This window comes from Primulina eburnea, chromosome 2 (assembly GCF_022965805.1).
Source record: "Primulina eburnea isolate SZY01 chromosome 2, ASM2296580v1, whole genome shotgun sequence".
Classification (NCBI taxonomy): domain Eukaryota; kingdom Viridiplantae; phylum Streptophyta; class Magnoliopsida; order Lamiales; family Gesneriaceae; genus Primulina; species Primulina eburnea.
Window position 1 is genome coordinate 40,533,752 of NC_133102.1, and position 72,089 is coordinate 40,605,840.

General features: G+C 35.8%; 3 protein-coding genes across 3 annotated transcripts; all 3 read right to left on the reverse strand.

The window, feature by feature from the left end:
• Positions 1–9,315: 9,315 nt before the first annotated feature.
• LOC140823184 (proline--tRNA ligase, cytoplasmic) lies at positions 9,316–21,073 on the reverse strand. Its single transcript, XM_073184374.1, has 13 exons — positions 20,937–21,073; positions 19,884–19,950; positions 19,664–19,749; positions 19,040–19,132; positions 18,424–18,540; positions 12,827–13,014; positions 12,426–12,492; positions 11,567–11,689; positions 11,300–11,452; positions 10,818–11,102; positions 10,414–10,632; positions 9,710–9,803; positions 9,316–9,542 (listed from the first exon to the last, which is right to left on the reverse strand). The coding sequence occupies exons 2-13, from the start codon at positions 19,915–19,917 to the stop codon at positions 9,478–9,480; spliced, it is 1,524 nt and encodes a 507-aa protein (XP_073040475.1). The 5' UTR covers positions 19,918–19,950; positions 20,937–21,073; the 3' UTR covers positions 9,316–9,477.
• A 16,358-nt stretch (positions 21,074–37,431) lies between these two features.
• On the reverse strand, positions 37,432–38,349 carry LOC140824313 (uncharacterized). Its single transcript, XM_073185914.1, has one exon. It carries the CDS (start codon positions 38,347–38,349, stop codon positions 37,432–37,434), a length of 918 nt encoding a protein of 305 aa, XP_073042015.1.
• Positions 38,350–48,434: 10,085 nt separating this feature from the next.
• Positions 48,435–49,333, reverse strand: LOC140824709 (protein MIZU-KUSSEI 1-like). Its single transcript, XM_073186253.1, has one exon. The coding sequence runs from the start codon at positions 49,315–49,317 to the stop codon at positions 48,550–48,552; it is 768 nt and encodes a 255-aa protein (XP_073042354.1). The 5' UTR covers positions 49,318–49,333; the 3' UTR covers positions 48,435–48,549.
• Positions 49,334–72,089: the final 22,756 nt, after the last annotated feature.

Genomic DNA, 72,089 nt, shown 5'->3' on the forward strand with positions numbered 1-72,089 from the left:
TGATGTAATATCATAATTGTAGAAAGTAAGGAAGACTCATACTATATTTTGAATTGATTAAATTTATATTGGGTCATACAATAAATGTATAAATTAATGAGAGACTAAACTTTTGAATCAATGATATTACAAAAAAGGGGAAAAAAACAAAATTGACCATGAAATCAAACCTTTGTCTTTGTTATGCTTTGACGAAATAGAGATTTTAATTATAGACAAATTATATTAAGGGAATTTTGTCAAAAACTCCCTATTTCCATTCTCAACTTCCTCTTTACTCCCTACCCCATTAAAACTTTGTTTCAACTCCCCATATCCTTCAAATTTCCAAGTTTGCCCTTATATCTTTATTTTAAATAATTGATTTCTTTTTTGTAGTAAAAGGCCCATCATGCTTCCGTAAAATAAATTGAATCTTTTACCTTTTTGACTAGAGTACCACCGGGTTGTATCCACTGTTTTTTACGAACTGTTCCTCACAGTCCAACCACACGATCGCAACCGATGGTTACTAAGCAGATTCCTTCAGCAATACTTAGCACAGCTCTAATTCGTTTCCTACCTTAGAGCGTACATCAAAAGATCAAATTTTTGAAAATAATACATGATAAGGGCTAAGAGCAAAGATCTCTTTTATTCAAACACAAACATTTATTTATTACATAGTAACCTCCTGTAGAGGAGGAGAAACTTGTTTTAGCTACTTATCGTAGCTGAACTCTTAACACACATAAAACTTGAAAGAAAATATTACAACCTTGTATGAAAGAAATGGAGAAAATATTTGATGATCTTCACTTCCTTCTTCCTTCCTTATTTATAGAAGGCTCCTTCGGATTTGAACTTCGGATTTCAAATCTTCATAAGCCTTTACAGCTTGCATTGGGGACCATTTGGTGGTTGAGGGGTCCCTGTCTAGATTATTAATCTTGACATCAACTTCTCATCCTCCTTTATCTCTCTTAGATACCATTGACGATGAGTTTCTAGGATATTGGCAGTAATTTCATCTTTTTTATACTCTTTGAAATGATTTACTAACCATTTCAGTGCTTCTGCCTCTTTCCTCTTGTATGTTATTCTTCTTTTCAAAACTTTCAAATATACACGATACATTTTAAGTTTTGATTCTGGTGTGTTAACTGGTTTCCTTTCTGTCCTTATTTATGGATGAATTTTCGGGACCAGTTAATTTACTTTTATTCATTGGATTCCTTTTAGATTGGTATCCAATGCTTGCTGAGTCATCCACCATTTGTTATTGGTGGTCTATTTGTCCTTTACCACTAATTAGTGGTTGTCTTGTTTCTACCACTCACATGGTAGTGGTCCTGCTTTTGTAATGGAGGGTCACATGTCCCTTTTAATTTTGTCGAGGAATCTTCGGCTTTCGGCTTCTCGAGGAAATCGTGAATGTGGTCCATCCCCATTTGTACTGGTATCGGTAAAGTGTTTCCGATCAGATCTCGGCTTGAATCCTTTACCAAATTCCGGTTCCTTCTGGTTTTGGCATTCTGGACAGATGTTTTCAGACCATCTTCCTACATGTGCCATATTACAGAATTTCCGACGAGTTTCTTTACTTGCCGGCAGCTTGCTATTCCACAAAAGATTTCTTTTCTTTTCAAATAGATCTTCTGCAAAACTTGTTGTTTTTCCTGTCATGGTATTTAACAGGAATGATCCGTTCACTGAGTGATTGTAGAATTTGAACGGAAACTTGACTTTGTCCATCTCAGTGAGACAGACCCAAATACCCCAAGCTCTTCTGGTAGAAATGTCATCTTCAGTTATTGAAGACACCAGGGGTGTTTCTTCTGTCGGAGGGTCCTTGATAAATTTCTGGACATTCAAATCTGGCCTCCTTAGCTTGATGAAATGGAAGGCTTCGTGAGAACCTTTTCCTGCTGGTTCTGGTGCTGTACTAAAGAAGTATAGCTCCAAACATCTCCTCTGGACAAATAATCATTGTTTGCCCAAGTCTCGTGAACAGCTTCCTGGATCCACTTTGGTAAACCTGAGAATTCCGGAAAGCTGGGTGATGTAGTATAAACTGAGGCAAGAGCCCCAAATTCATACCAAGCTTTAACCTCCTTGGGATATGAATTAGGTTTCATCTATACCCTCGGATATTTTCCTGAAACATCAACCCTATTTGTAGCTGGGTTAATGCCAATACGTGTTTTTAATTTCTCCCAATTCTGCTGATAAACCTGAAATGGAGAAATTACACCTTCATTAGTACCAACCTTAGCTTTGCCTTTGTCAATACGAGGCCTAAGGTTGATCTCTCCCTCTTCAATCCCCGAGGTGAAGGGTTGACTTGAGGACTCAAGATAAGGATCAGGAGTCTCAATTTTTGTTTCAGCCGACTCATCTCGTGATGATCCCGACTTAACACTTGTGCAAGGGGTATTTGAATCCCCCGCTACATGTATAGAGTCCTGTACTCGAAAACTCTCCATTTGAGAAACCAGTGGTCTCTCAATGCCCTGGAGGATAGGCCTTTGCGTTACAGACCATAACTGAGTATATGCCTGTAAACATCCTGTAATTCGATCAGAGACAATTCTCTTATCAGCTTGTTGTAGCCTTCCCGCAACTTCTGCGTTAACAGCTAACTTGTTGAACTCGGTTTGAAGCATTTCAAGGTGTTCCCTCAAATGCCTCTGCATCTTGATAATAACATCAATGTCAATGCTGTCCATCTCTTGTTAAAAAATCTGCAAGAATATTTTCATGAGATTTTATTATCATAATATCAAAAATATAATTTTGACATAAAGCTTGCCATCGTAATAATCTAGCCTTCTCCGGTTTAGACTCAATTCTATTCCTCAAAAAGGCTTTACTTGAGCGTTATCAACTTTCAAAGTGAATTTCTTTGCAAGTAAAAATAATGGCCATTTTTCAAAAGCCCTCTTTACTGCATAAAATTCCTTTTCGTTGATATGCCATCTTATGGCTTCTGCATCTGAGAATAACCCACTACAATATCTGCATGGTTGTTCTCCATCTGGTGTGAGCTTTGTTAATACTGCAGCCCACCAATGATCACTGGCATCGGTATATAATACCAGATCATCCTCGTCTTGAGGAATAGCCATCTTTGGAAGATTTTTGCAAACCTTCTTTAAATGGATAAGTCCTTTTGTGTGTTCGTCTGTCCATATAAATCTAGCATCCTTTTTCAATAATGGACTGAACACCTTCCTGTGTTTTGCTAGGTTTTTAATAAACATCCCAGCAAAATTAACAACCCCTAAAAAACTTTGAAGTTGCTTCTTGTCTTTGAGATTTTCTGGAAAATTCTGCACTTTTTCTACTATGTGCTCTTGCAGAATTATTCCTGACTCATCGATTTCAATTCCGAGGAATTCAATCTTTCTTGTAGCAATGACTGCTTTCTTTTCAGATAAAGCCAGTCCTTCTTTCTTGCAAACATTAGAGAAAATCTCCAAATGTTTAACATGTTCATTCATATCTTTGGATGCTATTAAAACATCGTCGATGTAAACAAACATAAACTTGAAATAATCTTTGAAAAGATTATCCATCTTTCTTTGAAATATTTGGGGTGAGTTAGCCAATCCCATTGGTAATACTTCCCAAATATAATGTCCTTGAGGTGTGGAGAAAGCTGTGAATTTCTTGCTTTCTTCCTGCATCCGAATCTGATAGAATCCAGACTTGCAATCAAATTTAGAGAATATCTTGGCATTGCGAATGCAACTAATCAAGTGTTCTCTACTAGGTATAAAATACCCATCAAACTCCAGAATCTTATTAATTTCTTGATAATTAATAACCAATCTGGGTTTTCCTCGTTTAATTTCACCATGGTTTCTTACCAGAAAACCTGGACTGCTATATGGTGACATACCTGCTTTGATTAATCCAAGGTCCAAATGTTCCTTGATTATAATCTGCATATCCCTCTGATCAATGATGTTCATTGGGATGGGTTTACAACGGACAAATTCATACTCTTTGCATTCCTTGATCTTAAGGCAAGCCCTGAGTTGATTTCTGTCCCACCATGCCAAGGGATCTTCGTTATAATTTTCTTTGATCCTCTTCTTGACATCTTCCAGTGATACCTTAGATTCAAACTCTACTTCATTTGTGTGTAGAGTTATCTTAAGGCATTCTATATCTTCTGGTTGGAGTTCCTTATCTGCTCTTAACTGGAGCATTGTTTCTCCAAACCGTCTTGAATCCTTCATTTTTGGGTTCAGAAGTTTTCCTGAATCACCACGCTTGCTGCGAAACTGGATTGGCAATTTTCTGTAAAATGCCTCCCGAAGTCTCTGGACTATGATTTTGTGAGCACATGGTGTTGTGAATACTAATCTTCTAGTCTCATTTTCCTGTGTATAGGATTTGAACATTTGTAGGAAATTATTTCCTAACAATATGTCAGCTCCTGTATCATGAAAATAAATTGGTGGTGTCTTTACCTTGTACCAAGGTGTTTGTCCAGCACCGCCAATCATGATTTCAGTCATCTTAATCCCTTTACATAAGATTAAGATTCTTCTGGAAAAATCTCTTCCAGCAATCTTGGGTAACTCTTCTTCCAAATTATTTGGAAAAACTCCTCGTTTTGCTGTACATATTCCAGCACCTGAATCAATATATGCAGCAAAGTATTCTGCCTTATATTGTTCATACAACATTCCTACTGGAATGTATATGGAGAATGGAGTTGTGGTCATTGGATTTTCCACATTTTATCTTCTGCCATAAACTCCATTCCATACTCTAGACGTTTCCAAGGTTTATGTTCCTCGAGAAACTCTAGCCCAAGAATCAATCGTTCTGATTCTTTTCCTGGAATTCCTTGAATATGAACCTCCAATTCTCCGATATTAATCAGTCCTTGGTAAGTTCCTATCATCGGTTGTTCCAAATAGTATATTGAATTACAAGGAAATTGATTCCTTTGTTTTGTAATATCAAATACTATTTCTACTTCCTTCCAACCTTCTGGGCATCTGAGCTTTCCTATTGTAGAAAAACTTTTCAGCTCCTGTTGGGTTTCTATGACAGGCTTTTTATCCCATCTGTAACTTGTAATTCTATCTCCTTGAAAAGATAGTCTTCTTGGTTCCAATCTAAGACTTTGATTCCTTTGTAGAATCGGTTTGTCTTGGATCTGGATATCTGTTTCCTGTATTAAAGGAAACTCAATTCTTTCTGGATAAATTGCCTGCGCAACTTTTCCAAATATCTCAGGGATTTCAATAAATTCATTTCTAATAAACAACTCAGAATGATGTGTATTAGATAGAGCATATGAAATCTGATAGGTAATAGAATATGGTCTATTGCCTTCTTTCATCAACCTTTTTTCCTTAAAATTCTGATGTAATGTCAAGGCTCGGCTGAAATCTCGATCTGCCAGGTTGTAGGCTATCCTTGGATAGATTACTCCTACAATTTTTCCTGCACAGAGGTTTCCTGAGATTGTTCCCAGTACTGAATCTTGTAGATTCCCCATTCTTTTATCGCATATGGCGATATCAATTGGTGAATCTATCCCTTCTTTGAAAGTAGCCTTTATCATAATCTGGATTGCTCCTATATGAATCCAGGACATAGTCCTTGCTATTTCTATCTTGAGGTTTTGTAATTCCTCCTTTATTTCTTCGGAAGGAATTAACTGCATCTCCATTCTATTTCCTGTAAGTTCCATTGGGATTGCCATTTCCCTTCTAGAAACTTTATAGATTAGATGATGCTTTCTGTTTCTTAGGCCAAGACTTCCTAAGAACTTTTCTACCTGTCCTGCAGAGAAACCTTGGTATCTCTGTAAACTCGGATTTTCTCTCATGATTCTTTGAACCATGTTATGAGATATTGTTGTCTGGCTAAAAAACCCAGACAAATCTTCATGTGTTTCGTGTCGAAACACCTCGTCTTCAGTCAGATTCCGATTCTGTTCCATCAGATTCTTCTTGACTTAAGACGACTTCTTCTTCTTCATATATACTTTCATCTGAGGCGATATCCTCAAATCGGTATACTTGAATAAGATCTTGGTAATAAACTGCTTCTTCAATATCCGGAGTAGGATCAAAACGTTTAATACCTCTTTTCTCATTCTCTGGACAATTGGTCGAGATATGACCTCTTGCTCCACATGTCCAGCAATTACAATCCTTGAAACTTTCATTGGCTCTAATATGAGCTCTTCTGAAAGTTTTCTTTGTAGGTGTTCTTCCCGTGCTTCGAGATGAGCTCGATGCTTGGGATGATATCCTACTTCTTGATGGTCCGCTTCTTTGTCCAGATTTATAAGATCTGGCTTTCTGTCTAGACCATACGGTTCTTGGTTTCCAAGAACTTCTTCCACTTCGTGCATAAGGATGAGTCCTAAAACTTTTCCTTTTATGCTTCTGTGGTTTACTTCCAATAATTGTTGGAAGATCATTTTCCTTACAACACAAAGGAGTTCTTTTGTTGATACCCCTTAGTCGTTTGTAATTCTTTTGTAATGCTGCCATGTGACACCATTCTGCTAATTTCCCTTTAAGGAAGGAGGCTCTTCTTGCCAATGTATCTGGATTACCAGGTACGTATTCCCTTATGAGCATTTCTCTCCAAGGGCTTGGCATTTTTGCGAAGAAAAGCTGCATAGCTATATCTTCTTCGACTCCTGAATTCCATCTATATTTGGTGAATAACATAATGTATTCATCTACCAAACATATATCATGTAATTCAAGACTATACAGAGCTTGAGTATATTTTTTCTTCTTCTCTGTATCTTGACTGTTGAAATAGTCTACCCCTATAAAGTGTGCTTTGAATAGGGTAGCCATCTTTCCAGCGATCTCACTAAGAGATTCCCCAACTAGGACTGACTCTTTCATGTCTGCTGAAGTCATGTCCCAAGCAATTTTTACTGATCCCATAAGACTCATTTCCAAAAGTTTAATGAATCCTTCTTTGTTGAGATCAAGTGTTCCTGCTGCAATTCTCATAGCAGATGTCCAATCGTCTATGAGATCTTCTCTGTTTTTGAAGTCCAATACATCAAGGTTAAGCATAACCCCGTAAGGATGTATAGGATCTAAAACAGTTTTCCCATAGGGTGTTTGGTGCAAAGGAATTTGAGTTCTCCTTGCCCTTGTTCCCGCTGGGTGTGATCCTCCACCGGTATGGAAATCAGTCTGAGATTCTCTCATATTTACATTATGAGATCCCATACTTTCCCTTGGTGGTTCCTGAGAAGATGACCAGGTTATTGCAGGTGGTGTTTCACCTACTGCTGTATTCATCTTTAGATCTACTACTTTGAGATTTGCGAAAGATTCCGCAAGCTCTTGTAGATCCTCCAAACCAATCCTTTCTAAAGTTGTCATCAGATCAATTTCTTTTCTGAGACAGACTTGATTAGATTGATCATCTTTTCTTCTTCAGTTAAAGGTTTTGACACCACTCTGGCCTTCCCTTGTTGATGTAACAAAGGTTCGGTACCAAAGGATGGTGGTAACCAGCCTCCTGAAGTTCTTCTACTAGAACTTGGTTGTTGTTCTAGTTTCTGTATTCTTGTTTGAATATCCTTTAAGATTTCAAGAATTTCTTCTTGTTTTTCTAGGACCTTTTCAATCCTTTGAGGTACATAATATAGCATATTGCCATAATTTTGTACCGTTTTCTGTATTTCTCTAAGATCCAGAGAGAGCTTAGAGGAGTCTCTAACTATCTCCAGAAATTTATTATTCTGAATCATAAATTTTTACCTGAGGGTGCTGTTGCTTCCCTTCGTAGATCTTCTGTTTATACAGATCCATTGTTCTCTGAAGAATTTCTTCTGAGTAGATTTTGAAGTATGTTTTTACGGTTCTTTAAACCTTGTAAACGCATACCTTTCGTTCTGAGTTCAGTGAAGCATGTACTTCGCTGTAATTCTTGTTCTAATTGATTTATTTCCAGGGAAATAAGTTCAATTTCGAACTGGATGGTAGTCCCTGGCATATTTAACAGATCATTGAAGATCTGGTCTTTTCGGCCTGTAAGAGTCTACCTTTTGTGTATGCAAGGTTTTGCAAACACTGCTGTCTTTCATCAGGAGATAAATTTCCTGATTCAATGAATTGTTTCAGATGCTTTATAGAACATCTGAATAGCTCTATTCGGAAACTAATGTTTCTGGAATAGAGATTGAAATGATTTCGGAGATTCCTAAATCCTTTCATTTCTTGATACATGACATATACCGTCATTTGTCTGATGTTTCCATCAGATCTGTACCATAACTTGGTGGTCACCATTGGGACATACCTCTGTTCTCCTGTTTCTGATATCTAACGATAGTTAGATAAACTTGTGTATATTCCAAAATATTGGAATAGTTCTTGTAAATTATTCTCCTCGAACTAAAGTTCAGATTCATAATTTTTTCGAAATTCTCCTTCTCATACATTTAGTTACTAGTAATAATAAAATTTTCGTGTTTGAAATAAATTAACCATGCTCTGATACCATTTTTGAAGCGCGGAGGATCAATTAAAAAAAATAGAGAATAAGGGTATTTTTGTCAATTTTATAGGTTTAGGGAGTTAAAAGAGAGTTTTTGATGGCTAGGGAGCTAGGGACAAGTTAAGTTTGGGTTTAGGGATTTATGAGCAATTTCCTCTTATATTAACATAATTCCCAATCCACTTAATTCACAAATTCATGACTCACTGTAGCATAAAATATACTCTCTTCCTCCACATATATTTTCACGTAGATTAATAAAATTGTTAAAAAAGTAAACTTACTAAACAATTTTTATTAAGTTAAAAAAATATTTGAAGTACTTTATACATTTAATAATATAAATAAATCACTAAAATAATATTAAACATAAAAATTTTACTATATATTTAATGAAAAAAAAATGAACCCTTTAAATTTGAGAAGAGAGAATTATTTCCACATGCTCATTGATTTCAGTATTTACATGCTCATTGATTTCAGTATTTATTTGAAGACGAGCCATTATACACGCCATAAAATACACTTATACCAAAGACATGTAACTATTATTACCATCAACTTTTTAAAAGTAACCTCTTCATGGATAATTAATTTTTTATTAAATAATGATTGTTATAAATGAATCTTTTTTTTGGTCAATTGAGGAATTACATTCGAAAGACCAAATACCACATTTCTTGGGTTCTTGATTTTAGCTTTCTTAGTAATAAAACCCCAATCAAAATGAAAAAATACTGGTTACTTTTTAAACCAATTTCTTAATAAAACTTCTTCATTCGAAATGTCACAAACCTACACAGGTCATTGTCGAGTGTGTAGGCATTCAACCAAACTACTTTGTTTTATATAATCCGTAGAACTCTGTTAAAAACAATAATATAAAAATTCTGAAATATGTTTCAAAATCCCATGACCAAAATCTCGAATAAATCGTCGTCAACGCAACTTAATTTAGACTGAAATGGCAAGTCAAAACGTTCAGTTTCAATAACTACGGCCCCAATAGGTCCACTTTTTGGCAGGTTTCCCTGAGGCAAAGCACAATGTACCTGCATATGAGAAGGAATTAGATACTCGATTGCTTATCAAATCATGATTAGCGATTCATGAATCATGATATGGTTAGCAAGATACTTCCACATGCGCAAATTCATTTATCTCTAGTTCAGATTCACGTGACAACAATTCACAACAAAGTTTCAATCGCATGCGTTACCTTCTGGGAGGTCGGGCTGGTCAAATGGAGAACACAGTGACTTGGCTGCACCAATGTCGCCCTTTGTACGGGCCTTCACATCCTTCTCAACCTCCTGTAGAATTTAACATTCAGCACAATATTACAAAAGATGCAGCATGAGTCATTTGCTCAGATAGTTCCACTAGAATTAATCAAGAAGGTTGTACAAATAAGTAACCAAAAAGACTACGGTTGAATGCATTAATGACATCAGATTTCAAACATAAAATAATATGCATTTCATGCCTAACAAATGTTTCCAGATTTCTGAGGTGCAATACTGTGTTATCTAGCAGAATTCTTGATTTGGAGAACGTGTAGATGTATTAGCAATGCACTACACCCCAAAATTGGCTACTAAATTATCATGGAATTGGGGGACTTTGGAAGGAAAATAAGAAATTTTTAAATGAAAGTTGCAGAAACTAGTACAGTGGGGAAACGTTATTGTTTCAGAAAAATGGTTATAAAACCTTCAAAATATGAGGTTTCATAACCAAAATCTGCATCTAAATTTGATTGAGTTATATGGTCGAAATTATCGTTCCCCGTCAGCTGCTGATCCCTGATATGATGCACAGATTTGTACTAGCTCATGTAAAATAGGTTCACTAAGCATGTTAACAGACTGAAAGGATCCTGGTAACACAACAGGACCAATAAAAAAGGAATAGATGTTATACCTCCTCATCACACCATGGAGCCAGAATCATCTTCTTCTGCCCTAGTGCTTCTATGAAATCTTCCCAGGTATGCGCAACCTGAAGGCAGGTATCTCGTTTTTGCTTTGCAACATCAAAAAGACTTCGTTGAATATTATCAAGAAGGTCTTTCACTTGTTCGACCAAACTAGCCATAGGAATATCGATTTTTGCAGCATTGTCACGTCGAACAGCACGCACCTAATACAATTACAAAATAAATCATATGAAGAAGAACAATATAAAAGATCATAAAAGACCTACGTAATGAACCGAAAATAATGTAACTTTGAACTGTTAGCTAAGAAAGATCTCTGTTGTTGTAGGTTAGCAGCCAAGAGAGCAAAAAATTACAACCAAAAATTTGCAAATCAACATTTAGTTACCTGATTATTGGCAAAGTCTTTTGGTCCTATCTCAATCCTAAGAGGAACACCTTTCATTTCCCAATGAGAATACTTCCACCCAGGTGAATAATTGTCCCTAAAATCAGCTTCAGCGCGAATCCCAGATTCATCCAAGGATTTTACAGTGGCTGCACATGCATCAATGATTCCCTGAGTGTTTGCATCCTTATAGGGCACGGGGATTACAATAACTTGGACAGATGCAACTTTAGGAGGCAGCACCAAGCCTTTATCATCACCATGAACCATTATCATCACCCCTATCTGCCATACATGTGAAAGAATGTGAATTCGAGCAAAAGATTACAATAAGTGAAGTGTAATCATAAATTTTAATCGGGAAAATCCAGATCATGAAATTTTGATGAAAATGAAAAAAATTGCAAGAGCAATAGTCAGTGATGAAAGTTTGCCAGAATCGAAAAATTGAAGAACATTAAAAAAATGACAGTAAAATTTACCGATCTAGTAGTATATGCCCATGAATTCTGCCAGACCATAGCCTTTTCTCCTTTTTCATTCTCAAAATTAATCTCAAACATTTTCGCAAAATTCTGGCCCAGACAGTGTGAAGTTGCAGCTTGCACACCACGTCCAGTGTTTGGGACAAAAGCCTGTCATTGCACATTCAGAACCACATGGGAAACATGGAAATTAAGTTTCTTCGCAGGCATTTAGAACAAAATATAATGACAAAATTAACATAAAATGACACCGTAATATACAACCTCAACGGTTGTTGTATAAAGCCCACCAGCAAACTTCTCATGCTCGCTCTTTTTGCCCTTAATAACAGGAACAGCCAAGAATTCTTCATATATACGCCTATAGAGTTCCAAAATATCAAGAACCTGTACAAAGTGAAAAACGCTAGGTTATAACAAGAAATCATCTCTGCTGATCAAACAAATTCACAAAATTTATCAACGATATTAGGAATAAGAACACAATAACGAAAACATTGAACCAAGAAGTTGACTGATTAATAACTGCAGCATACAGAAAAGTTGACAACTTATGTACGCTTTTTGAACTGAAATAATCCAGTAAAGCATCATAAGCATAGCCGTTTCACGAAGGTATATCACACAACTTCTCTGCAGGACAAACATCAACTTGCTAATATGTTGTCAAACACCTCAGGTCAGGCCCGTCAGGGACAGTGGCTTAAACATGTGAAAAACACAACACTTTTTTGGGATGGAGGGATGCTATATAAGGGGCACGAAACCCTCTCCGAAGCCGCCGATTACCATAAAGGGAGGGGATTTCCTTCTTAACCATTACCCTACATAAGTGATAAATGATTGATTCTAGCAATAACATAGTAAAAGAAAAACTAGTACAGAAACATGAAAAAGGATGAATTCAAATATGTGGTCAAGATAAGCACACAACGCCTCTTATTTGTTCGTAGAACATTTATTGAAACTCGAAATACTACAAATCATCATCACCAGTAAAATAAAAATGTGTCTTATTATTTCCAAAAACATAAGCCAGAACGCATCAAAAGTATCAAATTGATGTAAACACAGAGAAAAATAGTAATTGACATTACATATCCATAAGCTAACATGAAAGTACCTCTGTATCAGCCTCCTCTTTGGTTGCAAAAGCAGTGTGACCTTCCTGCCAAAGAAACTCACGACTCCTGAAATTTTTTTAACAATATAAAATAAGTACAGGTCGAAATTCCTATTTTTCCTTGTTGCCTTCACAAGATATATTGGCTGTTCAAAAATCTTTTCTTCAATTATTGGTACATAAAATATAATAACCAAAGTACTATATACATGTATACAAAGTACAATACATAGATAATATTAAAGAAAAAGGATTAGTAATTAAAATAACCTGTTGATGCAAGTTATGTAAATAATTACAAGTTAGTACTTTTTTTATTGTAAATGAAATTACAAGTTAATACTATCAGATGGCCACATCAAAAAAGAAGAAACCCAAAAACCATCTCATCATAGAATCACCTGATAAATGGAGTGGGGTTGCTAAATTCCCATCTAACAACGTTACACCACTGATTGAGCCTCAGAGGCAAATCACGATGTCCCCTAATCCACTTGGAAAAGTATGGATACATGACGGTTTCACTGGTAGGACGAATGGCAATGGGCATCTCAAGCTCAGAATTTCCAGATTTTGTCACCCATGCAACCTGTAAATCATTTCAAAACTGAAGTTAAAAAACACAAAACAAAATGCACATTCGTGAAGACCCGAAATTGATTGTTATCAACATGCAAGGAAATTAACGACAAGGAAATTAAGGGAAATTACACCAGTAATTGTCACACTTTATATGTCGTTTACAAGTCATAAACTCAAAATAAAAGGGAAAGGAAGATGTTTCATTAAGCTGAACTGCTAGGAGTTGTAACATCTAAATAAAAGAGAATTAGGGCATTTAAATTTAAAGAGGACAATAATGAGTACCTTTCGGCTTACCTCTTTGGAGACCATAAATAGTGACATGAGCTTAAGAAAAATCAAATATTATCACGCACAAAAGACTCCAAATTTTCGAGCCACAGCAGCAACAAGAAGGGGAATATTTTTCTTCCATTTTCAATGTTTTCAAGCCGAAGTTTTGTCCAAACATTGTTCTAACCATTTTTGAGTTAATAATTTTACATGTTTTTCTTATTCAAGAACAATTGTATAAATGGGCTTATGTTTTAAAAAGATATATATGTTTTAAAACCGACCAACATATATGTATTATGTGTTTAAAATTTCTGAAATCTGTATTTCCAAAGCAGTGGAACTTTGTGAACTAATGGTGAGAATATATATATTCTGAACATTTCTTATTACTTGTCTCACCCTTCAGAAGAGAGCAAGGGTGGGCGTTTGTGATCGGGTATCAGGTACCCGACCCGATCCGACCGGTTATTACCCGATAGGGTCGATTTTTTTCTCAATTTTTTGTTCGGGTCCCGATATTAAAATGTCGGGTTGGTTTCGGGTAGTAGTCTTCTACCCAAAATAAAAAACGGGTACCCGAAATTCCATATATACATATATTATACATATATTTATATTGTTTTATATTTTAAATTAAGAAATAAAAAAACAAAATCCCTAAATCACTCTTCGTTGTTCCCTATTCAGTATTCCTTCCCTAAATCACTCTTCGGCTGTTCAACTCTTCCCTCCCGACGCTGCGCCTCAGCCGGTCACCCTCAGCCAGTCAGCCGCCTCTTCTAAAACAGTGAGTATACATTTGTTCAAGGTGTAATGATTTCTGGTACGTGGGAATGATATGCTTCAGTTTTATTAGGATTGTGAAATATTATTATTTGTTGGGGGTGATGAACTGCTTCAGTTGCTCTTCCCTCTTTCCCTCCCGAAAACTGAAGCAGTTCATGGACTGATATGCTCTTCCCGAAAACTAATATTATTATTTGTTGGGGGTGCATGAAATATTATTAATTTATTAGTTGTTGGGAATTAACTGATAATTAGGATTCTTTGCTCTTCCCTCTTCCCTCTTCCCTCTTCCCTCCCGAAATCACTCTTTAGGATTATGAAGCAATTTGTGCTTGCCTGGTGTGATGAACTGTAAGTGCATTGATGTTCAAGTTTGTTTGGCTTGTTTCCAATATGCCTTCAAGTTTTTATTTTTCAGCATTTGGAGAGTGAATAAATGGATTTGTTCCCTCTTTAATATGTGTGTATACAATTTACAACTTAATATATTTGTTTGCTGAAAATATGATTCATTGGACCAATTCTCACGCCAAGTTTTTTTTCTGTCAATGTGCAATTGTTCATGTTTCAATTTATTCCAGTACAATTATTATCGTGTAAATTACTCGAATTGTTCATTGAATATGGACTTGTTCATGTGCAATGGATTTGCTCATGTGCAATTATTATCGTGTAAATGGATTTGTTCATGTGCAATTACTTGTGAGTTAACAAATAAATTCAATGATGTGAATTACTTGTTTGGCTTATCTGTGAATATGTGAATTACTTGTTTGGCTTATCTTATTGAATATTTTGGATTTCAGAAATTTATTGTGTAGATGGAGAGTGTAATAGATCATCTAATAGAAGAAGCTGATAACAAGAACAATGATGCTGATTTTGTGGAAAATTTAGATCACGATGGTGATAATGATGAAGTGCAACCCGAGTCTAAAAAGAGAGCTAGGAAAGATATGACCTCTAGATCACAATATTGGGAACACTTTGAAAAATTCTATTGTGAAAGTGACAAAGTGCAAAAAGGTAGGTGCAAATATTGTTGTAGAGAGATTAAGGCAGATCCAAAAATACATGGGACTCGACCTTTGCAGAATCACCTTGTTTCTTGTAAAAAAAAAAAAACCTCATGAAGTTGCAACTAATCAAGCTCGGATTTTTTTTCAACCATCAAAAAATGATCCGACAAAAGCACAAATTGGTACTTGGAAATTTGATCAGAACAAATTAAGAGAGGCACTAACTTATTGGTTGATTATCGATGAACTTCCTTTCAAAACAGTTGAGAACAAAGATTTTAGACACTTCATGTCAATTGCATGTCCAATGTTTAACATTCCATCTCGAAGGAAAACAACCAAGGATGTTTATAATTTGTACATGAATGAAAAAGTGCAATTGATGTCTTTTATGAAACGACATAGTCCAAGAATTTCTATAACTACAGACACATGGACATCAACACAAAAAGTGAATTATATGTGTCTAACTGCTCATTTCATTGATGATGAATGGACTTTGCAAAAGAGAATTTTGAATTTTTGTCCGATTTCTGGACATGAGTGAAGATGTGGGTAAAGCAGTTGAAAAATGTTTACTTGATTGGAGAATTGATAAAATCTTTAACATCACAGTTGATAATGCCTCATCAAATGATGGTGCAATAACATATTTGCAAAAAAGGTTTGACAATTGGAAAACAAATATTTTATGGGGGAAATATTTACACATGCGATGTATTGCATGTATCGTCAACCTTATTGTGCAGGATGGTTTGAAAGGGAAAGACGAACATTTAGCTATCTCTTGAATTAGAGGAGCAGTGAGGTATATCCGAAACTCACCAGCAAGGTATAAAAGATTTTGTGAATATGTTGAAATCGAAAAGATAGATACAAAGAAATTGTTAAGTCTTGATGTACCTACAAGATGGAACTCAACATATCTAATGTTGGAGTCAACGATATCTTTGAAAAGAGCATTTGATTCATATGCCGATATAGATCTTGCCTACGTGAATGATCTCTTGAAACCACCGTATGATGGGATTCCATCGAAATATGATTGGGAAAGGGCTAGTTTGTTGGTCAAGTTTTTTGGACACTTCTACAAGCTCACTTTGACAATTTCTGGCTCTTTATATGTCACTTCGAACATCATATTTCATGAAATAAGTGTCGTTGACATGCTTCTAAAACAGTGGTTAGTAAGCAATGATTTTGAACTAAGTGAAATGTCAAGAAAAATGAAAGATAAGTTGGACAAGTATTGGGGTTCGATTGAAAAAATGAACATGAAGTATTATGCAGTGATTCTTGATCCTCGTCACAAATTAGAGTTTGTTGAGTTTTCATTTGATACAATGTATGATGATATCACAAAGAGCACCATGATGAAGGAAAAAGTGAAGAGTGGAATGCAAGAAATTTTTTTCGATTATAAAGTGACACATAGAACTCCAGGAAGTCTGGTACGTTCTGCATTAGGTTCTACATCATTTTCAAAAGATTCTCAATTTAATAATTCAATGACTTCTCGAACATACTTGAAAGATGAGTTTAGAAAATACAAACTTGGTGGGAAAAAAGAATATGTGAACTGTGAAGTCAAAATTGGAGAAATATCTAGGTGAGGATCCTGAGGATTATGACGAAAATTTTGACATCCTTCAGTGGTGGAAAGTCAATTCTCCCAGATTTCCTATTCTTTCTCGATTGGCACGTGATATCTTAGCTATTCATGTCTCCACTGTTGCTTCGGAATCAGCATTTAGTACAGGTGGTCGTGTTTTGGATGCTTTTAGAAGTTCATTGTCTCCTAGAATAGTTCAAGCTTTGGTATGTAGCCAAAATTGGCTAAGGTTAGATTCTAAGCCAATATGCGTGGAGGAAGATTTGGCTGAAATCGAAATACTTGAGAAAGACATATTTTTTCTCCTTTTACTTTTCTATATTTATTTTTAATGGTTATGTTTTATTCTGTAATGACTAATCTCTTTGCTCTTTTTTTTTACAAAGAATTAACAAACTCAGGGAAGGATTCAACCATAATTGATATATAATTATGAAAAACATCAACAATTGATTGCTGTAAGTTTTTAGAGTTTTAATTCATTATATTCGATGATTGTCAATTTTTGAAATTTAAATTCTTTATATTTATCTACTTTAATAATGATTGTCTTAGAAAACTAATAAAATTATAACATTTCAAGTACTTTGATTTGATTGAATTTTGAGTCTTTGAGTCAGTCCTGAATTGGAAGATGATATATTTGGGCAGATGATGCTTTAGCTTGGAAGTTGGAAGATGATTTACTTCTTGTTTTAATTTATTGTTGATGATATGAAAAAGTTGATGTTTTACTTTCGAAGATGATTGGATTGGTTAATATGTGATGGATTTTTTATCTATGATGAATTCAAGTGGTTTTGCCTTTGATTGAATATATGTTTTATTTAGATTGATGTTTTTCCTACAACTTTTTATTGTTGTAGATGTCATCAAATATATATTGAGAGATAAAGAAGATACATATTTATTGTTGTATACTTGTATAGATTGATGGTTTTGCCTTCTGCATATGTTTGGTTTGGCTTCCATAGATTCAAAATTCTGCTGCACAGTATGATTCAAGCATTTCTGGATGAATCAAAATTCTAACGCAAGGAACAAATCTGACAAAAATTTCGGGTACCTGAAATACACGAAAATTTCGGGTACCTGAACCATCGGGTAGCACCGATTACTGTTCGGGTCGGGGTAATAAATGTGCTACCCGAAAATATCAGGGTACCCGACGCGTACTACCCGAACACGTGAAACCCGACCCGACGCCCACCCCTAGAAGAGAGTACTGATATCAGTTAGTCATGAAATTTATAATTTGTTTAGTACATAATTCTGATACATGTTTATTCCTGAAAAAAATTAAGAATATTTTTGTATATATCTGTATTACTGCTTTTGTTGAAAAAATTGATTTTAAAGGTTGGGAGGAATTACCATGCTTACTGAGTGACGGTCATATCACTCATTTCTCTTTGATAAAAATGAATATCAGACCGCTGCCAATGTCTAACTTTCATTTTCGTTATCAGTTTATTTCAAGTTGTATGCTTCTGCATCATCGTTAATGTTTTACATTCCTATGCTATAAAACATTATGTTATTATTTCGGAATTGTAAAGACAATGTTTTCTATTCATGAATAAATAAACTGGTTTGTAAATTCTGTACGTCCGAGACTTGTTGTTTTGCAATTATGTGATAGTGATACAATGTAATAGCATTAGCCTCGGTCTCGGGACGTGACATTATCTATCTAAAAAATGTACCAGCATAAGAATCTAACCTCAGGAGCAAACCCCTCTATATGGTCCTTCTCCTTTTCTAAGACGCCAGAAGAAACAAACAGGGGGAAGTAGCAATTTTTTATTTTCATTTTCTTGATTTCAGTATCAAAGAAGGCCTGCAAAGTTAGATGGTGACAAATAAATTAGCAAGAGAGACATAGACTAATGACCAAAGTAAATAAGAAAATGTCAACTGGAGACATATTTGTTCAGTAAGAAAAAACTACTTCTTTGCAGTATGGCATTTTTTTGATAGAGTTGTCGCCTGAATACCAAAAAATTACCAATTACCAACAGAAGTATACAAGCAATCAGCTAACCTGTAACGCTGATGGTAAAAGTGTAGAATTCATTGCCAAACAACAAATGAATCAATAGAAGGTCAGTAAAAACATAAATTTAGTTTATAGTCGTTTAAGAGATGATACATATTTTTTAAATAGTCGCATGTAAGATGTGAGTTACAATAATATAATTAATAAAAGCCAATTTATATGGATAATTTTTTCTATATTGGTCGATACCATTATGCAAGAAACTCTCTAATCCAACAACCAAGTGATTTGTTTGTCATTGTTCGAGGAATTTCATGCGTGTATATTGCCTAATACTTACTTGCATGATCTCCCAAATAGACATTGCCCAAGGACGCAGAATATAACATCCCGATATGTCATAATACTCAATCAACTCACCATTGACAACAACCTGAAAAAATAAAGAGAACGGAAGACAAGATTGAACGAATCATATTTCTAATTCTATCATATTGGTTAAATAAAGTATGACGTAGATTCATGTTTCTCAAATAAGCATAATGAAACAAAAAATGTAGCATGGACAAACAAGATTAAAGCAAAATACTCACTTCATCCCATATATATATAGGTTTGTTTACTCTTTCACACAGATCGAGAAAGTCATTGGAAAAACAAAGTTTACAAACAAACTTTATATTTTATCTTTATTTAATCCATTCAAAAAAATGGTTGCACATTTTCCAAAACTTTGTTAACAGGGTTAATTAGTAAAACAAGAAAAAATTCTACTAAATGTAGAAGCCTATATAATTGGGACAAATGAGTAACTAATAAATAATACTGAGGTAAATTTTGTATTCCTTCATGTAGTAACTCTTTGTGTTTCCATTTATTTTCTTCCCTAACACCTAGAGGCTAGGATCCCAAAAAATCAATGCAGAAACAGCATCATCAAACCGGAATTCACATTCAACCATACCTCAGAGTACCACTCTCCGAAGTTTTCATCTTTCTTGTAGGAAAGGCCCAACCCAGTCTCTTTTTTCACTTCCTTCTTCTTTCCTTCTGGGAATTGAGTAATGGAATAAGTAAGTGTCTATGCATGATAATGTAAGATACATACAGAAACAGGAGAGCAAAGAAAGTAAAAGGAATGCACACGAGGCTCTGAGACGAGGAAAGTGCTTGAGATTACATACTGGAAGCAGAACTGTTGCCATCTTTACCAGCCATGGCAGAAAATCACCCAAATTCAAAGCAAATGACCTGCACATACAAATATAATGAAGGTGCTGGCGTAAAATGCATTCTCACTGCAATACAATGACATGACACCAAACTAGCTTTGCTGAGAAATGCTCAGAATGTGAATTGTCAAACAAAGTAAGGGTAGAATCCAGTGGACACTAAGGCATTGATCATTATTGAATGTGCAATCACATCGAGGTGCAAAGGTATCCCAGGACGCAGAAGCATTGTGGTACAAGGGGAGTCACAATTTAATGAAATTAAGTGAAAGTAGAACATCCTTTTTGCAATAATTTCCAACAAATATAAGGGGAAAGAGAAAAAAATGTCAAGTCTCAAAGAGGAGTAACTTATCACTACAAAAAATAGAGGATAAAAAACAAATCAGTCTCTAATATATTCCAAAAACACGGAAAAAATAGGCTGCAACTAGCTCAAGGGAAAACTAAACATGATCATATCATAGAATATCCCGGAAATTTTCGGTACTTGTAATTGACTAGGTGAGTAACCACAACTAATCGTTGAAATTTACAAAGAAATGCACCCAAGAAAAAGAGAGAAAGGATGAAAAACAAACGAGGGATATGAAGGAAAAGGAAGCAAAAATAAGAGAAAACAGTACCGGGGAAGCTGCAGGTGACCGAGAGGATAATTGGCCGTGTATCAAATCATTCGTTCTAGCAAAACTATTATCCGTCCAGTTAAACTAAAAAAACAACGGTTAATTTAAAGAACCACTGAATCAGTCCCCCCTCGTCAACTAATCTCGGAATATGCTCATCTTTTCAAACAGATCGCAATGTTCGAAAGTAAAACAGAGACAGGCAAATCAAATCCCGTCAGATTTATCAAAAAACTCGATTACTTCTCCATTAATTATATGTACCATCATCACATCAAGGAAAAAATTCAAAAATTTGATGAAATTGAAATACATCAATACAAACAGAAAAAAAAATTGATAAAAACAAGTAAATAGTGAAGAAATAAATAATCATCACCAGTCAGTACTGTCTCCACACCGGTGTCCACCGCACTTCAAGGAAGATAAGAAATGGAGAATAAGCGCGGCGCAAATATCGTCCGTTTACCCTAATATGTATCTATCTACGCTTAGCACTGCCTGTAACGGGTTTCATTTCAACTGGTTTGACTCAAATAGTATTAGGCAATTGCGTTCAGAAAGTTTTTTTTTTTTAACAAAAAATACTTAATTCTATTGTTGAAAAAATATATATAAATGAGATATTAAGTTTAAAACATAAAATAACCCACTCTTATATATATATATTTTCAATTACAGAAATAAGTCATTTTTGTAATATATATATATTAAGATATTAAGTTTAAAACATATAATTGAAAAAAGTCATTTTTGTAATATATATATATTAAGATATTAAGTTTAAAACATAAAATATATATATATATATATATTTTATGTTTTAAACTTAATATCTCATTTATATATATTTTTTCAACAATAGAATTAAGTATTTTTTGTTAAAAAAAAAAAACGAGACCGTCTCACGGATCTTAGTATGTGAGACGGGTCAACCCTACTCATATTCACAATAAAAAGTAATACTCTTAGCATAAAAAGTAATATTTTTTTATGGGTGACTCAAATAAGAGATCTATCTCACAAATACGACCCGTGAGACCGTCTCACACAAATTTTTGCCTATATATAATAGCGTACAAGAAATTCCTCCATATCTATATAACTGGTCGAGCTGAATTAATAAAAAATTTGTTCATTTAATTCGAAAGTTTGGTTTTAATTTTATAAAATATCGATTAAATCGGTTGGGTTTTTCTAAGAAAAATTCGGTTAAACAAATTAAATAGTTTAGTTTTGAATTTTTTTATTAAATTTTAAATGTAATTTAAACTATTTTTAAATATTTTTATATTGGACATATTTTTGTTACTTATAATTTTTCTAGGCATAATATACTTTATTTATATATTTTTTATAATGGTTACTTAACCGAAATGACCAATTTTAATTTGACAGCTAATCAATTTAAGTTTGATTCAACTAATTATGATTCAACTAACCGTGGGCGACAGCTGAGCCATGTGCATTTCTTTTTTTTTAAAAAAAACAACGTTTAGCGACGGTTTTTACAAATCCGTAGCCGCTAGCGACGGATTTTAACACACCGTCGCTAAACGTCTAATTTTTAAAAAAAACCGGACAGAGGGGGACAGAGGGGCGTTCACAAAATCGATTCTCCCGTCCAACCTACCGCCCCACAACACAGAAAAATTTGAGAGAAACTCGAGCTTTTAAATTCTTTTTTATTCATAAAATTGTGAGGTTTCAAGCAAACTGTGCTTTTGAGGCGCACGGAAAAATTTTTATTTGAGCCGCACTTACATTCACACATACATCGAACCAAATTTTTATTTCCAACAAATTCGATTTACATTCACGCACATATTTTTATACCCGAGGTTTTCTAACACATTCACGCACAAATTCTACCGGGAGTGAGAAATTTTCCGACAACATCGAGTTACCTTCGGATTTGAGGCGCACGGAAAAACCTTGCACGAGATCTCCAGATTTGCCTTCAGTTGAACCTCACTTTTCTGTGTTGTGTTTCTCTCAAAATTTTCTGTGTTGTGGGCGGTAGGTTGGACGGGAGAATCGATTTTGTGAATGTCCCTCTGTTCCCCTCTGTCCGGGTTTTTTTTAAAAAAATTAGACGTTTAGCGACGGTTTTTAAGATTCCGTCGCTATTAGCGACGGAATCGGACAAACCGTCGCTAAAAGTTGTTTAAAAAAAAGAAAATACACATGTGGGCGACAGCTGAGTTACCCTGCACCCTTGGGTGCAGGGTAACAACCCTCTATATATATATATATATATATATATATATATATATATATATATATATATATATATATATATATAGTTTTATTAAGTTATTCACTCATTGCGTCAACTATTAAAATGACATTAATCTATTAGATTTGATAAAACATATACAAATTGACATTCAATATATGAGTATCTTCTCGTTAGTAGACACAGAAAGAAAAATAGTGAGTATGCAGCATATCAAAATTACATGTGTAATGAATTATTTATTAAGTTTTTCCTAAAAGATTTGATGCCATGAATTATTTTCATTTTACTATATATTAATATAGTGCAAATTCTCTAATGCTTATGCTGAATGTCTCTAGCACATTGGATAAAATGTTGTTCGTTACCTAGAAAATCTTATATTCATGTCTTACTTGGTCCATTTTATAAAACAACTCCCATTTCAATTTTTCAAAATTCATATTTCAAAATTACAGATTAGATAAGAATCAAATTACTTTTATATATGAAAAAACATAAAGAAGACCATGGATTTCATATCTCAAACACAATTCTCATATACTATTCGATTCTCCAGAAACAAAATATATAATAATTATAATTGCGAAAGCGTAACCGAAGTCATGATTTTTTTTGCAGTCAATTTTCGTTGATGATATTTAATTTGCAGATTACCTTTAAGGCAGAAAGTTTGTTCATGGGATACAAAACTTGAAACATTATTCTGCAGATTGAGACCATAACCCTTGTTTTATAATTAAACAAGTTTTAATATTTCTAATTTGACCCCTCAACAAACTATAAATACTATATATGATATCCACACAATAATATCATGATATTTAAGTCCTCGAGGCAATTCATATTCTAAATTAGACCACATAAGTTTACGACTTATTTAATTGATGACATACAAATTAATATTTATAATTACATTTATGACCCCAAAAATTCCAACAATCCCCCACTGGGCCATATGTGTAAACTTAACGAGCTCAAAACTTTTGTCATCACAACCATAGGACTTTTTAAACAATCTCATCCATTAATTATATCGACATAGGATGAATGCAGTCTTTGTTGTATCTATCACAACTGAACCATCAATGATCACACATATCAATACAATCAAACGACATAGATCAATCATGAATGTGTGTCAATAAAATTACATGCAAAGTGATATATTCATGTCAGTTTTCAACTTTTCCTTCTTTACCAAAGTCAGATCAAAACCTTAACTTCAGTCAGAAAAAGTATAAAATAAACAATGAACTTTATTTCTGATCAGAAATATCCAAATACTTAAGTTTGAATAACATAACCAAACATAAAATGTATAGTACAAACTCCCACTAGATTTAGACTTCATCAGTCTGAATAACACCCATACGAGTAGTATGCTCATGGTAAACATTGGTTGGCAAACCTTTCGTAAAAGAATTTGCTATCATGGAGTTTGTGCCCATGTGTTCTATCAAAATATGTCCACTTTGTAATCTTTCTTTCAAAACAAGGAACTTGATGTTGATGTGCTTCGATTCTTTCGGCTCTTATTATTGTTGGAATACAATACAACTGATCTATTGTGCTTCGATTTTTTCGGCTCTTACTATTGTTGGAATACAATACAACTGATCTATTGTCACAAAACAATTTCAACCTTTCCTAGAATACGCAGCCTAGTGACAAAATTATTCAGTCATATTGCATGATTAGATGTCTCGTAACACACTATAAATTCAGATGTCCTGGTGGAAGAAGTTGATAGTGCTTGTTTGGCACTTCTACAAGAGATAGCTCCGCCAGCCAATAGAAAACATAGCCTGGAGTGGATCTCATGCTATCTTGGCATCTCTCGAAATCGAAGTCCGAATATCCCATTATCTCAAGATTATTCGACCTCTTATATGTGAGCATGTGATCTCAAGATCTCTTTTGATATCTCATTACACGTTTGGATGTTTTCTAGTCATCCACTACATGGTTGCTTAAATATCTGCCCAACATTCCAACAATGTACGCAATATCTGGACGCGTAGATAATTGAGAATACATAAGACTTCCTATAGCTGAAGCATAGGGAATCTTTTGCATTTCTTGAATCTCGAGACTTCCTTTAGGGCACTGTTTAATACTAAACTTGTCTCCTATAGCGATCAGGGTGTTACCTAGCTTACAACCTTGCATGTCAAATCTTTTAAGCACCTTAACGATATAACTCTTTTACGATAATCCAAGAATCCCTCGAGAATGATCTCGGTGTATTTTGATTCCTAGTACAAATGAGGCGTTACCAAGATCTTCATTTCAAAATATCTAGAGAGAAATTTTTTGGTATCATTCAACATAGATATATTGTTTGTGGCAAGTAAAATGTCATCCACATATAAAACCAGGAATATATGCTTACACCCACCGAACTAATGACACACATATATCATATACTAAATTTACCTCAAAACCAAATGAGATAATTATTTGATGAAACTTGTGGTACCATTGACAAGAAGCTTGCTTTAACCCATAGAGAACTTCTTACGTTTACAAATCATATTCTTCAGATTTCCCAATACAAAGTGTTCTGGTTGTACCATATAGATTGTTTCCTCAATTTCTCCATTTGAGAAAAGATGCTTGACATCAATCTGATGAAGTTCCATATCAAAGTGTGCGACAAGTGTCATGATTGTCCTAAAAGAGTCTTTTGATGAAACTGGAGAGAAGGTCTCTTTAAAGTCAATCATATACTTAGCATTTAGCTACAAGACATGCTTTGTACCTTTCCACATTACCTTTTGAATCTCGTTGATTTTGAAAATCCACTTACAACCAATGAGTTTCACACCTTCTGGTAATGAGACAAGTTCCCAAACTTTATTGTCTTGCATTGACTTATACTCCTCACTCATTGCATCGGCACACTTTTGAGAATTTGAATCTTGCATGGCTTGACGAACATTGAATGGATCATCCTCCGCCATACCATCATTTTCCTAATGTTCTTGGAGTAGCACCATGTAATCATTCAGAATAGCGCTCTTCTTTTCTCTAGTGGACCTCTGTAAAGACACTTGTTCTTCAGACGCTAGTTCTTGAGGTTGTTGAGTTTGTTCGGTTGGGACTTGATTGACAATGTCTTGTTGTTCTTGTATCATATCCTAATTAATGAGAGGAATACAATCTTTAACATTATCAGCATCAATGATAGGAATATGAACCATTTTTTCTTGAAGAATATTTGGAACACATTCATCCTCGAAAACAAAGTATATTACTTTATTCTTCCCCCAAACTCAATATCCTCAAAAAATACTGCAGTTCCCGTCTCAAATATTTTATTTACTTTGGGATCATAAAATTTATAGCCCCTTGATCGCTCAAAATACCCAATAAAGTAGCCACTGACTATTCTGTAGTCCAGTTTCTTTTCATGTGGTGGATATGGTCTAGCCTCAGCTGGACATACTCAAATGTTACAATGTTTTAGATTTGGCTCTCGCTCTGTGCAAAGCTCATAAGTTGTTTTAATAGCTGCTTTAGTTGGGTTGGTAGTATGTTTAGAATGTATGCTACTGTTTTTAATGCTTCTCCCCAGAGTGACTTTGGTAAAGTTGAATGGCTGATCATACTCCTTGCCATATCGTTAAGAGTCCTATTTCTTCGTTCAGCTACACCATTCATGCTTGGTGAGTCTGGCATGGTGTACTGTAGAACAATTCCACATTCCTCTAGATATTGAGCAAAAGGTCCTGGATGTTGTTCACCTGAACTATCATTCCTACCGTAGTATTCACCACCACGATCAAATCTGACTTTCTTAAATCTTTTGTCAAGTTGATTCTCGACTTCAGTCTGAAAACATACAATGTCTGTGATTTTTCATGAATAAGAATTAAGTATGTGTATCTAGAGTAATCATCAATGAATGATACAAAATATTGTTGACTATTCTAAGAAGGTGTTGGAAATGGTCCACAAATCTGTATGTATCAATTCCAATACCTATGTGGTTCCATGTGCATCCTCTTTCTTTCTTTTGGTTTATTTGACTTTGATGCATTCAACATAATTATTTAAATCTGTAAAATTATTGGAGTTCAAAATTCCATCTGATACAAGTCATTCAACTCTATTTGTTGAGATGTGTCCTAATCTCTTGTGCCATAATGCACCAGAGTTTTCATTATTACATTTACGCTTAGTACCACGTGATTCCACATTTAGGGCTTCAATAAAAGAAGCATTTTTATCAAGAATAAATTATAAGTAAACCTAGTTCCAACAACATCAGAATAGATAACCTAACATATTGTTTCCAAAATAACAACAATAACCATATCTGTTCAAGCTAGAAACAGAAACCAAATTCCGTCTAAATGACGGTACAACAAAAGTATTTATTATGTCTAAAAATAACCAGTACTTAACAACAATCTGAAATTCCCTATTGCTTCCACTTCGACTGACTAGCCATCACCTACATAAATGCATCTTTCAACATCACTTGGCTTTCGGCAGCTCAAGCAACCTTTTCTTTACACACCATGCATGGTACTTAGGACAATATTTCTTGACATGATCATCCTTATTACAGCAGAAACAATATTTCTTGTCATTATCTTGGTTGTTATTCTTTGTATATGGACCTTTAGCAACCTCATTCATTCTTTTCTTACCTTTATCTTTAGAGGTTCTTGCATAATGGATACTTTTTAGTCTTGTCTTGCTTCAATCTCTCTTCCTCTTGAACACAATATGAAATGAGCTCATTAAGAGACCATTTCTCCTTTTGACAGTTATAACTGATCTTGAACTAACTAAATTGGTTTGGAAGAGAAATCGGCACTAGATGAACAAGCACGTCTTCAGACAACTCAAGATCAAGTGCCTTCAACTGCGATGCAAGGTGGGACAGTTCCATAATATGTTCTCGAATATTTCCCTCGACTTTATACTTCATGGAAATCAAGCTTTTTCAGAATTGTCTGTTTCTGCCTTATCGTTTTTCGCAAAGCGCTTCCTCAATTTCATCGAGATATTCCTTAGCTTTGGTGACTTTTGTCTGACACCGCACCTCTAAAAGCCTTATGTATGCCGCCCTTAATGATCATAAGACTCATACGGATAGAGCGAGCTCACCTCTCATATATAGCCCTCTGTTCGAAGGAACTAGAATCCGTGATCTGTCCTGATCGCAATGTCTAGGTCCATGCAACCAAGAACAATAAGAATATTTTCTTTCTAATCCTTAAATTTGTCCCATTAAGGATCGATAATGAACTTAGGTTAGTAGATATATTAGCAACTTTTGTTGAAAAAAGAACATAATAATAATAACATAAATAACATGCTCATCTAAAAAATAATTAAATTAAATGGAAATTCTCATCTCAAGATACCTAGTGCAACATCAATATCAAGTCTTTGGACAATAATATTATTTGCAAGTGGTACTCTTATTGTAATAATCAAACATTAACAATAATACATAACAAACAAGAAACCTATCTTTACAACAAGAAACCTATCTTTGGATAAATTCAATATTTTCAAGGAAAAATAAACTAATAAAACTTTATAATTGTTACATGTTTATTATCACAAGCAAACGAATCATTTTGTCAAGAATAAATCTTCCTTTGAGCCGCGATCAACACTCCTACATATATATACTCATTTACACATTATTTAAAAAACTTAAAAAAATATCTTAATACTTCAAATAAAAAAAATTAAGTTACAATTATAGTAAATCACTTTGGTGACATATAATTGAAATCTAATTTAATCCAAAATATTAAATATCATAGAACCAAGAAATTCGACCGAAAAATAAAATTTAATCAAATACCGTGAAATAATTACCCAAGCGATTAAACAATACATTTTAAGAAACTTGTGACAAAATAATGGTGGTTAATTCAAAGTATAATTTCAAAGTCTGAAATTGCATTGACCGACCCACCGATTTCAACAAGTTTGGAATATTTTTTTATTGTTCTAATAGAAACCCATAAATCATCATAAGATCCTTAATGCAAAAATAGAACGTGAAATACTCTCAATGAAACATATCGATTGGACCGAAAAATCAAAACTTGAAATCATGAAATTATGGGAACAAAACAGACTTGGCACCGATTCAAACGTAACATTTGGAAGGAAAACAAAAGCAAATTTTGTTATCGCTAATAATGTCATTAACCGATAATAATGAATATATCCAAAATATTCCACCAGACATGTCATTTGACTGACGGCACCGAATCAATTTACATGTTGGAGGAAAGCAAAAATAATAATAATAGTTTAACTTATCACATATCACCGTTTCGGTAGAATCCATCAGAATAATCGCATTCAAAATTCATAATTCGAAACTTTTTTTTATAAAGAATCCAGCTATAAACTACGATAGATTTTATACAATTACCGAGACGAAACCTTTCCTAATAATTAATTAAAGGCAGAATATTTTCTTAATAACTTGAAATAGATTGTTCTGATTAGGGATGGCAATGACCTAGGGCGGGGACGGGTTTGCCATCTCCATCCCCAACTCCAAATTCCATCCCCACCCTATACCCGCTCCAATCCTCGATTTTTCGGGTTCAGGAAATCCCCAAATCCGAAACTTTGGAGATCAACTTCTCATCTCCGTTTCAAAAATATTAATATAACAAGACGATGACAAATTCGGAGATTTTCTCAAACCAAAACTTATTATTATCTCTTAGTATTAGAGATAATATTAATATCAATATCTATATTAATAATAATAAGATTATTAACTAAAATATTAATAATCTTATTATTATATTATTAATATTAATAATACTATTATTTTATTATTTTCGAGGTGGATTCGGGGATTTCGAGGATGAGGATAGTAATCTCATATTCACCTCAAATTATATCGGAGATTTAAAAAAATACCTGAACCCGACCCGAACCCAAACCCGAAAAAATCGAGAATCCCCATCCCCGTTTCAGGTTTTCCTCGTGAGGCCCCAAACCCGTGGGAAAGGTTGCCATCCCTGGTTCTGATACCCAATAAAGAAAACAATCCGATTGCATATCTCAACACACAATCCTCAAATGCTATTCGATTATCAAGAAACAACATATATAATAATCATAATTATGGAAACGTACTCGAATCCATGATTTTCCAGTCAATTTTCTCGATGATGACCTTCAATCTGCAGATTATCTTTATGACAAAAAGTTTTATTTATGAGGTACAAAAGTTGAAATGTTATTCTGCAGGTTGTGATCATAACCCTTGTTTTATAATTAAAAAAGTTACTTTTATCATTTCTAATTTGACATCTCAACAAACCATAAATATATATATGATATCCATCCGATAATATCATAATATTTAAACCATCAAATCAATTCTTACTCTAAATTAGACCATCATGTTTAAAGACTTATTTAATTAATGACATACAAACACTTACCATCACATTTATGACCCCAAAAATTTCAACAAAACAAACACTTAATATTTGCCCAAAATCACCAAATATATGTGGACATATATAACAAAATTAATAACTAGAAGTATACAAAACGTTTTCATAAAATATATCTTACAAAAATACACGAAAAATATAAAATATGTTTTTAAAAACTAACCTACATTTAAACAATTATCCTACAAAAATATTTTTATAATTAAAAAAGCAATGTTTTGTGATTTTCATTTTGTTATTCACCAACATATACGGGGCCTCGTATGAATTTTGTTCGAAACTCAGATCCATAGCATCCGAAGAACACAGTAAGGATGAAATTGAAAAGAACACTGCAAGAAAGTCGAGTCTTTCTAGTTATACAAATCAAAAAAAGGGGGCCGGCAGAAGATACAGCGATTACATTTTCCATCGTGGAATTACAGGCTGATTCATGCTTCTTTGATCTTCTTGGCCACAGCAAATATCGCTCCGATTACTGCTATCACCACTCCCGATATGATCAGTGAGGATTTCAGATTCTCCGCCCCCTTCTTCTCTTCTTCCTTCTTCTTCCCTTCCTCTTCTTCCTTCATCATTCAACACCAGAACGAATTAACACACAGTTCTCTAAGTCCATCGATTTCTACAAAGGGAGGGTGAGGGTCCAGATACAAATTAATTACCTTGAGGCTTTTGGAAGTAGTGAATCCAGGTTCTTTAACCTGCTGCGGCTCCACGAGTTCGCCATCCACAATAACCTCCTCCTCCGAAGAAGTCGCCATTTTCTCTCTTCTTCTGCGATAATACTTTGGCACGATTTCGATAGGAATTAATTATAGAATATATGCGGATAATGGCGTGATATTCTACAGGCCAACACGTAGCCTAAAAGATAAAACGAAAGGGACTCACCTAGCACCTTGCTCCGCTTGCCACGTATACGATCATGAGTAAATATGTCCTAATTTACTTTAAAATGATTTTAAAAAATAATGAGAAATTATATGTATTTTGGATATATTTAAAATTTATCATAAATGATATTATATTTTTATGGACTAGAAAAAAACTGAATTTGAAATCCATTCAACAAAAATTCTTTTAACAATCAATTACATAATAGATCTATTGTGAGATGATCTCACGAATCTTTATCTTTGAGACGCGTCCACCCTACCGATATTCACAATAAAAAATAATATTTTTTCATAGATGACCCAAATAAGAGATCCGTCTCATAAAATAAGACATGTGAGACTGTCTCACACAAGTTTTTGTCAATTGATTTATAATCCATTGATCTTAAAGATAAATTTAGTCATTTTTATCGAAGAATTTGTATAATTTTATTTATATGTAAATGTAACAATGTCAATTTGCATCGGAAAAAAATTCAATTTTTTCTTAAAAAAACTGTATGATTAAAATCTAACAACAATTAAAACTGCAAAAAACCAGAACATGTATGATGAGAAATGTAATTATTTTTATAAAAATATTTATTGAATTTTTAATATTTCAATCGAGAAATTCCACTATATAAAGCAACTTAGCGTTTCGGGCATAAGTCCGACGTCTGACACATCTATGCTACCTGTGTTATTTTATTAAGTTTGAGACACTTATAGTAACTAATTTTGGTATCATAATCTGTTTTAATAATTATATATATCAATAAAATGTTAAAATTTTAATGCAAGTTATATGTAGTTCAGTGGATAGAGTCATTGTTTCTTGGGGTTTAGGTTATATGTTCAATTTTTACTGAGATTATTTTTTTTATTTTTCAATTTATATACCAAAATCACAGTTCAATCCTTTACTATTTTTATAATTATATTTTGATCCTCATTTAAATATAAATCAAATGAATTACAAAAAATAATTTACAAGCATGTAATACGTGTGTCGGTGTACTAGTTCTAAGGAAAATTTGCTTGATTGGCTAAGGGTGATTTTCATTTTGATTATTATAATAAAAAAATTACAATTGAAAATAAAATAATGGGAATTAAGTATTACCCGCAACCAATGAAAAAAATAAACCACACGTTGAAAATAATTTGGATAATGCTATATTATTTGGATTCGTCAAACTATATCTCCATCACCTATCTTAAAATATGATAATAATAAATCTTAGATTCGAAGATAATGAACACTGAAAAGAAATATGTTATTCATGCAGCAATAGGAAAAAAAAGAGAGAAGAAAATTGACCCATAATATTTCCCAACTATATAACAACTAAATTGATTTATATTTATTCTTAAAAATCAGCAAGTTTAATTATTTTGGTTAAATGTCATATTGTATTCAGTATTGACAACTAGAATAATTAGGACATATCCCTGCCATTTATTTCATAATTACTCAGTGCGCAAAAATCAGTAATCGTTAATCATATCTTCAGAAACACCATACTTTAAAATATAAATATAAAAATATTTTATCTCGATATAAAATATGAAGTCTAAAACAAAAGTCCACTTGAAAAAAAAAAGTGTACAAAATTTTATCAAGGATTTTAGTTTGGTGTGCTTGGCTTGAAAATAACAAGGATTTTTGCGTGAATCTGGACGACGTATGGACAAAACTTTGGCTCAAAAAATCTTGAAGAAGCGTAGCAGAATTTTGTTGCTTCTTGTTGCTAGAGATGCTAACAAAATATGAAGTTTTTGGAGTGATTTTGATGTGGTTTTTATACTAAACGAATACCTCTATTTATGCGCCACCTCCAAAGGTTAGCTGATGTTGGTATGATATTCTTTTTTCTTGGGAAATCTCGGGATAGAAATGGGTGAACCAAATGGCTAGGAGAAAAATAGTCGAGGAAAGAGTTTGACTCTTTTTCCTTAAAACGATATTGCCCCGCCCCGATGCTCACGGTTGTTGGCAATTCGTTTCGCAAGATACAACGACTACGGCTTTAAAATAGTAGCACTACAAATTTTAAAGCCACACGAACTTGAGATATTTAGAACGCTATCAATATGGTATGCAAACTTTCTAATTTTGAATTCTAAGCGTTAAACTTAAAAATTCAATTCCAATAGTTTAAATCTTGCAAAACTTGGATGTAAGCGCAAATGCTTAAAAAACTCAAAACTAGAAGACAACTCTCAAATTTAATTCTAAAGTTCGAATTAAGCGTATAAGCTTAGAAAATTCAAACTCAAGATTTTATATTTGAAAATTTGAACTTTAAGCGCTAGTGCTTAAAATTCGCATATAGAACTAAATTAGAGAGAAAAAGGAAGAAGAGAAAAATGAGCAATGAATGCAAATGAGGGATGTGCTATTTATAGAAAATGAAAAACCTTGAATGAAGTGGTGCACTTTTTCAAAAAAGAAGAGACACACATTACCTTACAAACACTTAGCCCTTCGGCCAAGTGATTTCATGAAATCATGGTCGTGTGATTTCAATATATATATATATATATATATATATATATATATATATATATATATATATATATATATATATATATATATATATATATATATAATTTTTTCGATTCAATCTTTTCACTCGACAAAATTGAAACTCAATTAATTTCTCATTCACCCTAATTGGTAATCGAGAAATAATTTCGTTCGCCACGTAACTCGTTCGAAACATTTTATCGATTCTAAATGAGTACAAAACTCATTTTTTCTAACAATCCCCCACATAAATGAAAATTAATGCATGTGACAATGCTAACTCGACAAATAGCGTTCTAGAGAAATATTATTGCATCAGGATAGGTAGCTTTTGGCTTTGAACCTTCCTTAGTAAGATATAATCGGATTTACTTGGCAATTAGTGGACGTGATGCATTGAACTATTCGTCGTTTTGTGTAAACCAAGACAATTATATTCACACAATAACATTTCTAACATTTCATTATGTTCTCACTGTTGGGTCCATTTCGGCCATGGACACCTCTTGGTTTCGCGAGTGCTTTTCATATTGAAGCGGCCACACTTCGCACTTACGCAGGTGATCTCCTAGGAGAGTATCCCACTATACTCCAACACACGTATTAGTGTATCTTTGGAATCATTAAAGGTAAAACCTAGCCTCATACCCCTTTGTGGGCAACACCTCTTATCATAGGAATAGGTAGGAGATTTCTCCAAGGTGTTTCTACCAATCTTGTAATTTAGTTGTCCTTTTTGAACCTAGATCTTGGGATCTCCAGTCAACTAGGTTGGGTATCCACTACAAGATTTAATTTTTGGGTTTTAATCTCATTCCTCTTGATAGACAATTCATTTGATCTCTCGGTATACCTTTTGTAAGTGGATCCGCTAGATTCTCCTTTGATTTTACATAATCAATGGAGATAATGCCATTAGAGATCAATTGTCGTATAGTATTATGTCTACGACGGATTTGTCTAGACTTACCATTATATATTGTGTTTTGTGCCCTTCCAATTTCTGATTGACTATCACAATGAATTATTATTGAGGACACTGGCTTTTTCCAACAAGGGATTTCTTCTAAGAAATTTCGAAGCCACTCGGCTTCTTCTCCAGCTTTGTCTAAAGCTATAAATTCTGATTCCATCGTGGATCGAGAAATGCAAGTTTGCTTAGAAGACTTCCATGATATAGCCCCACCACCAATGGTAAATACGTAACCACTTGTGGATTTTGAATCATTTGTGTCAGATATCCAATTTGCGTCACTATAACCTTCTAGGACAGCGGGATATCTCATATATTGTAATCCATAGTTTAAGGTGTATCTTAAATATTTAAGTACCCTTATTAATGCCTTCCAATGATCATTGCTAGGATTACTTGTAAATCTGCTGAGTTTGTTTACTGCATAAGCAATATCTGGACGAGTGCAGTTCATGAGATACATCAGACTGCCTATGATCTTCGAATACTCTAATTGAGATATGGGTTCAACTTTATTTTTGGAAAGATGCAAACTTGGATCTACGGGTGTTTTGATCAAGGACATATCATTCACATTATATTTTTCCAATATTTTCTCAATATAGTGAGATTGCGACAAAACACGTCCTTCCGATGTTTTGGTGACTTTTATTCCCAAAATGACATCTACTTCTCCCATATCTTTCATATCGAAGTTTTTCATTAACATATTTTTAGTATTCTTGATGATATTAATATTGCTTCCCACAATTAACATATCATCGACGTACAAGCATACCATTACATATGCTTCAGGTGTGCCTTTGATGTAAATACATTTATCACATTCGTTAATTTTGAAGTCATTTGACAACATAGTTTTGTCGAATTTTTCATGCCATTGTTTTGGCGCTTGTTTAAGCCCATATAATGACTTAACGAGTCTACACACTTTTTTCTCTTGTCCAGGAACCATATACCCTTCGGGTTGTTCCATATATATTTCTTCCTCAAGTTCTCCATTGAGGAATGCCGTTTTCACATCCATTTGATGTATTTCTAGATTGTGTAAAGCTGCAATTGCTATCAATACACGAATATATGTTATTCTCGTCACTGGCGAGTATGTATCAAAATAATCAAGACCTTCAATTTGTATATATCCTTTGGCTAGTAATATAGCCTTATATTTTTCAATAGATCCATCGGTCTTGTATTTTATTTTAAGAATCCACTTGCATCCTAATGGTTTAGTTCCCGGAGGAAGGTCAACCAATTCCCATGTATGATTTTGCAAGATAGATTCTATCTCACTGTTCATTGCCTCCTTCCAAAAGGGGGCTTCAGAACTTGATAGTGCTTCACTAACTGTCCTTGGTTCATTTTCCAACATATAAGTTAGAAAATAAGGCCCAAAAGTCTTTGTTGTTTTAGCCCTCTTACTACGTCGTGGTTCTTGTTGTTCTTCTTGAACTCCACTGCTCGTAGTTTCATAAGTCCTTTTTCGAGAACTTATTTCTTTACTTTCTTTACATGGAAATGTTGTTTCAAAGAAGACAGCATTCCTTGATTCAATAATTGTTCCTTCGTGCACATCGCTTATTTCAGATTTATGTACCAAAAATCGATATGCACTACTATTATTTGCATATCCAATAAATATGCAATCTATTGTCTTAGGTCCAATTTTTACTTGTTTTTGTTTTGGCACTTCAACTTTTGCCAAACACCCCCACACTTTTAAATATTTGTAAGAAGGCTTGTGGCCTTTCCATAATTCGTAAGGAGTTTCGTCCTTAACTTTGTGTGGAATTTTATTAAGAATGTAGTTGGCTGAAAGGATTGCTTCCCCCCACAAGTTTTGGGGTAATCCTGAACTCAATAACATTGCGTTCATCATTTCTTTGAGAGTGCGATTTTTCCTTTCAGCAATACCATTTGATTGTGGTGAATATGGCGCAGTAGTTTGATGAATAATGCCACTTTCGCAACAAAATTCGTCAAATGGTGCTCCATATTCTCCACCTCTATCACTGCGAATAATTTTTATTCGTTTAGTCAATTGGTTTTCAACTTCATTCTTATAGTGTTTAAACACTTCGAGAGCCTCATCTTTGCTACGTAGCAAATAAACATAACAATACTTTGTGCAATCATCAATGAAAGTAATGAAATAATTTTTTCCTCATCTAGTTTGCACAAACTTCAAATCACATAAATCAGTGTGAATTAACTCTAGAGGTGCTGTATTTCTTTCCACGGATGGAAAACGAGGCCTTTGTAAATTTTGCCTCTACACAAATCTCACATTTGTGTTTTATGTTTACGTCAATTGAAGACAATAATTTTAAATTTACTAGCTTACGTAGTGAATTATAACTTACATGACCCAAACGATCATGCCATAAATCGCACGACTCAACCAAGTAAATAGAATTGGTACTTTTATTGCATTAGTACATTCATCGCATTTAGTTTGAAAAGGACTCTTTTCTAGATAGCCTTTTCCTACAAACATATCATTCTTTGATAGTACAAATTTGCTAGAATGAAACACCAGCCTAAATCCAGCCTTGACAAGTGCTGATCCCGACACAAGGTTCTTTCGAATATCCGGAACATGTAGCACATCAATAAGAGTTAGTTATTTGCCGGATGTCATCTTGAGCACCACCTTTCCAAGTCCCACGATTTTTGACGTAGTAGAGTTACCCATGAAGAGTTGTCGTCCAGTAATCGGGGTATAGGTAGAGAACATTTCCTTTTCGGCGCAAACATGCCTTGTTGCTCCTGTGTCGATGAACCATTATTTTGGATTGTCCACTAGATTGGCTTCAAACACAACAGCGGAAAGCCTGAGATCCGACATGTCATTTGACAATTTCTCATCTTCGGTGATGTTCACTTGGTCCCTTGGCTTCTTTTGATTACCTTTCCTTTCTCGGCAATCTCGTGCCAAATGGTTAGGCTTGCCACAATTATAACAATTTCCTTTAAACTTTTTGGCCTTTCCTTTCTTTGGACCATTTCCTTGGTGCTTTCTCTTCTTGCTAGAGTTTTGTTCCACCAAATTTTCTTTCGCCTCAAAATTGCTCTTTCCGGCCTTCCTTTCGGATGCTCTGTCCTCCTCCTCAATTCTTAGGCGCACAATCAAGTCTTCAAGATTCATCTCTTTGCGTTTATGCTTGAGATAATTCTTAAAATCTTTCCACATAGGAGGCAACTTTTCAATCATGGCCACCACTTGGAATGAATCACTAAGGTTCATTCCTTCCGAATGAATTTCTTGCAGAATTACTTGTAACTCTTGCACTTGGGTCATAATCGGTTTGGAATCGATCATCTTGAAATCCAAGAATCGTCCGACAATGAATTTCTTCAAGCCGACATCCTCAAATCTATACTTCTTGTCAAGTGACTCCCACAATTCTTTTGCCGTTTGCACTTGACAATACACATTGGAGAGTGCATTGTCTAGTCTATTCAAGATATAGTTTTTGCATAGAAAGTCGCTATGATTCCATGCATCAACGGCTGCCCTTTTTTGAGTATTTTGTTCTTCTTCGTACACAGTAGGCGGATCTTCTTTTAGGAATTTTGCCAAAGCCAAGGTGGTCAAGTAGAAAAGCATTTTTTGTTGCCACCGCTTGAAATCAGTACCATGGAACTTTTCAGGTTTTTCTCCATGATGGACAGTTGGAGTCGTTGTACTTGTTGAGTCCATTTTGGTTCTACTATCGTTTTAAGATTGTTGGTATGATATTCTTTTGACTTGGGAAATTTGGGGATAGATATGGGTGAACCAAATGGCTAGGAGAAAAATAGTCGAGGAAAGAGTTTGACTCTTTTTCCTTAAAACGATATTGTCCCGCCCCGATGCTCACGGTTGTTGGCAATTCGTTTCTCAAGATACAACAACTACGGCTTTAAAATAGTAGCACTACAAATTTTAAAGCCACACGAACTTGAGATGTTTAGAACGCTATCAATATGGTATGCAAACTTTCTAATTTTGAATTCTAAGCGTTAAACTTAAAAATCCAATTCCAAGAGTTTAAATCTTGCAAAACTTGGATTTAAGCGCAAATGCTTAAAAAACTCAAAACTAGAAGACAACTCTCAAATTTAATTCCAAAGTTCGAATTAAGCGTATAAGTTTAGAAAATTCAAACTCAAGATTTTATATCTTGAAAATTTGAACTTTAAGCGCTAGTGATTAAAATTCGCATATAGAACTAAATTAGAGAGAAAAAAGAAGAAGAGAAAAATGAGCATGAATGAAAATGAGGGATGTGCTATTTATAGAAAATGAAAAGCCTTGAATGAAGTGGTGCACTTTTTCAAAAAAGAAGAGACACCCATTACCTTACAAACACTTGGCCCTTCGGCCAAGTGATTTCATGAAATCACTATATATATATATATACCTTCTTTATAGCCATAAAATCAATTTTTTATGGACAATAATCAACCTTCAAGAGGCTGTTTAAATCTAATTGTAACATGTGTCAAAAGGCCCTTGAAATTTCAATTATGGGATTGTAAACAAGTTGAGCATGGGCCGCGCATTTTGAATTATTTGAACCTAAATTCTTGGGTCTTTACATCTCTTCTTCTTTATTGGAAGTTTCATTATCGAAATTTGATGTTACTTGTTCTTAAAAAAGATAGGAAAATATTCTCACATCTACTCTTCTAATTCCTATGTATCTTTTTTTCGATATGATTAGAGCATTGTACCTGGACTCTATCTCAGCACTTGCTCCTTTGTGTCCACAATTCGAATAGGAACTTCTTTGTATTTTAATTCTCAATTTAAGTTTTTTTTTTTCCATTCTTGCTGCCATAAGAAGAGTCAAAACTTATTGTATTACCATTTTCTCAATACCCACATGTATCTCATAAATTACTTTATTTATATAAGGTCGTAGTATACTTGTTATCTCAAAATAATATAAATTTCGTAACCTGGATATATTGTTTCCCACATTAATATTAATCGATATATTTCAAGATCCTACATATTTAAAATCAGCTCTTACATTCTTAAGAACATAAATTTAATCTCAGTTAACTATTGATACAAAAATCAACTTCTATTTTGAAATACAAAAAAACTTATTATTGTTGAAAAATAATTTAAAATGTGTGTATTGAATATATGAATGTTGAATATTTGAATGTTGAAAATAAGAGTTGTAAATATTGAAAATTAGTGTGTGATGATGTAGGTGATGATGAATTTTATTTTTGGATTATGTGTAAAGAAACTCTATAAATAGATCTCTCATTTGTGAAGAAAATCACAATTGAGTAGAGAGAAAAATATTATAAAGTGTGTAGTTTGGTAAATTTTGAGAGTTTGATATTTTTACTTTTTACCATAAATTTTTATTTTTTCACAACACGTTATCAGCACGAAGCTCTAAAAGTCCTACATATTTTTCCAAGCTCCAAACAGAAGAAAAATGTAACAAAAGTAATTATATTTATTTTACTGTTATTTATTTATTATGTATTTATTTAATATACAATATAATGTTATTATTAGAAATAATAAAAATAAATTTTTCATAAACTTGTTATAAATACTGGGAGGATGTTAAGACGACATCCCACACTCCCGGTAAGGGATACGACAAGTATAAAAGCCTAAGGTTTTTAAATAAAATAAATTATGATACTCATTATAATATTATGATATGATATACATAATTATTTAAACATGTCTAATATTATATATGCCATATTATTACCATAAAATTATACAAATACATACTTTTATTTTTTTTATACACCAACGGTCATAAATGGTAAAAAACGGCTAGTTTTTGCCCTATAAATATGATCTCACAAACACATTCAATCACTCCAACTTTCTCTTCTTCTCTAAAAATTATTCATCATCAAATTTTTCGAAGAAAAAAAGAAGATGACTTTCTCAAGGATATTTTTAATTATTTTGGTTATCATACTCACGAGTCTTGTATTTATCGGAGAATATCCTCCTCGTGCGTTTTCTTTATTTTTACAAATACTTGTACTTGTTGTTTATCCGTTACTTTGTATTGCAATATTTATTAACTAATAAAATGTATCGTAATTTTTTTAGTACCACCATGTCAAATTTAACAAAGCTCGAATTTGTTGCGCTCGACATCACGGGAAAGAATTATATGCCATGGACTCTAGATGTAGAAATGCATCTTAAGTCATTGGGTCTAAGCGAGACCATTAAAGAAAATGGTATATGCACGTCACAAGAAAAGGCAAGAGCCATGATATTTTTGCGTCGACATCTCGACGATGGATTGAAATGTGAATATATGACTGAAAAAAATCCCATGGCTTTAAAAGAAAGATTCGAACATATAAGAGAAGTTATACTTCCGACCGCCCGGGATGAATGGAATACATTGAGATTCCAAGACTTTAAAAAAAGTCAATGATTACAATTCGGCGATACATAGAATAATCTCGCAATTAAAATTTTGTGGACATGAGGTCACAGAATCTGAGATGCTTGAAAAAATATTTTCCACGTTTCATGCATCAAATATTACTCTACAACAACAATATAGAGTACGTGGATTCGCGAGATATTCTAAACTCATCGCCTGTCTTCTTGTGGCGGAAAAAAAGCAACGAGCTATTAATGAGAAATCATCAGTCCCGACCCACTTGATCAACAGCATTTCCAGAAGTAAATGCTGTAAGTAAAAATGAATTTAAACCTGGAAACCAAAATCAATTTCAAAGACAAGGTTTTGGTCGAGGTCGAGGTCGTGGACGTGGACGTGGACGTGGAATTGGTCGTGGTCGTGGATGCGGCCGTGGTTTTGAAAATAATAGAGATAGTTATTTTTATAACTCATCTCAAAACAACGTCCCAAACCATCCACAGAAAAGACATCATGAGAATACAAGTGTTAATGAGAATCACTCAAAAAGATATGAAAGTTTTTGTTACAGATGTGGTACTCCAGGACATTGGTCCAAAGTTTGTCGAGCCCCTGAGCACCTTTGTAAACTTTATAAAGAATCATTAAAGGGGAAAGAAAAAGAGACCAACTTCACTGAACGCAGTGACCATTTGAGTGATTCAACTCATTTTGATGCTGGTGATTTTATGAATGATTTCTCTGGAAATGATCAATATGTTGGTGGGATAGAAATGAACAATATTGATGCTGCAGATTTTCTCAACGATTTCTCTGAAAATGAACAATATAATGGTAGAATATAAATGTACAATAATTTATTTTTCATGTATTCATAGAATAATGTTTTATTGTATAATTATGATATGTGTTATATTTAAATATATATTGCCAGTAATTTATTTCATTGCATATTTTTTTGAAGTTCAAATATGGAAAATGTTATGAGCAAAGCTGAAGTTTGCATTCCCGATAGTGGTACAGCGCACACTATCCTCCGAGATAAAAGATATTTCTTGGAACTAAAACCAACAAAAACAACGGTGAATACAATATCAGGTCCTGTAGACTTGATTAAAGGATGTGGTAAAACACAATTTTTGTTACCTAATGGTACAAAATTTTTGATCAATGATGCTTTATATTCACCACAATCGAAAAGAAATTTGTTGAGTTTTAATGATATATATTCCCATGGGTATGATACTCAAACAATAAATGAAGGGAATGAGAAATATATGTGTCTTATCACATATAAATCAGGAAAGAAATATGTGATTGAAAAACTACCAATGCTCCCTACTGGATTGCATTATACACATATAAGTCCCATTGAATCAAACATGGTAGTTGATAATTCTTCGATATTAACCAATTGGCATGATCGATTGGGACATCCTGGTTCAACAATGATGCGAAGAATTATAGAAAATACACATGGTCATCCACTGAAAGACCAGAAGATCTTTCAGAATAATAAGTTTCAATGTAAAGCATGCTCTCTTGGAAAACTTATAATAAGACCATCACCAGTCAAAATCCAAACTGAATCACCAATGTTTCTTGAACGTATTCAGGGTGATATTTGTGGACCAATCCATCCACCATGTGGACCATTCAGATACTTTATGGTATTGATTGATGCCTCCAGCAGATGGTCACATTGTATGTTTATTGTCAACTCGAAATGTTGCATTTGCAAGATTACTTGCTCAAATAATAAAATTGAGGAATCAGTTTCCCGATTATACAATCAAGAAAATTAGACTTGATAATGCTGGTGAATTTACTTCTCAGACTTTTAATGATTATTGTATGTCTATGGGAATCATTGTTGAGCATCCTGTTGCTCATGTACATACACAGAATGGATTGGCTGAATCATTGATTAAACGTCTGCAAATGATTGCTAGACCAATGATTATGAAAACAAAGCTCCCTATTTCTATATGGGGACATGCAATTTTACATGCTGCTTCATTAATTCGCATCAGACCAAGTGCATATCATAAATACTCCCCATTACAGCTTGCATTTGGTAAAGAACCAGACATTTCTCATCTGAGAATTTTTGGATGTATGGTGTATGTGCCTATTGCACCACCACAACGAAAGAAAATGGGACCTCAAAGAAAGGTTGGAATTTATATCGGTTATGATAGTCCATCAATCATTCGATATCTTGAACCTCAGACAGGCGACGTGTTCACAGCACGTTTTGCTGATTGTCATTTTAATGAGGAAATCTTTCCAATGTTAGGGGGAGAACAGAAACATACCGAAAAGGAAATTACATGGTATGTATCATCATTGTTACATCTGGATCCAAGAACAAAACAATGTGAAAAAGATGTACAACAAATTGTACACTTGCAAAGAATAGCAAATCAAATACCAGATGCATTTGCAGACACAAAAGGGGTAACTAAATCATATATACATGCTGCAAATGCCCCTGCTCGAATTGAAATTCTAAAGAAACAAATGGAAGATACTCATGATGTCATTAAACGCCTGAAGCGTGGAAGGCCAGTCGGTTCCAAGGATAAAAATCCTCGAAAAAGAAAATTCATAGAGAAACACGATGATCACAAAATAAAGAATGATATTTCTGAAGAAACACATGATGATCACAAAATAGAGAATGATGTTCCTGAAGAAACACATGATGATGAAAATGTTCTGTCAGAACCACAAACTGACGAGAATCATGAAATCTCTATCAATTACATTAATACTGGAAAAATATGGAACCGAAAAGATATAGATGAAATTGATGATATCTTTTCTTATAATGTGGCAATCGACATCATAAATGATAACGAAGATCATGAACCAAAATCTTTTGGTGAATGTAAAAATCGGTAGGAATGGATAAAATGGAAAGAAGCCATCCAGGTTGAATTAGATTCGCTAAACAAACGTAATGTTTTTGGACCTATAGTCCTTACACCTGAAGGTGTAAAACCTGTTGGATACAAATGGGTTTTTATTCGAAAGCGAAATGAGAAAAATGAAATAGTAAGATATAAAGCTCGACTTGTTGCACAAGGTTTTTCTCAAAGGCTTGGAATTGATTATGAAGAAACGTATTCTCCTTTGATGGATGCAATTACGTTTCGATATTTGATTAGCTTGGCGATATCTGAAAATCTAGAAATTCGTCTTATGGATGTTGTTACAGCTTACTTATATGGATCACTTGATTGTAATATTTATATGAAAATCCCTGAAGGATTTAAGATGCATGAAGCACAAAGTTCAAAACCCAGGGAATGTTATTATGTGAAATTACAAAAATCATTATATGGGTTAAAGCAATCAGGTCGAATGTGGCATAATCGACTAAGTGATCACTTGATGAAAAAGGGATATGTAAATAATTCAATATGCCCTTGTGTTTTCATTAAGAAAACAACAACCGGATGCGTAATTATTGCTGTATATGTTGATGATTTAAACATCATTGGAACGAATAAGGAAATTCAAGAAGTTGTGTCATACTTGAAGGAAGAATTTGAAATGAAGGATCTTGGAAAAACCAAGTATTGTCTGGGTTCACAAATTGAACAAAATGAATGTGGAATGTTTGTTTACCAGACAAATTATACAGAAAAGATCCTTAAACATTTTAATATGGATAAATCAAATCCTTTAAGTACTCCAATGGTTGTTAGATCATTAAACATAGAAAAGGATTCATTCCGTCCATGTGAAGATGATGAAGATATTCTTGGTCCAAAAGTACCATATCTAAGTGCCATCGGTGCCCTTATGTACCTTACAAATTGTACAAGGCCTGATATATCTTTTGCCGTAAATTTATTGGCAAGATTTAGCACATATCCAACAAAGAGACACTGGAACGGAATTAAACATATATTCCGTTATCTACGAGGAACGACAGACTTGGGACTTTTGTATTCAAAAGATGCTAATCCAAGTATAATTGGTTATGCCGATGCTGGATACTTATCTGATCCACACAAGGCACGTTCCCAAACTGGATATGTATTTACTCGTGGAGGCACTGCAATATCTTGGCGTTCACAGAAACAAACGTTCGTAACAACTTCATCAAATCATGCCGAGATTATTGCACTACATGAAGCAAGTCGTGAATGTGTGTGGTTAAAATCAATGACCCAACATATCCAATCTCATGCGGATTATCATTCGATGAGAAGCCTGTGATACTATATGAAGATAATGCTGCATATGTTGCTCAAATGAAAGAAGGATACATAAAAAGCGACAGAACTAAACATATTCCTCCTAAGTTCTTCGCATTCACCAAGGAGCTTGAGAAGAATAAATGTATTGATGTTCGTCACATTCAATCAAGTGAAAATTCATCAGATCTCTTCACAAAGGCGCTTCCTACGTCAATATTCAGAAAGCACATATATAATATTGGGATGCGCAATCTACGAAATTTGTGAAGAATTGTTCGTGTCAACATGAGGGGGAGTTTACGTGACTGCACTCTTTTTTCCTTACTATGGTTTTTATCCCAATGGGTTTTTCCTAGTAAGGTTTTTAACGAGGCAGTACAAAAACACGTAATGAAGACATCATCGTATCATGATCATCATCACAAGGGGGAGTGTTGAAAAAAAATTTAAAATGTGTGTATTGAATATTTGAATGTTGAATATTTGAATGTTGAAAATAAGAGTTGTAATTATTGAAAATTAGTGTGTGATGATGTAGGTGATGATGAATTTTATTTTTGGATTATGTGTAAAGAAACTCTATAAATAGATCTCTCATTTGTGAAGAAAATCACAATTGAGTAGAGAGAAAAATATTATAAAGTGTGTAGTTTGGTAAATTTTGAGAGTTTGAGATTTTTACTTTTTACCATAAATTTTTACTTTTTCACAACAATTATATAATTATTATATCATATTTTCACCTAGTAGTTTTTCATAAATAAATTTTTGTTCCTCCCGAGTCAAATCTCATCGTAAGTCGAATGCTTAAGTCAACTTATCTTTGATATGTATATTCCCAATACGGCAATACTCATCATTTTCGTTAAATTCGATAAAAATTCGACAAATAGTACAATAAACGGGTTGAACAAGATTTTTCGAGAAATTTTACAAAAATGAAAAGTTCGGAGATTTTGATACTAATGCAAAGCCTACATCATAAGGTTTCCAAAATATTTTATAGAATCAAGTTCTGAATTTTTTACGCAAAATTATGAGCTCTAAAAGAATTTCCAAATATGAAAAAATACCTAGGAGCTAATACACATGTATCTCGAATTTTTGGCGTTGAGGCACTTTTCGAGGGCCCTTAGTTGTCCGGGGCTCGAATTTATGGCTCTAAGGCGCTTTTTGGCATCACTAAGGCGTCTTTAGCTCGAATTTCTGGCGTTGAGGCGCCTCGTAGACCGCGCTTAAGCACATCTCTGTGCAACTTAATACTAAAATAAACACTAACGTGTCTGAACTTCTTCCAACCAGATTATGAATCTTGCAGTTTTGATACCACTTAAATTTTATTGAGATCGATGCATGATATCAGCGTTATTTAATAATCATACAATCATAAACAATAAGTCTCAGAAGTATAAAATTTCCAAACAAGTCTATTTATTTCATGAAATGGAATATTTCTTTATAACTCCAAAATAACAAAATGCTTTACAAGAGCGGAATATAAAACATAATCTAACAAAAAGAATCTAAACGAGAACGGTGTTATTGTAACATGTGTCAAAATGCTCTTTCAAATTTCAAATGTGGGCTTGTAAACAAGCGCTGCAAAGTTTGAATTTTTTGAGTCTAAATCCATTGGCGGGTTGTCCATCACTTGGGACTAGTAAATGTACTAAATCAAATTAAATATATCATATTAAATTTGGAGTTGATTTGTTCTCTTATTAGAATTTGGGTTATATAACTTTAGCTAGATTAAATTGATTAAATGAAATAAGGTAAAATATTAAATCTAAATAAATAAAACAACAAAAATTTGCCAATATGTCAAACTTAATGTAGTTAATACTGAGGAAAAATTCAAATTCAAGTTAAAGAACTAAGACCAAAATATTCACACATTAAACTACAATTAACTATCTAATCCTCGTACAATCACGATAAAATCCCCTAAATTGATTATTGATACATTTCTATAGTTAATTTTCCTACTAACAACTATTATTTCTAGTCAGTTTAATCTAAATAGTCACCTGAAATAATATTTTTGTATTACTATGAAAGAAATTAGTTAATTAAATACTAATTATTGTTAAGTAGCCCATATTTATTAGAGAAAACACTTTTACTCTTATATATTTCTATTTACGATTTCAATAATCTATATTATCTAATTTAATATTAATATGTTATATATTTTTGTTAATTTACTTATTGCAATTTTAGTCTTTTTAATTTTGATACTAACGTCGACATGACGTTGATATGATACGCTAACAACTCATATGAAAATTGACTAAAATTAAAAGATAAACAACAACAAAAATGACTAGGGATGTAAATGAACCAAACGGTTTGCGAGCTATTCGAAGCTCGGCTAGATAAAAAGTTCGTTTGAGTTTGTTTGTTAATCATATCAAACCAAGCCCAAGCTCGATTTTGAGCTCGAAAATTTAATCAAACCAAGCTCAAGCCTAAGGATATTCGGCTCGTGAGTTCGCAAACATGTTTGATAATAGGCTCGTGAGCTCGAGCTCGAGCTCGGCTCGTTTAGGTGGCTCATACTCGAACTCGAACTCGGCTCGTTTAGGTGGCTCACAAACATGATTTTGGAATGTTCAATAATATACTTATTTATGTTTTTTTTTCTCTTATTTGTGTCGTTTTGGTTATTTATGAATGAATTTACATTTTTATGTCTGATTTGAAATTTTTTTAGATATATTTAATTTTTAACAAGCTCGATTCAAACTCAAACTCGAGCTCCATTCTATGTTTATCGAGCTCGAAAACGAGACGAGCTCAAGCCAGGATTGTTAAACATGTTAAACGAGCTATTAATGAATCAAGCTCGAGCCAGGATTGTTAAACATGTTAAACGAGCTTTTAACGAGCCGAGCTCGAGCCTGGCTTGATTAACATGATAAACGAGCTTTTAACGAGCCGAGCTCGAGCTTTTAACTGAGCTCAGTAATTTCAATACAAACCAAACTCGAGCCTGATAATAGAAGCTCGAATCGAGCTCGAGCCTCAAACAGTTTTAAACAAATCAAGCTCAAGTCTGATACTGTTTGGTTTGGTTTGGATCGTTTACATCCCTAAAATTGACCAACACTAAAATGAAACAAACCTGCGGATCAAAGTAATCAATATATTTAAGATTCATTGAAATAATCAGAAATAGAAAAGAAACAGACTAAAAAGTTAGGCTTCATAAAAATGAATGATCACTTTACAATGCGCAATAAATTGTTTTCAAGATACATGCAATTTAATTCCTCTAGCTAAGAAACCAAAAAAGAAGAAATAAAATCAAACTCTTACAAAGAAGATGCTGAGTTCAGGTCCGCTATTCCCATCTGGATTCATCATGTAATAAGTTTCCGAGTCCTTCGACCCCACCATCCTCTCAAAGTAAGCCCGCATATATGTCAGCTCACCCTCCGCCGCTGCCGCCCCAGTCTCATCGTCGTTTCCCGGCAGAACTCCGGCTCCCATAGACACCGCATGCAGCATTTTCATCACTTTCAAATCATCATCCGTCGGCTCTCTCTTCACAGCATACCCGACTTTCCTCCCATTACAGTACATCGTCCAGATGGGCTCTGCCAGAAGCTTGACCTTCTCTGAATGGTTTTTTTCGCACTCGAGAGCGATTCTCACGAGCCCTAATCCCATATCTTGCAGAAGCTTTCCTGTTTGAATGGAAAGCTCAAGCACAAGAATTGGTAAGCATTTCGAGTTTTCTTGGATGGATAGATTTACACGGGATTTTCGGTGGCCGAAGAGGGTTCCAGTCATCTGCTTTCCGCCGTGGAGGTGGCCGTCGTGCATCCGGTTAGTGTGGATGGGCACCGGCATCTTGCATGGCGGGTTGATCACAGGGAATGACCGAAAAAGTGACTTGACTCGCCGGAAAAGTTTGGTGGATTTTGACTGAGCCTTTTTGTTGGAGGCTGGTTGGAGGGAGACTTGAGGTCTGGTCGGTGATTGGTCCGGTGCCACCGCGTTCGATGCCGTTGTGTGGAGCGGAGGAGAATGGTTGCGGGGCGTCGGAGTTTTGAGTCTTGGTGTTGGCATTTTGCGATTTGGGAAATGGAAAATATAGGAGCGGCATGTTATACGTTACATATATGGGTATTGGTATTTAAGGTGTGTTTTCATATCGTGTTTATCAAATTGTGCTTTGAGGGAAGCACGTTTTTTGTTGACTTTTTTTATTCTTTTTTATTTTCTAGGTTGGTGGAAATTTTTAAATTTAAAATAAATTCAATGGATTGTTGCAAATGTTTTGCTTATTTTTGGCAACTATATGCTTCATTTACTTGGCTAAATACTTATATTTAGATAATAAAATATTTCACTAAGCTAACATTTTCAGAAATTTAATCTGGAGAAAAAAAATTCATCGTAATTAATGTAAGTTTAAATTATATATTTACGTCAATAACTTTTAGCTCATCTGATCAACGTTCAACATATTAATTTGTTATTTTTATGTTGTTAATTTCCATAGCTCAGAAGCAAATATAAATTAATTAAGGTATGAAATTTATAATGAAGTGCATTCAAAACTGATCAACGAATTAAAACAGCATTATATGCTTTAGAGACCAAAGTGTGGAACAATACAACAATTTGGCTTGTATAATATTTCGAAGCAATTTTTTTAAAAGAGAAATATTACCATAAAAGGCGAGAATACATTAATTGGTCACTTCGTGGTGATCCTCACGTCGAGTACGTACCTATACTTTTACCTCTTTTCCAAATTAAACTTGATTTCTACCAATAATCTTTTGTTGATAAGATCTCGACAACCCTACCGATGGATAATGAAAAATCTAAAATCGAGTTCTGGTTCGATATCTAATTGTAACAATTTCCCACTCGACCGAAAAATACCTATAATTTAAATAATAATAACAAACATTTAATTAGTAAATTCCAAACTCACTAAATAAATGATTTCGAACTCATTATAACTCCGATCAACGATACGAGACCATCGATGAAGGATACAAGTTTTGTTCATATCATGAAAATCGAAATTTCGAAGGTCAAAGTTTTCCCTTACTATATTTGGCAGCTGCCAGTTATAGTGAATTCCTTCCAAAACAAGCATTTTCACTCTCCTTTCTTATTTAGTAATCATGCTAACTTTCATTTTTCCATCTTATGGAAACAACTCATAAACTCCTTTATAAGCTTCTTGTTTGATCTCCACCAAATTATAGTCGTCAAATTCTCTTTGAAATTTGACTATCTCAACGGGAACACAGAATCCGATACTTGTGTGACCATAAATGGTTTGGGGATACATCTAGCCATGAGTTCACATATGCATGTGATTCAGAATAAAATTTATTCATATTTAGGTTTACTCTAGTTAACCCCATTTTTTCATCAAATCCTTGATAAAGAATGTCAGAACTCAATTTTTATTGCACCCATCAAATTATGGTAAGAACGTCTAGTAGTATCGCCCATGATCCCCTAGGTATCACTGATAGTACCTGCAAGAACCTTTAGTCATAGTTAACATACAGTACGGTCCTTTCAACACATATATCCCGATCGAATATGCAACTATTGGTATATCAAGAGTTATATATGAAACGATGTGATTTATATTTGAGTGTTAATAGTGGCATGATATATGCAACTAGGAAAACATCTTTTCCTAAAGCACATTTCTCGCTTTGTCCAGAGACTCCTTGCAGTATTAACTCATCAGATCGCATAGGATATCTTCACCCATAGGCGAACAGTGAATCCTCAACTACAATGTATTTGCTCTTACGTATCTCGAAACTACACCAACATCGCCATCTGATGACCCTCTATAGAGTCGGTAAATGGATCAAAGTGCATGCTAGTACGTATAGCCTCTACATTGTCCTGGGTCAAAGGACTAATGTTGTACAACCATAACTGCAGACTATTCCACTTCATAAGTGAGAACCACTTGGACAGTCCGAGGGAGAGTTGTTCAGTGCATCATCATATGATCAGCCATATGTGTGAATGGATATCTCCATGTCCTTGCCAATGAAACATGACGTTTACACAACAGATGCTAGTCTCAAGCTCGAGTGACCTTTATCATTGTTTTAGGCTACTGATTCGACTATGAACATGTCTATAATAAACGATACACTTCTTAATGAGTTTCACGATCTTACATTGCAAAGAAAACCTCATGATACCTATTGTATATTCAAGGACTTTATCTATACGGCTTACATGGGTAAGCAAATAAAGTATAATGTCATAATCGAATGCAATCGTAAAATATTATTTAAATAAATATTTTTTTACATCAAAATAAATAAAACCGGAGCCACAAGTTGGCTTGCCGGGAACCTACTCTAACAATCTCCCACTTGCCCTATAACTAACTACCCATAGATCTTAGACCCATTGTTTTGCGATGCTTCTCAAACAATGTTTCAGTCAAGGGCTTCGTCAGTGGATCAACAACGTTATCTGTGGAGGCGACACTCTCTACCGATATGTCTCATCTTCCCACAATCTCTTGGATTATGTGGAAATTTCTCAGTATATGTTTGGATCGCTGATTAGACATCGGTTCCTTCGCTTGCGCAACTGGCACCAGTGTTGTCACAGTAAACCGGGACTGGATCAACTGCATGAGGAATGACACCCAACTCTTGGATGAAATTCCTCATCCAAACACCATCTTTTGTTGCTGCCAATGCAACTATGTATTCGGCCCTCATTGGTTGAATCCACTGTGGTGTCTTGATTGGAACTCTTCCAAGAACAGAACCACCGTTGTGGTGTCTTACTTGGTACTTATTATACATTCAAAGACTTTAACTATGCAATTTGCATAGATATACATATAAAGTATAATGTCATAATCGAATGAAATCGTAAAAAATTATTAAAATAAAAATTGTTTTACATCATAGTCAATAAAGCTGGAGCCACAAGTTGGCTTTCCGAGCACCAACTCTTACAATTTTTACGTTCTAAGATGCCGAACATTAAAATATTCCATATTTTAAACGGAATAATCCTTTTTGTAAATTCATATGAACAATAAATTGGAAATAATGACGTTCTGCAATTGCTTAATTAGATTCGCGATCAACTGCTGGATTCTTCTTCTAATTCACACTAGATAATATAGAAGAAATTTGCGTTGAAATGAAATCATCGGACGAGGACAGGTTATGCGATGGCTGGCATCGACGACGTATGACAGTGGTGGAAGGGCTTGGCCGTGAACTACAATAGAAGTGGCCGAGACATTTGATTTTGCTTGACCAATCAAAAGTTCAAGGCTTGCTTTTGATTCTTAATCAAAATCAAATGGCTGACTTATGATTTTGGTTGACTAATAAAAATTTCCAACGTTTTTTTTTTATTAATCAAAAGTGTTATATTGTCAGACTTGCAGTTGAACTTCTAATCAATGTTGCCGAGAACTTGATTTGTAAGGAGAGAAAGAGCTTATAGAATCTATGTGCAAGGACTTGGATTTTTGAAGCAAATCACTTCATAAATCTCGTGGAGTTAACTCAAAAGAAATCGATATGATGCAAAGCCGCAAGGACCCAAGTGTTGCCGCTCGGATAAGAAAATCCTTAGCTCATGAACTTGAAAATTTAGCTCAAATAAGCTCAACACATACTGCTCTAAAGGACTCTTTTGCAGCCACTAATATAAGCTAAAATATTTGGACACCATTATGATGCAATAACTAACTTTTAAGCTTATCAAGATGACCCTGGATGGGGAGGCATCGAACTTGGGAAGTTTTGGATAACAAGAAAACAATTTAATTAGGGGATACCTGCAGTATTTCAGCCAAACCCTAGCCTTATAAAGACCTCAAAATGGACTGAAAAATGCTACACCAAAGAGCCTTCAAAGAACACCAAGAATCGAGCACCATTGTGCTGCCGCATCCAAGATTTTTCAGCCGATTTTCAAACAGCAACCAATCTATTGTCAGGGTAATATTTTTCACAGTTGATCACAATCGATCGAACCACACTAGTCAGACCTCTTCGAACAAGAAGTTGTCGTGTTCGTGAGTGACTAGTCGAGTTCGTACAACATCTAGACAACAATTTCAAAGTGTCTTTCTCTCCATTTATCTACCTGAATTCGAGCCAAGTAGTGCCCAACCGAGAACCAAGAGTTCGGGAAGCAGTCAGGCACCAAACTAGTTATGATCAAGTCTACCTAGAGCAACAGAAATCGTGTGTTCCTAGTCAAGCTTGTGTAGTTTCTAGCCAGAATTTTAAGGCATTTCCCTGCCCCAAGACCGCGTCCAAAACTTGTTCAAGGTGCTGTACAAAACAATACACACGACCTATTCGAGTTCATCCTAGGTCTGTCCCAACTTCAATCAAGTTCGAATCACACCTTTGAATTACTGTAAGTGGGATTATATATGTTTTAAATATTTATGTATGTTTTAAATTTCAATCGATTACTATATGTTTGCTTCCATATGTATTGTTATACTCTTTGTTATGCATATTTTTATGATTCGTTCTATTTGTTTTGTTCCGATTTGCTCTGTTCGATCTTTCTGCTTCATCCCAAATGATAAGTTTATTTGATATGATTCTAATAATAGCAAATCGGGAAAATCTGTGAGGGAAAAGGCCCAAGAAAAATCCTGTCAATAAGAAAAGGCTCCATAGGGAGCCCGGATACTGGGAAAAGGCCCAAGAGAGAGCCCGTTTATAGGGAAAGTCTCTAGAGGGACCCAATATCAAGGATGATCCTTGACCATTATAATGTGTTCTGTTCGATAAGATCTGATTAGGTTATGTTCCGATACATTCTTGTTGGAACTTTTCAAGTTCGCAATCTTGATTTTGATGATAACAAAACTTGTTAATTTGTGTTACTAATAATATATCTTAGTGTGCAGAATCTAGGATCATTCACGAGATGTTTAAATCACAAGCTGAAGACCCAACTAATCGCACAAACTGAATCAGTCTAACTGATTACGTCAATCGAGCAGTCCAGCTGATTGTCCAGCTGATAGGTGGTTCAGCAGGAGAACCTCGGAAGCTTGGCCAGCCAAAGGAGTGTTCAACTGATGAAGAAACCTGGATGATCAGTTCAATGAACGAGAGTGAAATCAGTTCAACTGACGAGTCAACTGATTTCACCAGCCCAACTGAATATCAGTTCAGATTACCAGTTCGGAGCATCAGTCAGAATCTTTCAGTTGTAGATGAAGACAAATTCTTTCAGTGGATTCCAGCTGTGCATGAATGTACAAAGCATTGTCCAGTCAAAGGAAAATAATGGACGTTGCATCAGAGCATTAAAGACAAAACATTTCAAAAGGGCAGTCGGAAAGTCGAGACACAAAGTCCAAGAAACGAATTCAAGATGCAATTGATACAATAAATGAGTCTCACTGTACGTCAGTTTTCCCGCCTATATAAAGAGAAGATCAGTGAAGACTCAATAAGAAGAAGTAGAAGAAAAAGAACGATATGCAAAAACAAAAAGATTCAACGAAAACAAGAGAAAAAAGAAAGGGCACGCACATTGCACATCAGCTTTCAGAAGCAATCAGCCCAGAGAGACACTTTAACGTGTTATCTGCTTAGTCTTGAAGCTTATTTCCCTCAGTGTGTCACTCTCAACCACTCAAATACAGTCTTGCACAAAGACGTTAAACTTTTGTATGTAGTCTTTGACACATAGACGTTAAAAAAGTGTTAGCAGGTAGGTGCTGCCTTCAGTCATAGCTACGAGTTCAGTTTAGGCAGTAGTGTAAGTCCTAGCTGAGTGGTTTGTACAAAGTGTTGTATAAATCAATGTCTTCTAGTGAATCCTACCCGATGCGGTAGAAGAGGTGACAAAGGAGCAGTTGAAGTTTCCGAACATCCATAAACACATCTTGTGTATTTAACTGATTAACTGCTGTTTTAAAACTGTTTGGATCAGTTAGAGTATCCGTCAGTTCAATTGTCACCATAACTGAACTGATGAATGAAAAAACTAAAATACTTTTTTCGATTATTCAGTTGATATGAGTTAAAATGTTTTCTAATATAACAGCCTTCTTCACGAAGAATTACTTCGAGTTTCTTCCGCTTGGTTTTAAACCAAACTCGATTTAATTCATTGGTGTTAACATTCTTAGAACAAGAGCTATTGCAGCTCATTGTAGAATAAAGTGTTCGAAATGCCTTCAAAGGCACTAGCACACTCGATCCTTCAATTCTAATTTAATGAAGATTCTGTTTTGATAAGGTTTGATTCCTATACGTCTAAAATTCTGTTCATTCTGATATGTTGAATCATGTATCTTAATATTTTTTTAAAAAAAGATGTGTATATAATCTGTTATTCTTGTATTCGATCAGTTCCCACTTGGTGAGTGTTTCTCAAAACGCTCACCCTCTTGCGTCCCTCCCCAAATATTTGTTGGGTGCAATAATTGTCCCTACTTGGTAAAGCGATCGAACCGTGGTGCTTGAGCTGTTGTGCGATTTAAAAGATTTGAGTTGCATCATTACCACTAGCTATAGCTTTTGGTAAAGCAGCAAGCGCTCGGTCCTACAATTGGTATCAGAGCCAAGGTCACGGGTTCGATTCCCATGGATTGTAAGGAGTGCAATTATTGAGAGGGATATTATTGGGTGAAATAATTGTCTCTGCTTGGTAAAGCGATCGAACCGTGATGCTTGAGCTGTTGTGTGCGGTTTTAAAGATTTGAGTTGTACCATTACTACTAGCTATATATTTTGGTAAAGAGACAAGAGCTCGGTCCTACAATAATAATGAAGAATATGTGGAAGAAATAGAACAAAATCAATTTTGGAGCTGATTAAGAAATCAAGAGTTACGAAGACCAAATCTCTGATTTCAAATTTATAGTTTATTAGCTTCCGCATCTTAAACTTTTCTTTGTAAGAACATCTTTCGCATATGTAAAGACAATGTTTTTTTACGAATTAAACTGGTTTTGGCTATTTGCTACGAGACTTATTATTTTCAACTAAATTGTTAAATAATGTTGGATGTCATCTACGCCTCCATCTCGAGACATTACACTATGTGTAGATTTTTTGTGTTGTGTGTAGGGGTGATTAAATTTTTTTATTAACCGCCCGAACCGCCTGAACCGAATTGCACCGCACCGTTTTTTATAATATTTTATAAAAACCGCGATTAAAAAAATTAATCATAAACCGCACCGCATACGCGGTTCGGTAATTTTTTTTGCTAAGAACCGCACTGCCTAAACTGCTTGCCATAATATTTGGCTTAGAATTATAATAATTTGTAAACAACGTATTCAAATAAAGAAGTCATCATTCATTATATCCTAGCTCTCTTTAAAATTATTATTCTTACAAATAAAACTTAACTTTTTCTTAATTATTCTTCATATTAGTCTTTTATTAAAGTATTTATTTATTTTTTTCTACAATATTTTGTTTGTAGTCTGAAAGTAAAAAAATGATAAAATAGTGTAAATGTCATTTTGTTGTTAAATTATTAACTTAGTTTTGAATCTTGATTATTGTTTAATCTATTTTGATCTTTATATGCTTTGATTGATATTTTATATTTGAAAACAATATATTGTGTCGATTTCAAATAAATTAGAATATATGTTTTAATATTTTTTGTTAAAAAAACCGTAAAATCGACCGCAACCGCTTGAAACCGCTCAAAACCGCAAGGTTGATTTTTTTACGTAAAACCGCAATTAATTTTTCAAAATACTAACCGACCGCATATGGCAATTCGGTTTGAATTTTTAAAAAAAACCGCAAAACCGCACCGTGATCACCCCTAGTTGTGTGTTATCAATTTTCGATAACCTTTATTTATTATATCCAAATTTTAAGATTTTGAATTCATTATAATCCCGATCAACGATCCGAAGACGCTGATGTGACGAGGGTACAAAAATATTTATTATAGTGAAAAGTGAAAAATTCGAAGACAAAAATTTTCCACCGGATCATTTTTTTGTAGCTTGCACTCTCCTCACTTAATTAACAGTCAAGTTAACTTCTAAAACTTTCAAATATGGAATACACTTATAAACACTTTTACAACTATCTGGCTGATCTCCATCAAACTATCGTGAGAAGTTCAACTTCTTAAATTTTACTATTTCACACTACAAAAAAAGTGTTTCTAGAAGCGGTTTTTGAGGAGCACTTCTAAAACCGTTCGTCCAAACTGAACAACAAAATCGGTTTTACTTAAACCGTTTTATTTCCTTATTTTTAGGAGTGGTCGCATAACCGCTTTAGTTGCGCAATCTTTAGTACCGATTTCTATCAACAGCTGTTATAAATTTCTCCTATTGATTTAACTATTAGAACATTCTGGAAACTATTCTAATTGAATATTTTAACAGTGGTTTCACAAAACCGGTGTTGTGGACCGCCCTTATAGCTCTGTTTTTTTAGGATTGATTTGAAAATTGCACCTATTAAATACATTTATAAACCTTTTCTATACATTGTTCTTATTGATATAACTATTAAAAGCATTACGGAAATTGGTTGAGGAGCTGGTCATATTATAGCGACGGTCATGAGATAAACCGTCGCCTAATTTAAATTTTGAAAAAACTGTCGTCGCTTAATTTTCATTAACCGTCGCCGAATTTTCTATAAATACCTCCACATCCGATCCATTTTATTACACCACTTCACAACACTTAAAATTTTTTCTCTTACACAATTTTACCACTTCACAACAATAATTTTTTTACACGATTTTAGTTTGGATTTAATGTAAAATTTTTCTATTTAATTTTTAGTAAATTTTTAAATGTTAGTTAATATCAGGAATTATGTTATTATAGTAATATTGTAAGTTTTTTTTAGATTTATTAATTTTTTTATTTTACCGAAAATATTAGCGACGAAAATCATGATATAACCGTCGCTAAGTTAGCGACGGAATGCATGAACAAGTTGTCGCTAATTTTAGCGACGGTTTATTAATTTCGTCGCTAATTTGTAGACGACGGTGTTTTAATCCGTCGCTAGGTAGCGATGGCTTCACATAAATCCGTCACTAACATTGTAGGCGACGGTTTCTCATAAACCGTGCAAAGTGTATGATGGATCGTGAGTGTTAGTGCCTTCGAAGACATTTTGCACACAACCTTCAATGAGCTTCAATAGATCGTGTTCTAAGAATATTAACACCGATGAATTAAATCGAGTTTGGTTTTAAACCAAGCAGAAGAAACTCGTAGTAATCCTTCGTAAAGAAAACTGAAATGTTAAGAACAATATTTTAACTTGTGTAAACTGACTAACTGGAAAAAAACATATTAGTTTTTGCATTCTTGTATTTCAGTTATGGTAACAACTGAACACACGAACACTCTAACTAATCAAAACAATTTTAAAGCAATAGATAATCATTTAAATAAACAAGATATGTTTATGGATGTTCGGAGACTTCAACTGCTCCAACGTCACCCCTTCTATCTCCACGGATAGGATACACTAGAAGACTTTGATTTATACAACTATGTGTACAAGCCTACTCAGCTAGGACTTATCTACTGCCTAAACTGAACTCCTAGCTACAACTGAAAACAACACTTTCAGTCAACACTTATTTAACGTCTATGTGAGAAAGACTACATACACAAGTTTTACGTCTTTGTGCAAGACTGTTTTGGGTGGTTTTTGAGAGTGAATGTGTGTGAGAATTGAACAAAAATGTTCTCACACACTGATGGATAACAGGCTTCTAACTAAGCAGATATCACGATGAATAATTCCCTCTGGGCTTAAATGCTTCTGAAAGCTGATATTGTTACGCCTTAAACGCATACAAATCTCGAGGATGAGATTAATGTTTTTAATGCTGTAACATATCCCAAAGTTTTTGTTTTGATGATACCAAAACTTGGCTTAAAAATGTACTAATGTTTTATATTGAGGCATGCAGGAAATTAAGAACAAGGTTACGTTCGGAAGATCCGAAATTTGGTTCGGACGTTCCGAAATTGTGCCAATCAGAAGCAAAATAGAAGCTGTTCGGAAGCTGCGAGGAGCAAGGTCGGACGTTCCGAAGACTGGATCGGACGTTCCGAACACAAGCAATCAAATCACTTCAATCCGGAGACAATTTGATCTGACTGTTGATTGAGTAGATTTCGGACGCTACGATGAACATGATCGGAAGCTACGAAGTGTTGAAGATTTCAAATCTCCGGAACGCGGGAATGTTCGGACGGTACGAACTGGAGTTCGGACCTTCCGAAGTTGTTCATACACTGTCTGAAAGAATTGTTCGGAAGAAACGAAGTTTGATCGGTCCCTCCGAAGCATATGTTCGGACCCTACGAAGTCAAGAACGGAAGATCCGAAGTCATTCCAGAATTACGCAAATTGATTTCAATCACATCGGAAGTTCCGAAGCATAAACAGAAGATCCGAACCTTGGCGTCCAAGACTAGTATAAATAGGCCTTTGAGGATGCATTCTCAATCATCCCACTCCATTCTCTCTTGTCTCTTACAAAGCTTTCTACTATCTCTTGTGTGCGTTGATTAAAAGAGTTGTAATATCAAAAGAGTTGTAGAAAAAGAGTGAAAGTAATACTTTCGAGTGGGTTGTAAAGTTCGTGGCTATCCTTGGAGCCCTCAAGGCCAAGCAGACGCATCGAGGCGTGGTTGTAAAAGCTAGCTTGGAGCTCCTAAAGCCAAGTCGTTATAGTGATACCTCGATCCTCATCGAGAAGGGGAGACGTAGACGATTCTTCGTCGAACTTCCATAAACATCTCTATCCCTCTTTACTTTACGCATTTACTTTATTGCATTTAAATTACGCATTTATTTTACGCACTTACTTTACGCATTCATTTATCGTATTTATTTGTGATTGTCCCTCAAGTCTTCCGCTTGCAATTTTTGCAAACTCGTTTTAAAACGCTAAAGGGCCTTAAAGAACCTATTCACCCCCCCTTTAGGTTCTTCAAGTGGTATCAAAGCCAAGTTTTTCAAAATCTTTTAAAAATGGCCAATCTAGCAAGCGAGTATGCCCAAGGACAATCCACAAATCGTCCCCCTCTTTTCAATGGTACTAATTACGGATATTGAAAGAATAGAATATCTCTATACATCCAATCCGTCGATTATGACCTTTGGAAAATAACGGTGAAAGATCCCTATATCCCCATGAAAACGGTGGATGATAAGGAAATTCCTAAGGGAATGGATGACCTCACCAAGGACGATATGAAACTTATCTCTCAAAATGCTAAAGCTATGAATATTCTTCATTGTTCCCTAGATATGAATGAATACAACCGAATCTCGGCTTGCACCTCCGCCAAAGAGATTTGGGACAAATTGGAGATTTGCCACGAGGGAACCAATCAAGTCAAAGAAACGAAGATAGATCTTCTCCAACTCAAGTACGAGACCTTTGAGATGGAACCCAAGGAGGATATCGACACCATGTTCCGGCGGCTCACCCAAATCATCAATGAGCTTGCCCAACTTGGAGAGAACTACCCAACTAAACAAGTGTGGAGGAGAGCCCTTCGAGCACTACCGGCGGAATGGGATGCAAAGCGCACGGCTATCATTGAATCCAACAAGGGAGATGCGGCATCCTACGACCTTGATCAACTTCATGGGACCCTAAAGACCCATGAACTTGAAGTATCTACCCGGAAGGAGACAAAGAAAGATGACGACAAAGTAAAGGCGAAAGGGATCGCCTTGACCAGTCAACTTGAAGATAGCGACGATGAAGAAATGGCACTCCTCACTAGAAAGTTCAAAAGATTCATGCGGAGTTCCAACTTCAACAAGAAGGACAAAAAGATTGAGAAAGAAGTGACCTGCTACAACTGTCAACAAAAGGGTCACTATGCAAACGAGTGTCCCTCCAAGAAGAAGGCCGGCAAAGACAAGAAGAAGGCCCTTCTAGCCACGTGGAGCGACAGCGACAACGAAGAGGAGTCTACCCTATGCTTCATGGCGAAGGAAGATCATCTAACCGACTCGGATGACGACGAGGTACCCTCTTACGATGAATTATTCTCCGCTTACACTAGTATGTACAATATGGCTAAGTCACTTAGAAATGAGAATAAGCAACTTAAAACTGAACTAGAAGCTAGGATGCATGACAACACTAGGCTCAAGACAAACCTAAGAGACTTAGAGAAAGCCTTCAACAAGTTCAATGTGAGTAGCGGTAAACTAGAAAACCTCTTGAGCATGCAAAGGTGTAACTTCGACAAAGGAGGTCTAGGATGTGAAAAGAAATCAGTCAACTTCGCTAGTCTTATCGCAAAGGCAAAACTAAGAACACCACCAACATGCACTTACTGTTGTAAGATAGGCCACATAAGACCTAAATGCAAGAAACTTAGACACCAGCACAATAAGAATAGTTATTGGAAATGGATCCCCAAATCCCCAACTACTACTAACCTCAAAGGACCCAAAGAAACGGGTACCAACTATCAAATTGTATCTCAATCTTGTAGGGACAAAGGGGAGACAAGTCATCGAGCACTTGGTATCTTAACAGTGGATGCTCTCGACACATGACGGGAGAAAAGAAGCTGCTACAATCCATTCGACCAAAAGAAAAGGGATCGGTGACCTTTGGAGACAACAGCAAAGGGATCATAGAAGGCATCGGCTCAATAGGTATATCTAACTCTACTATTATTGATGATGTACTTCTTGTGAAAGGACTTAAACATAACCTCCTAAGCATTAGTCAATTGTGCGATAGGGGTTATGAAGTCAAATTCACACCACACGATTGCACTGTATCACTCACAACTGACAAATCCATTAGTTTCAAAGGTTATAGAAGTGAAAATGTTTACAAGGTCGATTTAAAGATTTCATCTTTTTCAAAAATAAAAAGCCTTGTAACATTAAATGTTGATGACAACATTCTTTGGCATAGACGACTTGGTCATGTTGGGATGAGCACCATAGAAAAACTTTTAAAACTTGACCTAGTTTCCGGAATGCCAAAGCTGAATTTAAAATTAGATTCTTTTTGTAATGCTTGTCAACTTGGTAAACACACAAAGGAATCTTTCAAAAATAAAAATTTTGTATCCACTTCTATGCCCCTTGAATTACTTCACCTAGATTTATGTGGTCCCTCGAGGACATCTAGTCTAGGAGGTAAATCCTATGCTTTTGTCATTGTGGATGATTTTTCACGTTTTACTTGGACATTGTTTTTAGCCCATAAAAGTGATGGCTTTGATCATTTCAAAATTTTTGTCAAAAAGGTTGAAAATGAGAAAAATATTTTGATCAAATAAATCCGTAGTGACCACGGAACGGAATTTCAAAATGAAAATTTTTCAATTTTTTGTCAAAACAAAGGCATTGGTCACAACTTTTCTTGTCCTAGAACTCCTCCACAAAACGGTGTCGTTGAGAGGAAGAATAGGACCCTAGTAGAGATTGCAAGGACCATGCTATGTGAGCATTCTCTACCAAAATATTTTTGGGCTGAAGCGATGAGTTCTGCTTGTTACATCATCAATCGCGTATCAATAAGGCCAATTCTCAAGAAAACTCCATACGAACTATGGAGAGGGAGAAAGCCTAACATTTCTTACTTCCGCGCTTTTGGATCAAAATGCTTCATCCACAACAATGGTAAGGACAACCTGGGTAAGTTCGATGCTAAATCGGACAAAGGTATCTTTCTTGGTTACTCTACTTCTAGCAAAGCATATAGAGTCTTTAATAAACGCACTTTACTAGTTGAAGAATCTATTCATGTCATATTTGATGAAACTAACCCTTGCTTGTCTAAACCTGTTGTTTCTAATGATGATGATATAGATATCCTTGGCGAAGAGTTGGAGTCCACAAGCCTAGATGATGTTCCTAAAGATCAAGAGGACGCACCTCTTCCGAAGGAGTGGACTACGCACAAGGATCATCCCATGGACCTCATCATTGGTAGCCCATCGAAGGGAGTATCTACTCGCTCTTCTAATATGTGCAATTATCTTGCTTTTCTTTCTCACATAGAGCCTAAGAACATAGAAGAAGCTTTACTTGATGATTCTTGGATTATTGCTATGCAAGATGAACTAAATGAATTTAGAAGGAATAAAGTTTGGAATCTTGTACCTAGACCCACTGATAGACCTGTCATAGGAACTAAATGGGTATTTAGGAACAAGTTAGATGAGCATGGTACAATCACTAGAAATAAAGCTAGGCTAGTAGCTAAAGGATATAGTCAAGAAGAGGGAATTGATTATGATGAGACTTATGCCCCTGTTGCTAGACTAGAATCCATTCGCATGCTACTTGCTTTTGCTTGCTCTAGAGACTTTAAATTGTTTCAAATGGATGTTAAAAGTGCTTTTCTTAATGGTGATTTGAAAGAAGAAGTGTATGTTGAGCAACCTGTTGGTTTTGAAGATGTGCACTTATCTGATTATGTGTATAAACTTGATAAGGCTTTGTATGGTTTGAAACAAGCTCCTAGAGCTTGGTATGAGAAATTGTCTACTTTCTTGCTGTCTAATGGTTTTTGTAGGGGTAAAGTTGATATTACCTTGTTTACCTTGACTAAAGATAATGATTTGCTGATAGTACAAATATATGTAGATGATATTATTTTTGGTGCTACTAATGAACACTTGTGTAGAGATTTTTCTAAGCTTATGCAGGATCACTTTGAGATGAGCATGATGGGCGAGCTCAACTACTTCCTTGGTCTCCAAATCAAGCAATGCAAGGATGGTTTCTTTGTCAACCAAGGGAAGTACATCAAGGAGATGCTCAAAAAGTTTGGGATGGAGTCTTCCAAAGCCTCATCCACACCTATGAGCACGACAGTCAGACTCGACAAAGATGAGGGAGGTAAACCTGTTGACCAAAAGTTATTTCGTAGCATGATTGGCTCCCTACTCTATGCGACTGCTAGTAGACCTGACATTATGTTTAGTGTTTGCTTGTGTGCACGATTTCAATCATGTCCAAAGGAATCACACTTATTCGCCTTAAAACGCATTTTCAAATATCTTTCAAATACTCCAAATCTCGGATTATGGTATTCTAAGAACTCATTTTTCGATTTAAAAGCTTACTGTGATGCCGACTTTGGAGGATATAAGGTGGATAGAAAGAGCACTAGTGGTACTTGTTTCTTTTTGGGAAATTGCTTGGTGTCATGGTTTTCTAAAAATCAAAACTGTGTTGCACTTTCAACGACCGAGGCCGAGTATATGGCTGCCGGTAGTTGTTGTGCACAAATTCTTTGGATGAAGTATCAATTACTCGACTATGGTGTTACTTTTTCAAAAATTCCAATCTTTTGTGATAATACAAGCACCATATGTCTAACAAAGAATCCAGTTCAACATTCTCGTACAAAACATATTGACATTCGACATCATTTTATTCGTGATCACATTGAGCAAAATGATGTTGAACTTCACTATGTTGACACCAAGAATCAAATTGCTGATATTTTTACAAAACCACTAGATGAATCTACTTTTACTCGTTTGCGTGGTGAACTTGGCATGATTGAGTTGTAAACATTAGTCAGATACTCTCGTACATATTTGTTAAATTGAGGGGGAGTATTATTAATGTGAGCATTATAATGTCGGATAATACAAATTAATTGTATTTATCCTTAATTATGGCTCAACATTCATTTATGTGCTAAATATTTTAAATTTTAGGTGTTCCTCATCTTGGCTACTTCGGAATCACCGTTCCTTATTCGGATGCTTCGTTTCACTTCGGATCCACCGAACGTGTTCTGATCGTCCGAACCTGACCATAGGTTCCAGAACCTCCGATTCACTCTTCGAACCATCCGAACACACATCGGATCGTCCGAACCTCCAATGCCTGACTGTTGGACTTCGGACCCTCCGTTTAGCCTCCGTTCTAGGATCGGAATGTCTGATTGTTAATCGGATCGTCCGAACGTCTTGCCAGATAACCGATCTGTTCGCATTCCGGACCTTCCGAACTCATGTTCGGACCGTCCGAACATGGCCTATAAATAGGCGTTCGGATCCTCTGATTCATTTGCTAATTCACATCCTTCTTTCTTTCCCCACACAAAACACCCACTACTCACTATGCCTCCGCGCCGTAACGCAGCTGGCCGAAATGTTCGCCCTCGTCACGGTGCCTTTCACCATGATCTTAACCAACCACCCAACCCTCGTCCTATCCCACCTGAATTCAAAACCCGTAACATTCTGCCTGGTCGTACCCTTCACACCGAATACCTCCGTGCGAATTCCTTTACGTTGATTACTTTTATTGAGTCTCAACGTTGGGAAATTTTTTTCTACCTTCCGTACCCGATCTCATCTACCCCTCTCTCATGCATCAGTTCTATGCGAACTTTTCCCTAGTAGTTGGTGGTGATGACACTCGTGTTGTTACCATTGTTCAGGGTCGGTTCATTTCTTTTTCTACCGCCGACCTCTCTACTTGGTTTGTAGTGACCCGTTCCAGAATCACCTACTAATCAAAAACTAAGCATGCAATTAACCTAATTAACAATAATCAGAGATAACAGCGGAAATAGTCAACAAAAAATAATGGTTATACAACCCAATCGAAGTCTAGAATAACTCCAAAATGAAATACCCAATACAACCATATCGAATCAAAACAATACCGATAAACTAAACCAACCAGCTACTCAACGTCCTCCTCCTGCTCCTCCTGAGCTGTCCAACCTGAGGCCTGCCCCGTGGGAATGGGGTGTCCAAGAATAAACAAAACCGAGGACGTGAGCGATAAGAACGCCCAGTACAAAAGTATGAGTATACAGACCTATATGAAATGCACATGCTATGATCATGATACCGGGGTAGTCAAGAAACAGGAGTCACAAAAGGATCTCAACAATGCTCAGTCTAGAGGCGCCAAGTGGATAGTGCCGCGCGGTACACCTCTGGGTCACTGCATCCACTACAAGACAGACGTGGACCTAAAATGTCCCGGACCACCGAAGCCCTCCCGACCCGTCGGCCACTGTGTACTCTCGGTGTCCATGCGTCCACAAGACAGGGCTGAGCGGCCCCAAGATATAGCTTATCTCGAAAGAGATACAGCTCAACAGTAAAGGCTATCTCAAAGGAGAATACGGCTCAACATGAAATGCAACGTGCAGTAATAAACGTGACATAATAGCATGCGTCATATGACATATAACAATGCAGCAAATACTCATGCAACACATATATGAATGTATACTCAACCAGGATATCTCGGATAGTACTTTCGTACCTCTATCACAGCAAGCCTAGCCTTACGCAACACCGCTAATCAGGTCTAGAACAAGCCTACGCATCAAAAGCATACTCAATGAACAAAACTACCATGCTATACTAGCAAAACCAGTACTACCAAAGGTTTAGGGTTTACCTTCGTCCGTCGACAGCCCTTTGATGTCGATTGCCTCGTAACTCAGGCGCCGCTACGCTACTACTCCTGGCAGCTCTTGGCTATCGCTCGACCAACAACTAACCCTAGAAACCTTCCAAATCCTCTCAACTATGAGGCAAAATCATGAATTGGCAAGTCACAAATGAGAAATCCGAGCACTATTTATAGGCCATGTTCGGATCCTCCGAACAACACTTCGGAACGTCCGAACGTTACGTGTCCATTGGCTCTTGACAGCTCATGATCGGATCCTCCGATCATACACTTCGGACCGTCCGAACATGCACGTGTCCAGCTGCTCTTGACACCTCATGATCGGATCCACCGAACCCACTTCGGACCTTCCGAACGCTTCGGTGCTTCTGAACCATCTTCGGTCCGTCCGATCATGACTCGGTCAAAATTACACATTAAACCTTCTTAATCACCATTAATCCGTTAATTACCCAATTTGGAATTCGGGCTACTACATTCTCCCCCCCTTAAAAAGATTTCGTCCTCGAAATCTAGGCAAGAGAAATAAAACACCATTGTAATACACTGCAAATAATCTTCATTACAACTGTATAACAATTATATCCCAAGCTGATCCTGGTTCAGCGCAAAAACCTGACCTTGGGCACGAGGTCGAAGATTCGAACTACCCACTGCCTGACCCTGTCTCCTCTGCTGAACAGTCGTCTGGGATCCAGAACCAGATCCTGCTCCACCTCGCAGCTGAGGACAATTCTTCTTGAGATGACCCATCTCTCCGCACTGAAAACAAGCTCCTGTTGCTAATCGGCATTGCTCCGATGGATGGTTCTTCCCACAATGCGCACAAGAATCCTTCTTCTCACCAAAGCGAACAACACCGCTAGACCTTGATCCAGATCCAGAAGAAGAAGAACCAGATTTCTTGAAAGACTGAGGTCGAGGGCTCAAAACACTCGGAGGTCTAGAAGAAAGAATAGCCCTACCACGCTGGAGACTGATCTCTGCTTGACGACACCGGTTCACCAACCCATCGTACGAAGTAGGATTATCACAGACAGTGACTCGATCAAAGATCTCCTGGTTAAGGCCCTGAAGGAAATGATCGTACTTGGCTTCAGAACTGCCACTGATATGAGGCGCAAAGGGTAACAACTCGAAGAATTTCTGCTGATACTCATCAACAGACATACTCCCCTGCTTAAGGTTCAGGAGCTCAATCGTCTTGGCCTGGCGAAGGGCTGGAGGAAAGTACAGCTGCATGAACGCTGCACGGAAATCGACCCAAGTCGCTCTACCCTGCGACTGAACTATCGGCGCAGAAGTTGATCGCCACCACTTGCGAGCACGGCCCTCGAGAAGAAAACTAAGGGTCTCCATCTTCTGCTCATCGGTGCACTGGAATGCGCGGAAACAACTCTCCATGCGCTCTAACCAATCCTCCGCATTATCGGGAGTCTCACCGCCAACTAAAGGCTTAGGCCCCATCTGCATGAAACGATGCATATCGAAACGCCTAGGACCATCCCGACGATGACGATGCTCACGATGACGTCTATGATCGTCCTGATCACCCCATCGACCTACACTCCCCTGACTACTCCCGTCACCAAAGTGGTCAGCCATCGCTACAACAATAGAATGGGGAACTAGTAAATTGGTCAACGGAAATCCCAAAACAGAAATCTATATCCCAAAATCGTATGCATGCTCTGATACCATAAATGTAGTGACCCGTTCCAGAATCACCTACTAATCAAAAACTAAGCATGCAATTAACCTAATTAACAATAATCAGAGATAACAGCGGAAATAGTCAACAAAAAATAATGGTTATACAACCCAATCGAAGTCTAGAATAACTCCAAAATGAAATACCCAATACAACCATATCGAATCAAAACAATACCGATAAACTAAACCAACCAGCTACTCAACGTCCTCCTCCTGCTCCTCCTGAGCTGTCCAACCTGAGGCCTGCCCCGTGGGAATGGGGTGTCCAAGAATAAACAAAACCGAGGACGTGAGCGATAAGAACGCCCAGTACAAAAGTATGAGTATACAGACCTATATGAAATGCACATGCTATGATCATGATACCGGGGTAGTCAAGAAACAGGAGTCACAAAAGGATCTCAACAATGCTCAGTCTAGAGGCGCCAAGTGGATAGTGCCGCGCGGTACACCTCTGGGTCACTGCATCCACTACAAGACAGACGTGGACCTAAAATGTCCCGGACCACCGAAGCCCTCCCGACCCGTCGGCCACTGTGTACTCTCGGTGTCCATGCGTCCACAAGACAGGGCTGAGCGGCCCCAAGATATAGCTTATCTCGAAAGAGATACAGCTCAACAGTAAAGGCTATCTCAAAGGAGAATACGGCTCAACATGAAATGCAACGTGCAGTAATAAACGTGACATAATAGCATGCGTCATATGACATATAACAATGCAGCAAATACTCATGCAACACATATATGAATGTATACTCAACCAGGATATCTCGGATAGTACTTTCGTACCTCTATCACAGCAAGCCTAGCCTTACGCAACACCGCTAATCAGGTCTAGAACAAGCCTACGCATCAAAAGCATACTCAATGAACAAAACTACCATGCTATACTAGCAAAACCAGTACTACCAAAGGTTTAGGGTTTACCTTCGTCCGTCGACAGCCCTTTGATGTCGATTGCCTCGTAACTCAGGCGCCGCTACGCTACTACTCCTGGCAGCTCTTGGCTATCGCTCGACCAACAACTAACCCTAGAAACCTTCCAAATCCTCTCAACTATGAGGCAAAATCATGAATTGGCAAGTCACAAATGAGAAATCCGAGCACTATTTATAGGCCATGTTCGGATCCTCCGAACAACACTTCGGAACGTCCGAACGCTACGTGTCCATTGGCTCTTGACAGCTCATGATCGGATCCTCCGATCATACACTTCGGACCGTCCGAACATGCACGTGTCCAGCTGCTTTTGACACCTCATGATCGGATCCACCGAACCCACTTCGGACCTTCCGAACGCTTCGGTGCTTCCGAACCATCTTCGGTCCGTCCGATCATGACTCGGTCAAAATTACACATTAAACCTTCTTAATCACCATTAATCCGTTAATTACCCAATTTGGAATTCGGGCTACTACATGGTTCGATCTTCCTCGAGGCGGACCGAGTGAGTTCTTTTCTCAGTCTTGGACTGAGAATGACCCCACCTTTGATCGAGTCACTGCCTTGACCACCATCTTCGGTCGTCCGCCTACTCCTGCCGATGACCGTCCTCATGCGAAGGACCTTCCTCCTCAGCTTCAGCTTGTTCAAAAGCTTATCACTTCTTCCATTGTTCCTTGCAGTGGAGACCTCTCCACTTGCAAGTATCTCGATCTATACATTCTCTATTACTTAGTCTCCCAGCGCCCTTTTAACCTTCCCCGTTTTCTTATGTCCGCCATGGAGTACGCGGCTACTTCTACTCGCGTCTCTTTTCCGTTTGGCCGGTTCATTAACCGGATTCTCGCCCATTTTGACATTGACTTTGCCGGTGAAGAATCCGTGTCTATTTCTCCCCACGAGACTATCGACCATGATACCGTTGTTAAGATGGGACTCTCTTGGAATCCCATCTTATCCTCTTGGGTCGTCGACAAGGATCGCATCTTTGCGTCCTATCGTCCGACCGAACACTTTTATGTTCCCTTCGGTCTTCTTCCTCATCACGTTCAGACGAGAGGATTTCCCGCTGGTCCTCCTACTACGGGTACCACTCCTACCCCTTCGTCTGATATTCCCTCTACATCCCAGCAGCGTGGTCCCGACCCTATTAACACTCCTTTGTTGACCATTGATGACCTTCCTCATGGCTTCACTCCGCCTGCTCCCTCTGGACCCTTCGATCGGATTTTCGAGTATCTCGAGCGATTGGAGACTCGTTTCGACACTCGTTTCTCTCTTTTGGAGTCTGCCTTAGAGCGCCATCATACTGAGACTTCCTCGCGTCTTGATTCCATCGAGGCTGAGATGAGGAGCCATAGAGAGTCGCGTGATGCGGATTCTTAGCTTATGTTTTTGTTATTTTTTGTTTATTTTATCTTTATGCATCATTGTATAAAAGACTTGCATTTATTAGTGGATATTTTACCTGTTTATTTGTCTCTCTTTATGCTTATGTCTTTTTGATTATCGCAAAAAGGGGGAGAATTTATTTGGTTAAAATTGCTATTAAATGGTTATTAAATAAATTCGCCTTAATTCAACCTCTTAGATTTGTTATTTGATTAAGGGGGAGTTATTTAATAACATTTAGATTATGTTGATTATTGTTTCTCAATTTTTAACCAAGTTTTGTGATCATCAAAAAGGGGGAGATTGTTACGCCTTAAACGCATACAAATCTCGAGGATGAGATTAATGTTTTTAATGCTGTAACATATCCCAAAGTTTTTGTTTTGATGATACCAAAACTTGGCTTAAAAATGTACTAATGTTTTATATTGAGGCATGCAGGAAATTAAGAACAAGGTTACGTTCGGAAGATCCGAAATTTGGTTCGGACGTTCCGAAATTGTTCCAATCAGAAGCAAAATAGAAGCTGTTCGGAAGCTGCGAGGAGCAAGGTCGGACGTTCCGAAGACTGGATCGGACGTTCCGAACACAAGCAATCAAATCACTTCAATCCGGAGACAATTTGATCTGACTGTTGATTGAGTAGATTTCGGACGCTACGATGAACATGATCGGAAGCTACGAAGTGTTGAAGAATTCAAATCTCCGGAACGCGGGAATGTTCGGACGGTACGAACTGGAGTTCGGACCTTCCGAAGTTGTTCATACACTGTCTGAAAGAATTGTTCGGAAGAAACGAAGTTTGATCGGTCCCTCCGAAGCATATGTTCGGACCCTACGAAGTCAAGAACGGAAGATCCGAAGTCATTCCAGAATTACGCAAATTGATTTCAATCACATCGGAAGTTCCGAAGCATAAACAGAAGATCCGAACCTTGGCGTCCAAGACTAGTATAAATAGGCCTTTGAGGATGCATTCTCAATCATCCCACTCCATTCTCTCTTGTCTCTTACAAAGCTTTCTACTATCTCTTGTGTGCGTTGATTAAAAGAGTTGTAATATCAAAAGAGTTGTAGAAAAAGAGTGAAAGTAATACTCTCGAGTGGGTTGTAAAGTTCGTGGCTATCCTTGGAGCCCTCAAGGCCAAGTAGACGCATCGAGGCGTGGTTGTAAAAGCTAGCTTGGAGCTCCTAAAGCCAAGTCGTTATAGTGATACCTCGATCCTCATCGAGAAGGGGAGACGTAGACGATTCTTCGTCGAACTTCCATAAACATCTCCATCCCTCTTTACTTTACGCATTTACTTTATTGCATTTAAATTACGCATTTATTTTACGCACTTACTTTACGCATTCATTTATCGTATT

Coding starts and splice junctions, on each gene's coding strand:
- LOC140823184 (XM_073184374.1), bottom strand. CDS start 19,917: ATGGCTGGTAAAGATGGCAACAGTTCTGCTTCCA. Junction 11,103..11,299: donor GGGCATATACTACTAGATCG/GTAAATTTTACT, acceptor CATGTATGGCAG/ATAGGGGTGATGATAATGGT. Junction 10,633..10,817: donor AAGACTTTGCCAATAATCAG/GTAACTAAATGT, acceptor TAATTGTATTAG/GTGCGTGCTGTTCGACGTGA.
- LOC140824313 (XM_073185914.1), bottom strand. CDS start 38,349: ATGGACTCAACAAGTACAACGACTCCAACTGTCCATCATGGAGAAAAA.
- LOC140824709 (XM_073186253.1), bottom strand. CDS start 49,317: ATGCCAACACCAAGACTCAAAACTCCGACGCCCCGCAACCATTCTCCT.